This window comes from Manis pentadactyla, chromosome 12, assembly GCF_030020395.1.
Source record: "Manis pentadactyla isolate mManPen7 chromosome 12, mManPen7.hap1, whole genome shotgun sequence".
NCBI classification, from domain to species: domain Eukaryota; kingdom Metazoa; phylum Chordata; class Mammalia; order Pholidota; family Manidae; genus Manis; species Manis pentadactyla.
This window is the reverse complement of record NC_080030.1, coordinates 5581549-5639236: the sequence shown is the minus strand read 5'-3', so window position 1 is coordinate 5639236 and position 57688 is coordinate 5581549. Positions and strand designations below refer to the sequence as shown.

Below are 57688 nucleotides of genomic sequence, written 5' to 3'. Positions count from 1 at the left end.
CCCTCCTGGAACTGGGCTTAAATATTCTGAGCCTGCCCTGTTTTCCTCCAACACAGTTTACTAGCTTTCTCTCTCCTGATCCAGCAATAGCACAAGCTAGAGATGGGGAGAAGCAGGTACCAGCTAGGGCTCTTGAGCAGAGTGACCCAGGAGAGGGGTTGGGCCAAGTGGGGAGACCCTGGGGACCACAATGAGTGTTTCCTCCCCCTCCAAAAACCCCTAACCCAGTTTTTGGGCAGATACCAGACTTTTATTCTGAAGCCGAGGCCGCAACCTATGATGTAATCTTTGGAGCTGCCTTCGAAGCAGAGTCCCATTGGCCAAATGGCAAAGCCCCTCCCCGGGTTCCCCGCGCCCCGCCTTCCCCGACGCCCATAAAAGCGCACGTCCCGCCTAGGAAACCGCTGTACACCTGCATCTAACAACAGGACTGGGAGCAGGTGAGGCACACAGACGAAGAGCCCCAGCCGCGTAGGGTGGGGGTTGGTCAAAGGGACCTGGGACCCCGGGGATGGGGCTGGTTTGCAGGTCAGTGTATGGACATCTTCCCAGAAAGTGACAAACACAGCGAAGTTGGACGATCTGGAAAGCGGAGCTCAACGGGACTGACTACCTAGGAGGTAAGTTCTGGGGAAAGCCACGAGGTGGGTAGCAGGTATTAGTCTTAGCAGCGGCCTCTCCTTATCTCCCTTTTGCCGTTCTCCCCTCACTGCCCACCGGGAAGAAGATAAGAGGGAGAAGAAATATTGGGAAAGCGGGGGTTCTTCCCAAGAGTCAGAGGCAGAGAACGGAGGGTAGTGGGGTAAGCCGGGAAATAGAAGGAAGCAAGTCACATTGTCTTCAGCACCGAGGCCGAGGACAGCTCTCCAACAACCACGGAAGGAAATAGCTATCTATTTCAGCACCGGACTCCGGACAGCACCCCTCGGGGTCTCGGCGCCCGCGGTCCAAACGGCTCCAGGCGGGACCCCGAGCCGACGCCGTTTCAGCACCCGGACCGCGGACAGTTCCTCCAGTAAGGTAGTGGGATGACCCTTGCCCCCGCAAGGGGGAAGAGAGAGTGGACTTAGGTGTCTGAAGCTTCTGTAGACTTGCCTCTCATTTAATGGAATTTTCAACGAATTATTTTCCAGATAAGCAGGTGAGATGAAAACGCACACAGAAATCTGTAATTCCCAGAAAGTCAGATGGCCAGTCGGTAGGACCGTGGGGAACAGGAGCCTGCCAAGATGACGTTATTGTGCCCTTTCCAGACTTCTGTGAGAAGCATGTGCCAAGCGTTTTACATGCATTATATCATGCCATCTTCAACCCTTGGGCATGAGTGTTAGTACACCAGGTGACAGTTGAGGAACAGACCCAGAGAGGAGCAGGACAATAACCCAAGGGCTTTCAGCCCGACAGTGAGGCTGCAGGTCAACCCCACATCTGTCCAAGTCCAAATTCCATGCTTCTGACATGCCTGGGTGGGAGTTGGGCCTTTGGCGATCAGACCGTGCCTCTCTCCTGGAGGCCTGGGAACGAAGACAAGGGGGGCAGTGGAGACACGAGAAGCCCGAATGTTACAGCTTGGCTCAGGTGAGGGGGAAGAGCTGGGTCGGGTATCCCAGGAATGGGGCAGGGGGTGGCAAAGAAGACTGGAATGGTTGTGGTCTAGTGCTGTGTGGAAGACTAGTGATTTTGTTGTTCTGATGTCCTATGACAACAAGTCACGGCTTCCTCATAGCGTGGACTCCCGTCGACCTCCACCTGAGATGGACAAGCGAGTGTGGGGCCCAAGAGGGGTCAGAGAGGAACCCCTTTACACCCAGGGCGGGGGCTGGCCACTTCTATGGGACAAGGGTAGGAGAGGGAATAAAACAGTGGCACACCCCCATGAACACAGAGCTATGCACCCCGTATGGGGTTGGCATGTCACTTGTACACACCCATAAGCCTGGAAATACAAAATATCTGACTCTGAATCCAGGATCCTTAATCATGTTACTACACTTTCCTGGGGAATCAATGAAGGAATGGTGTTTGAAGCCATCCCTCGACCAGGACTCTACAGGCTTCCCAATAAAAGTTCCAGGAATGATTTTTTTTTTCCTCCTTCACCCTGCCATCAGTTCCATGGACCGATTACCAGACGAGTGTAAACTTGAGCCTGGTGGGTGAGTTGCGGCATCATGGAGGCTCACCCCCAATTCTCTTGCCACCTCCTAACCAAGTCACAGAAACCACATCAAGCTCATTCCAGCCACAGAACTTTACCTCTACTATGTCCTCAGCTTGGAAATCTCTGCCTTCCAGGGTACCCTACTGCTCACCTTCTCTAAGTCTGATCTTGTCAAGGGAAACTTGCCTAGCTTCCTCACAAACGCCCAAGCCAAGTCTATATTATACATTCTCATAGACCTGGGATAGCTTCTCTCCAGCACTCCGATTATTTTTGTCTAGCCTTAAAAAACTGTCTCATTACACTGTGAGCTCCGTGAGGGCAGAGAGTGTTTGTGTTTTCACTGCTGCATCCCTGGTACCCGATACAGGGCCCTAGTGCTCTATAAGCATTTGTTGACTCAATAGAGGCACCTGAGAATAAACCAGTGCATCAATCAATAAATCAATCGATGACTTCAGCACATACATGAAGATCCTACTTCTCCTCAGTCTCCCCACAGAGATACCATAGGATGATGGCTGCTGCAGGTGCTTATTGGGGAGTATAATTCAATTTGTGGACACTCAAGGGCCAGCCAGCCAACTAATAGCCCCAGGAGAGAGCCAGGCTCGTTTAATTAGCGATTAGAGGCATTGATTCCTTGTTAGCTCCCGCAGCCTCATCTCCCTCCTCAGCCCCAGACAAATGAAACCCTTCCCTCTCCTGGGAGTACTGCCTCAGTGGGTCCATTAGCAAGCAGAGAAAATGTGATCACAGGACACCTAGATGCCAGAGGCACTTCATGAACGGGGTGGGGAGAGGGGGGTTCCGTGTCTGGGTTAAAGCTAATGGTGAGAGATTTTCTGGTATTTTTAGAATCACACTGTGGGAATGGGAGGGTTTTCAGGTAGGAAAAGGCATTCAGGTCTTGCCACTCAGGGATCCCTGTGAAAGAGGAGATTCTGCCTTGGTATCCCTATGACTTTCACCCCACCCCGCCCCGCCCCCTCCCATTCACTCCAAATCAATCATTTCAACCTGAACACCCAATCCACCCAACCACGGCTTACTCCTATCTCCACGTCCCCATATGTGGGAGCCTCTCCGTGACCCAGAGACCCCCCTCCCCTCCTCATCCATCCACAGTGAGGGATCTTTCTAGAACACAAATCCCGTCAACTCTCACCCTGGCCTTCAACCCCCCTGAGACTCCCATTGCCTGAGGGATACGATTCAAATATCCTCTCAGAGCCTGCGAAATCTGGCCCCTCCCTGCTGGGAGTAAGGGCTCCTCATTTCCTCACCAGCTCCACTGGACAGCTAGCTCGCCCAAAATCACCTCTTGCCGGACATCTCCAAGTTTCATTCCCCTTATAGACAATGCAGATTTCCAGGCCCCTCCCAGTTTCAACAAGCCAGAGGTGGGGCAGGCATATGAATGGCAACACGGTGGAGCTCGTGGGTAGAGCTACTTAAGAGAGACCTCCCATGTCCTGGCAGCTGCTTCAGGACCCTGGAAAGATAGACAAGGATGGAACAAGTAACACGGACAACACAGCCTACAAGGGGGTGCGATACAGTTCTGAAAGCTAAAAGCATCTGTGGGAAGATGAGGAGTTTAAAATACGGAATGACCCGCTAAGGGAATATTGCAAGAATGAAATGCCTCGGAGACTTATGGGGAGCACATCAGACTGTGCCTTTGAGACAGGATGTGGGTTAAAAATTAAAATTAGCCAACCGTGGTGTATGATTGCTTCTCAGCATTATAATAAGTCTGAGGATAGTGAGGGCCAGAGAGCTTCTTGCAGTGGATTGAGTGCAGCAAAGTGGGTGCAAAATATAATTTCTCGCTCTGTGATAGGACGGACTAGAGACCCCTCCAGGGGCTGGGCAGTGGGGGTGGTGAGGGAGGCGAAGGATGCTGAACAGGGACACTGGGCAAAGGCTGCCACTCTTAGCCTCAGTTTCCCCATCTGTAAAACGGCGGCGATTGTACCTTCTGTCTTCGGGCTGTTGTAAAGATCGAGGGGATAATGTGTGTCAATGTACGGCACCATGCCTAGTACACAGTAAGTGCTCAACACCGTACAGTGATGACAATGACAATCATGACATATCAGTAAGCACGGAGAGGGGAAGAAAAGTATAAGGGTGAAGAAATAATAGATTGAGAGATAAGTGTGAAGGAAGATAGGGAGGGAGAAGGGGAGGGAAGCCACGACGGAGGGAGGGAGCCGGAGGCCCGTCAGCTCCTCTTAAGCAGCTGTTTAAGTCCACACCTGGCCCACTTACCTTATCAGCCCTCACACTCAAGGGCTACTATGTACCTACTTTGCTCCAGGGCCAGGAACCAGGCAACTGGGTTCAGCCTCATTGTCCAGAGCCCATGAAATTATTCAAATTGGTCAATTCCACAAAGCCCTGGAAACCTAGTTAACCCTTCACAGCTCGCCATACATAAGCTGCCCCTACAGTGCCTGCTTGCTGTCCCCCTCGTCTCCAGGGCAATCCCTATGCCCTGTTCTTGTTTAGAGCTCCAAGTAAAATAAAATTTGCATTTTAAACATTTTAAAAGTGACAGTTCAGTGGCATTTAGTACACTCACAGAGTTTCACAAGCGTCACCACGACCTGCTTCCAGGATATTCCATCACCCCAAAACGAACCCTGTTCCTTTAGGCAGTCACTCCCTACCCACCCCGCCAACACTACTACTGGTCTCTGTCTCTCTGGATTTGCCTATGCTGGATATTTCACATAGGTGGGGGTCACACACCATGTGGCCTTTGGTGTCTAGCGTCTCTCACTGAGCATCGTGTTTTCAAGATCCATCCACGTTGTAGCAGGTGTCAGAACCTCACTCCTTTTGATGACTGAGTAATATTCCAATGCACAACTGGATCACATTTTGCTTGTCCTTTCATCGGTGGTGGGTATTTGGGTTATTCCCACCTTTTGCGTATTGTGCATATTGCTGCAGTGGACATTGGTGTATAAGTATTTAAGTCACTGTTTTCAATTCTTTTAGGTATATACACAGGAGTGGGATTGCTGGAGTTATTCTGTTTAACTTTCTGAGGAACCATCAAACTGTTTTCCTGAGATTAAAAAAAACAGCCTATTGAGGCAGAATGGGCATCTAATAAACTACACGTAGTTAAAGTACATAATCATGCCATCCATAAATAACAACAGTTTTACTTCTTCCTCCCAAAGTAGCTGCCTTTTGCTTCCTTTTCTTAGACACGACATTGAACAGGAACGGTGAGATTGGACATCTCTGCCTTATTCCAGATCTTGGGGGAAAAGCGCCTGGTCTTGTACCAGGAAGTGTGCTGTTCACTGTGGCTTTTCATAGGTGTCCTTACTGGGTTGAGCAAATTCCCCTCTATCACCATTTCCTTGAGCCCGTTTAAAAATCAAGACTAGATGTTGGATTTGGGCAGATGGTCTTTCTCCAAGTATGGAGATGATCATATGGTTTTTCTTCGAGTTGTTCGCATAGTGAAGGACACTGATTATCGAATGGTAAACTAATCTTGCACTGTTACTTCTTATTTTGATACAATTTCAAACTTACAAAAAGTTGTAAGGAGAGGCAAAGTATTTTCGTATTCTTTACTCAGATTCCTCAGTTGGTTGCATTTTTTACATTTGCTTTATCATTCTGTCTTTACATATATATACATAAAATATTTTTAGTATACATATATATATACATACTACATATATAATAGTATATTTAAAATATATGTATACTAGTATAATCTAATTATATAGATTATTGTTTATATGTATTTGTTATGTGTAAGTATATAAACATGACACACAATATAAGAATTATTATATATAATATTTATATTATAACATAACTTATAACAAAATGTTTATAAATGTTATATAATATGTATAAATACATAATAAGAATGTATAAACTATATTATAAAGCCATATGACTTACAATAAAGTGTAATGTATATATTCCACACATACATTACATGTGTAATATGTATAATGTAATGTATATGTATAATGTGATATATATATTATATGTATAATGTATATATAATATGTAATCATGTATATATTACACACACACACAATGTACGTAGTGTTTTTTATAGCTACCCTCCCTGGCAGTCAGAAACATTCACAGTTTCTTGTTCTTTCCTTCTCTTGACAACTGATTTATTCCTGGGTCTGAACCAGGTGGGCTAAAACAAAGGTGAATTTCTCTCCAACCATTGCCTCCCCTGCTGTCAAATCCCCCTTCTCTGCCCTGAGGAGCACATCCTGTTACCTGGCCGGTCACCTGTCTGTTAAAAAGTCTCACGGTGTCCAGCCCTGTTGACATTTTCCACATGAGAGCCTTCCCCATCCCCTTGGCTGGCGGGACATGTGACTGGGAGGCTGCTGGCAGCCGCTCTCTGTGCCCTGTGCCTTCGGCCTTGTTTTGCCCCTGTGCCTGGCATGTGTCTTTCTGTCCATCCTTTCTTCACGGGGCTGGGCCAGGGCCAAAGAAAGTAGCTCTGAGCCAAGCAGCGGGTGTGCGCAGGGACCAGCGAACACCCTGCCGTCTCTGGGCTGGGCTGGGCTCAGCCTGGGCTCCCGGGATCCAGAAAGGCAGGGATGGAAGGGGTCAGATTCCAGAGTCAGATGGGAGTTGGGGGAGGAAGCTCAGCCATCTTCTTGTGAGGCTGCCTGCCTGTTGTCATGGAAACCCAAGCCACTTTCTTTTGAAGGACCCATTAAGGTGCAGAATACAATCAACGCCCTCTGGCAGACCCCACCCTCCTCGGTGGGAGGCGACCACCAGGGCAGCCCAGAGGAGCAGCAGCCGGGGCAGAGGCAGCGTCCGAGTCGGCCTGCACCATCCCTCTCCGGCCCTGGTTGCAGGTGACTCGTGGTGTGATCACAAGTTCCTGCTCCTGTTTGCCCACGTCCTCCCCAGTGGAAATGACAGAGGGGCACCTCACCATCGCCACACTGTCTCTGAGCACCCCACGGTGAGCTGGGTGTACGTGCAGATCCTGGCTGCAATACGCCCACATTCGGGTGGCTCTGCCACCCGCTAGCTAGGCAACTTCCCTACCTCTCTGGGCCTCGGTCTCCTCTCCTATAAAGCAGAGATAGTTATCACACCTACCTCACAGGATGTAATGCACTGAAAGCTCTTAAAACAGTGTCAGCTTTGGCAGAGAATTCCCTAACTTAGTATCTTATCCGAATGTCTTATGTCTTCATGAGGGGCTGAACTGCGACATGCCTACCCTGTGGTCCATCCCCTGGACTTTTGCTCCTGTGTGTGATTCTAAAACATATCTACAAACTTATTGACATCCCTCCTACATTAGTTTCCTTGCCTTGAGAGGGTGGGGTGTCTGGTTTTCTCCCCTTGAAATAGACCAGACTTAGCAACTTTCTTCCAGCAGATAGAATGTGCAGACGTGACACCATGTGACTCCCTGCACTGCCTGCGTGATATGTCCCAAAGACTTTATCTCCAGACACAATCACCTGGGGGGGTCAGGGCTTCTTTGTATGAATTTGGGGAGGACACAGTGCAGTCCACTGTAGGCACTAAGCTTGGGGGAGTTTGCCAAGCCAAAATAGAGACCTAGAATGATCTGGAACCACTGCTTCTGGCAACAAGACTCCCTGAAAAATCTCTGTCCTTGAATGAAGTATCTCTCAACTTCCTCCTTCCGTCTCCAGCCAGGTAAAACCTCTTCGTCCTGTGGGCTCCCGCGTCCTAAATGCACACCCTGACTTATCTCCCTATCAGGTTCCCGCTCTTAAGAGCACATTTGTCTTGCTCACTGTTCTCTCCCCAGCGTCCAGCACATAGTAGGTGCTTAGAATATCAATAAATGTGGATGTATGAATGAATGAATGAATGAAGGCAACAAAGACATCCGCCGTCATAAATCGATCTGCTCCCCTCAGGGACTCGTTGAGCTTGTTTCTTAGAAACGAAACCTTGACATATTTCCCCAGTGAACAGGCAGTTCCCCGGAGAGGAAACATAGTAAGCAAACTTGTGTGATTTGGTCAGTAATTACAGACATGCAAATGAAAGCCCCAAGCTCCCTTTAACACAGTTGCTACTACGGCAGCTTTATCACAAATGACCGCAGACACTATAGGCGTAAAATGACCCTCGTTGTCTTGTATCTCACCGTTCGGTAGGTCAGGAATTTGGGGAGGACTCAGCTGGGGGTGGAGGGGTCTGTTACGCATGCGTGGTGTCAGCGGGTGGCTGGCAGGTCTGGAAGGCCCGAGACAGCTGCAGTCGCCCCGGGAGGGGATGGCCGGAAGGCAGGCCTCTGCTGGGACGGGGGACCAGAGGGGACTGCTCATGGCCTTCCAGCGCAGTGAGCTGTGGGTTGGTGACTCCCTTCGGGGTGGCTGGCTTCTCCAGAGTGTCACCTCACAGAACCAGCTGGAAGCGGGTGACTTGTTATGTCCTGGCTTCAGAAATCCCAGTACCCCTTCTTTCTTCCTCATAGGTCTAGCCAGTCACGTATCCACCCACACTCAAGGGAACAGGACAGACACCCTACCTCTTGATGGGAAGAGGGTCAGAGAACATGGGGCCATGCTTTTTTAAAAAATGCCATAAACATAGAGGATACGAACAGACACTTCTCCAAAGAAGAAATTCAGATGGCCAACAGGCACATGAAAAGATGCTCCACATCACTAATCATCAGGGAAATGCAAATTAAAACCACACTGAGATACCACCTCACACCAGTAAGGATGGCTGCCATCCAAAAGACAAACAACAACAAATGTTGGCGAGGCTGTGGAGAAAGGGGAACCCTCCTACACTGCTGGTGGGAATGTAAATTAGTTCAACCATTGTGGAAAGCAGTATGGAGGTTCCTCAAAAAGCTCAAAATAGACATACCATTGACCCTGGAATTCCACTCCTAGGAATTTCCCTTAAGAATGTAGGATCCCAGTTTCATGTGCACCCCTATGTTTACTGCAACACTATTTACAAGAGCCGAGATATGGAAGCAACCTAAGTGTCCATCAGTAGATGAATGGATAAAGAACATGTGGCACATATACACAATGGAGTAGTATTCAGCCATAAGAAGAAAATAAATCCTACCATTTGCAACAACATGGATGGAGCTAGAGGGTATTATGCTCAGTGAAATTAGCCAGGCGGAGAAAGACAAGCACCAAATGATTTCACTCATATGTGGAGCATAAGAACAAAGCAAAAACTGAAGGACTAAAACAGCAGCAGACTCACAGAACCCAAGAATGGACTAACAGTTACCAAAGGGAACTGGGGAGGGTGGGGGGGAAGGAAGAGAGAAGGGGATTAAGGGGTATTATGATTAGTGTACATAATATAGGGGCGGCACGGGGAAGGCAGTATAGCACAGAGAAGGCAAGCAGTGACTCTATAGCATCTTACTACGCTGACGGACAGTGACTGTAATGGGGTATGTGGGGGGGACTTGATAACGGGGGGAATCTGGTAACCACAATGTTGCTCATGTGATTTTATATTAATGATACCAAAAAAAAAATGCTACAAACACCTATTAAACTAGCAGAAAAAGATGAAGGTAGAAGGAGAGAGGCCTCAGGGGAAACCAGCATTGCCAGTACCTTGATCTTGGACTTCCAGCCTCCAGGACTGGGAGACAGAAATTTCTGTTGTTTCGTCTGGCTTAGCCTATCTCAGTTGCTATAAGAAATATCACAGACTCGGGTGACTTCTAAACAACAGAAATCTATCTTATATCTCCCAGTTTTGGAGTCTGGGAAATCCAAAATCAGTGTGCCATCAGGGTCAGTGGGTGCCCTTCCTGGTTCGTGGGTGTCCCATGGAGAAAAGGGCAAGGGGCCTCTCCAGGACCTCTGTTCTAGGGGCGCTGATCCCAGGACCTAATCGCCTCCCCAAGGCCCCACCTCCAAATACATCACCTTTAGGGGTTAAGATTTTAGCATATGGATTTTGGGGGGTGGGGTCACAAACATTCAACCCAGGACTCTGTCCTAGCAAACAGATACACCTATTCATTTCATTCCTTATCAGCTTCCCCCGCTTACACCAGGTTGCAGACTAAAGGGGTTTTTACATCTCTCCCTGCTGTAACCCAATACCTGAACAGTGCCTGACGTGCCAATAATCTCATGAAAAATTTATGGCATGGATGAACCTGCCTAATCTTTGGCATCGCTATCTGGGGGTCCGTTATATTATTTCCTGAAAGTTTAAAATATTTTCCCATTAAAGAGATTTTAAAAGCGTGCCAGGATGATAGCCTCCCCGCTGGGGTTCGGCGGTCCCCATTGCCTCCTGGCCCGCACAGGTGGCCTGGCCGTGACCCTGCAGCGGCTGCTGTGTTTAGGTGGCTAATTACAGCCCGCGGTGTACACCTGGCGGGCGGTCCGAGATGTGCCCGCGCATGGCGGCCAGACGTTTGTGGCCTCCTGGTCCTGGCACGGGGACAGGTAGCAGGAGAACAGGCTCTCCAGATGTAGAGGGGCACAGGAGGGGGCAGTCGCCTGGCGTGGGCCCTTAGCAGCCGCCACCGCCACCGTGTCTCCTCCTGGCTGCCTCCCTGGAAGCCTGCTGGGCGGCAGCAATGAATCAGAATGAACTGGAGGAGGTGCAAGGTGCCAGCGCCAGGGGCTCTTAGCCATCCTTCTCAGGTAGGGTGGTGCAGTGGTTGAGATGTGCTTCCTGGAATGATCCCTTTTTCCAATTCCACGCATATTAACTGAGCGCCTGCTGTATGCCAGACACTGTTCTGGAAACTGGGGATACAGCAGTGAGCAAGACAGGCAAAAATCCCTGCCTAGTATGATATTGTGAGCTTACTAAGAAAAAAAGTCACTAGTATGTAACTTACATAGTAGGTTAGGGAGCAAAGTGATGTGTAATGTGGGAGAAAATAGCAAAGTCAGGGCATCTTAGAGGGAAGGGCTGGTGATTTTCAGCGTTTGCTCATTTCTGTGGTGTCAATACTTTCACCAAGGATGACTTCAAGCTACCAGGTGGAGTCCCAGAGTGAGAAGTTGGGAAGAGAAGGGCAAGGCCCGACTGTCACAGAGTATTTCCACCGTGTGGATGCAGCAGGCACAAGTCACCCCGAAGGCATAGATATATAGTAAAACAACTAGGAGGTGATGAGTATTTCTCAGTTGTTTTTATGTGATTTATTAAGTTTTAGGTATCTATAATTTAATTTTCAATACTGGCTGAGTTTAAGATCTGGTTGTCCGGTGGTGAATCTCAGCTGAGACGAGAAGGCTCAAGAGGTAGCCGAGTGAAAAGGGTGGGGAACAGTGTTCCAAGCGGAGGGAACAGCACATGCAAAAGTTGGAAGCATAAGAGAACACCTTAAGTTCCTCAAACATTCCCGGGCATGCCAGCATCCTATATCTCCCCTGTAATTCCCAAGACCTCTGGGGTAGGCTGCAGCAAATTGGAGGTCGGAGAGTGTTGGGGGTAAAGGTCTGACTTTAGGGTTAGGGGCTCAGTCTTCACAGATGTCAGCCTGTGTGTGCAGTCATCCAGGTTCTCAGGCTCAGAAGGGCCCCACACTTGGTTTGATGTTCTGCTATCACCATGGGGAAATTATTAACCAATTTTGGACAAGGGGCTCCACGTTTTCATCGTGACCCTGCAAATTACGTAACCACTGCTGCCTGTGTTCAGATCCCGATCCTGCCATGTACTTGCCCCATGTCCTTGGGCAAGTAACTGATATTCTCAAAGTCCCTAAACCCAAAGGTTTCACTCACAATTATATTGGCGAAGTTCCCAGACCCAATCAATGACCAAGGGCTTAGCCAAACGAATTTAGAATTTTCACCTAGGGTGTTGGGGGTTGAAGGACGGAAAGTTAAAATTTTAATTTAGTAAGTGGGTAAATAAATGCACGCATAAATAATGAATGAATGCTGGCACGCATGCATAAGTGAGCGGGCGCTGGAGGTCGACTCTTGGGGACACCTGTACTTCCAGCTCCACTAAGTCTTCTCCCTGCCGCTTTCCCACCTCTCGCGAGCGCCCCCTGCCGTCCGGTCGCTGGGCCACGACAAACCGGAATCAGGCTCGGGCCGGCTTAGCCCTCCTGATTGGCTCCCAGTCGCTCGCGATGCATTTTGGGGAATGTAGTCGCTCGGCGAGGCCGGCGGTTCCCGTTGGCTCCAGCATTGCGACAGCCACAGGAAGTACGTACTCAAACTTCCTCGGATCCCAGAAGCGCTCGCGATGACGTGATGAGGATTGTAGTCCTCGCATCGCCAGTCTCCGCCGCAATCGGCTGTGATTGGGATGATAATTCCCACCATGCACGGTGCTCCCCGGTCTCCGCGGCTGGCCCGCGGCCTTCCGGGAGATGTAGTCATAAGACCCCACAGTTCCTTCTCTGTCTTAGACACAGGTTCGGCTCAGAGGACTACATTTCCCGGCGCACTCCAATCCGCCGAGGGCGCCAGTCCGCGGCAGCCATTTTGTTCCGCCCGAGAAACGCGTAAGATGGCGGCCGGGGAGGCGGTGAAGGTTGCAGTCCGCCCTTTCGGGCGCTAGTCCGCCGTGTCCGCGTCTCCCGGCGGCAGGCCCATGGCCTGGCGGAGGCCCGCACCATGGACCTCCGCACCGCCGTGTACAACGCCGCCCGCGACGGAAAGCTGCAGCTGCTTCAGAAGCTGCTCAGCGGCAGGGGCCGGGAGGAGCTGGACGAACTGACGGGTGAGGTGGCCGCCGGGGGGACGCCGCTGCTCATCGCCGCCCGCTACGGCCACCTGGATGTGGTCGAGTACCTGGTGGACCGGTGCGGCGCGAGCGTGGAGGCGGGCGGCTCGGTGCACTTCGACGGCGAGACCATCGAGGGCGCGCCGCCGCTGTGGGCCGCCTCGGCCGCCGGCCACCTGGACGTGGTGCGCAGCCTGCTGCGCCGCGGGGCCTCGGTGAACCGCACCACGCGCACCAACTCGACGCCCCTGCGCGCCGCCTGCTTCGACGGGCACCTGGAAGTGGTGCGCTACCTGGTGGGCGAGCACCAGGCCGACCTGGAGGTGGCCAACCGGCACGGGCACACGTGCCTCATGATCTCCTGCTACAAGGGCCACCGCGAGATCGCCCGCTACCTGCTGGAGCAGGGCGCCCAGGTGAACCGGCGCAGCGCCAAGGGCAACACGGCGCTGCACGACTGCGCTGAGTCCGGTAGCTTGGAGATCCTGCAGCTGCTGCTCGGGTGCCACGCCCGCATGGAGCGCGACGGCTACGGCATGACCCCGCTGCTGGCGGCCAGCGTGACGGGCCACACCAACATCGTGGAGTACCTCATCCAGGAGCAGCCTGCCGGCGAGGAGGCACAGCCGCCGCTGTCCCCGCAGTGCGTGCAGCCCCCAGGGGCCCGCTGCCGCCGCAGCTCCAACCCAGAAGAACCCCTTGGCAGCGAATCTTACGAGAGCTGCTGCCCCACCAGCCGGGAAGCCGCGGTGGAAGCCCTGGAATTGCTGGGCGCCACCTATGTGGATAAGAAGCGGGATCTGCTTGGGGCCTTGAAACACTGGCGACGGGCTATGGAGCTGCGTCACCAGGGGGGCGTGTATTTGCCCAAACCGGAGCCCCCACAGCTGGTCCTGGCCTATGACTATTCCAGGGAGGTGAACACCGCCGAGGAGCTGGAGGCGCTCATCACTGACCCGGACGAGATGCGCATGCAGGCCCTGTTGATCCGAGAGCGCATCCTGGGGCCCTCTCACCCGGACACTTCCTATTACATCCGATACAGGGGCGCGGTGTACGCCGACTCGGGCAATTTCGAGCGCTGCATCCGCTTGTGGAAGTACGCGCTGGACATGCAGCAGAACAACCTGGAGCCGCTGAGCCCCATGACCGCCAGCAGCTTCCTCTCCTTTGCGGAACTCTTCTCCTACGTGCTGCAGGACCGCGCGGCCAAGGGCAGCCTGGGCACGCAGATCGGCTTTGCAGACCTCATGGGGGTGCTGTGCAAAGGGGTCCGGGAGGTGGAACGGGCCCTGCAGCTGCCCAAGGAACCTGGCGACTCAGCGCAGTTCACCAAGGCCCTGGCCATCATCCTCCACCTGCTTTATCTGCTGGAGAAGGTGGAGTGCACGCCTGCCCAGGAGCACCTGAAGCACCAGACCGTCTACCGGCTGCTGAAGTGTGCCCCCCGGGGCAAGAACGGCTTCACGCCTTTGCACATGGCCGTGGACAAGGAGACCACCAACGTGGGCCGCTACCCAGTGGGCAGGTTCCCCTCCCTCCAGGTGGTCAAGGTGCTGCTGGACTGTGGGGCTGACCCGGACGGCCGGGACTTTGATAACAACACCCCGCTGCACATAGCAGCCCAGAACAACTGCCCAGGGGTCATGACAGCCCTTATTGAAGCGGGGGCCCACATGGATGCCGCCAATGCCTTCAGAAAGACCGCCTACGAGCTCCTGGATGAGAAGCTGCTGGCCAGGAGCACCATTCAGCCCTTCAACTACATAACCCTGCAGTGCCTTGCAGCCCGCGCCCTGGACAAGAACAAGGTCCCCTACAAGGGCTTCATCCCCGAGGAGCTGGAGGCTTTCATTGAGCTGCACTGACCGGGTGCTGAGTGGGGAGAAATCGGTGCCCGCACGTGCCTCACCTTCTCCTGGTGAGGACGTCGGGAACCCGTGAGGGCCCTCCTGCCTCCTGTGCCCCTTCGCCTCTGCGGAAAGAGGGGAGAAGAGCTAGTGAGCTGTTTGGTGCTTGAAGCCTCCGGGATCACTTGCCAAAGAACTTTCTCCAGGAGCCCACAACCACCCTGGTCGGGAGGAGACTCGCGACCCTCCACGCATCCTGTCTACCTGGGGTTGGGGGGATTTTGCCCTCTTACCAGCAGGCCGAGGGGCTGAAGGTATCGAAACTGGGAATCTGGCCACCCTCCGCCCCTTATGGGGCTGGCTCACCCCAGCCGCGGAGGGCAGTGTAAGGCCTGGCGGGCCCCGGGGTGGGAGGTCGGGGACTCCAGAAGGAAGACCAGCCCACCCCTGCCCGCCTGCTCCTTCGGGCCGGTGGGCAGGGCTCTCCCCCGGGCAGCCTGCCCCTCGCGTGCCTTCCGTTGGTTTGCTGTTCTGCTTGTCAGGAAGTGGGCAGGCCCGGGCATGGCCCAGGAGTCCCCGAGTTGGGCTGTCATATGCTCTTTTTAAAAGAATTTTGTCTGTCAGACTTGAGAAGTGAATTTCACACAGCAGGGGTTTTGGGGCGCCTGAGACGGCCGAGGCCTCAGGAGTGGGCCTGATTGTGCGGGGGCCTTGGTGAGGCGGGTGGAAGTCCATGGTGTGGGTCCCTAAAAGGCCGCACGTTTGCCTTTTACGTGGGCCTCTCGACTCCCAGCCTCACTAGAAAGAGTTTTCCAAACACGGATCTGGCCAAACGCTGCCTGAGGAGCTGGGCGGGCCCGTGTCCCACCCGGCAGGAGGCGGCAGGACCGGTTTGGGTCAGGCTTTCCGTTGAGGCCGCTTCAGCCTCACGTCCTGTGCAAGCACAGTTTCTTGGTGGGCTTCGCACGTGGCTCCGGCCGTTTTTGTAGCTGCTTGCAAACCTGGGTCCAGGCGTTCCCAAGCAAATTCCAGGTACATTGTGAATAGATGAGACGGTGGGCGTCAAGAACGAGTCACCAACCGGGCTGATAGGAAACTTGGTTGCCCATCCCTCAAGCTCTTCCATGCCCGTGCGAGAGAAGCTGCAGCCGTGAGGGCTGCCCCTGGCGTGACCCCGCATGCGCCCCAGGACTGCCCCGGCCTGCGTGCTGAGTGGTGAGTAGCAGGAAGGGGCAGAAGCAGCGGCCCCCGCGGCTCAGGGCGCGCTGAGCAGAGCGGCCTCCTCGCTGTGTCGCGCGGCCGCTGCTCGGGGGCCTTCAGAAGCGCCCGGGCCTGGCTGTTGCACCCCCCTGAGGTAACTAGGTCTCGTTTGGATTTGCAGTGTGTGTTAGGATGTTACTTATTTACAAGGCTCAGTTTTACCTTCCGTTAAAGCGGGAAACACGGTCACTGTCCCTTTCACGGTGCGGAATAAAAACGAGGCTGTTGAAATTGCACGTCTGGGCGCTGATGTTTAAGTCAACAGAGAGCCGACATTTGAAGAGATCCCCCCACAGCTCCTTGCCGGGGCAGCAGGGAGAAGGCAGGAGGAGGCTGCCGCGGGGGGAGTCCGGTGGGCCCCGGGAAGGAGCCCTCGGCCCGGCAGGAGGTGGGCCCGTGCGTCAGGTTTCAGCTGGAGACCGGCTAGTTCACAGGGACGCCGCCTAACCCGGTGGCGCTTTGGGCAGGCCTGGCGCTGGTGCCGATGGAACGCTGTAGCCCAACAGGTCTGTCTGGGAACTTGGGGGTTTCCCGGAGCTGGTTCAAGCCCCCCCTTTTTCCTTTCTGTGCCATCTCACCTGTGAAATTCTGGGTTTCTCCACATCAGCACAGTGAGACCCCTACCCGAAAGCACGGCCCCAGCGGGTGGCTCACAGAGCATCCTCGGCAGCCTGCTGTGCCCCGGGCATGTCCCACACCCCCAGGGGCCGGGCCCGCACCAGCTGTGCCCGAAGCGCGTTGCCTCCTGGGTTCTCCCCGGGCCGGGGGGAAGGCAGTGCCCTGCGGACCTCTTGCCGCCAGGACTGTGTACGATCCGAGGGCTTCTGTCTCCTGGTCTCACCGGGGGCCCAGCAGCTCCTACCAGCTGATGCCCACTCGGCTTTGGCACGGATGTCCTTGTTTTCTTGAACGAGTGGGTTTTGAATCAGCAGGTGCTCTCAGCAGCCTCCCAAGAGACACGGAACATTGGGGAGAGCATTAATTGAGCCCTGGCTGTATGCTGGGTGCCATTCCGTGTGCTTAAGTGGGCTGCCTCGTTCACTGCTCACAGCAGCCGTGTAAAGCAGGCGCTACTTCTGTTTTGCAAGTGGAGGAAACAAGCTGTTATGGTGTTACCAGATTCGCCAAAAGGGAAAACATCTGTGCCAAATGCTTTCTTTACACAGGCCCAGGGCTGAGAATTAGGACTTTAGCCCCAGACTTTCTGATGATGGCCACCTTTTCTGTTTGTTTAGTGATGAACATCTGAGGCTCAGCAGGTTTCAGGTGAGGGATGACCCAGCTGCTCAAAACTGTTCAAATAACCTGGTTCCTTGGAGGGAACTCATGGCCTCCAGCAAATAGAAGGCATCTCTGCACCCATATCCTTGGGGTTCACATGGATTGGACCAATCACAGTAGCCCGGCAGTGGTGCTGATTGGCTCAACCTGGGTCATCTTGTGGGGGGTACGAGGAGTGTGTTTTCTAAGTGAAATTGGAGTTGCTGTAAAATGGACCCAGTGCCATGGAGGACAGCAAAAAAGCCCTCCACGATGATGGAATTACCACCTGCCATCTATCAGTGAAGAATAAATAAGCTCAGAGAGGCCAAGTCCTCTGCCCAAGGTGCACAGCCAGGTTGATACCCACATTCTTACCCAAAGAGGGAAGGGGTTCCCCAAGCCCGCCCAGCTAGGAACCGTCGGGTCAAGGCTGAAACCCAAGTTTGAGAGTGTCAGAGAGTATGCAGCCCCCGCCCCGTGGGAGCCGCCACCCCTACTCACACTCTTACCGACCACCCTGCTTCCTGCCCCCACAGAATTGGAATCCGAGCCTGAAGTTCTGCTGATTTTATTGGCTATTGGTTAATGCTTTTCTCAGCCCTTCCAGGGCCCTGGGAGGGTCTGGGTCCCTGCTGTGACCTCAGCACCCATGTGTTGGGGAGCAAATGAGTGGGTGAGTGTCTCGCCTCTGGGAACCCCGGTTCTCAGACTTGTGGGCAGCAACAGGGGCCATGGAGCAGGCCATTGGCTTGTCCACACGTGGGGCCTGCCACCCCCGTGGGATTCCAGGACCGTCATCTGAGCAGTGTTTACAAAGTGGGGAGCAGAGCCTCCCAGCCCCAGGTTAAAGATAGCATGGCTTGAGTCACCTCCCAGGCTGGAAAGGAGGTGGCCAGCCCGGGGACCGCTGCTCGGGGCCGGCACTGCACGGCACTGATCCTCTGTCCCTGGAGAAGGGTTGGGTAGGCGTGGATTCCTGCCCAGGATCCGGTTAGGCTGGGCAAAGGGTGGTTCCACCGAGGGGCTGCCACAGCATGTGTTGGGCAAGACCCAGCCCAGGTGCGGGCGGCACCAGCCCACTTGCAGGGAGGGGAAGAAATGTCCCTTCCACTGACCCCGGCACCTGTGTCCTCACGGAGGAGACATTGAACCTCAGTGTTGAGCAGGACATATGGGAATTCCCCAATAAGCCTCTCCCTCTGCTGTGCCCTAATGTCCTCTATTAAAAAGCCATCAAGCAGTGATCCTGAACAATTGGCACCTCCTCCGTGAAGGCCTCCTGGATCATGGAAAGCACAGGCCCAGCCGACCTCCACCATGTCCCCCTTTAACCCTTAACACCGTAGCCCCTGGAATGTCGGCCCCACCAGCTTGTTCTTGTGTTCACAGCGTCTCCAAGAGGGTCTGACATGCAGCAGTTCACTAAGTCCTTGTTGAATGAGTAAATGAACTCCCGGCTCATTCCCGGAAGATGGGGGAGGCCCCTGTAGCCGGATGGGGGTGAGCGGGGGCAGCTGGGGGCGCGGGCTGGCTGTGTGCGGCCTGGGGCAGTTTGGGCCTCCTCAGGGTGACAGGCAGACAGCAGCTTGAAGCTGCGGGGAGAGGTGACCCAGTGTTAGCTTGGAGGGCTGGGTGGGCCGGGGAGACCCGGGGAAGGTGGGCCGTGGGGGCAGAGCTGGGGAGGAGGACGGACTTCAGCTCTGCTTGGAGTAGGGCTGCCAAGGCCTGATGTTGTGCGGAACGAGAGGAGTCAGGGGACTCCTTGGTTTTCGGCCAGAGCCCGCAGTGGGACGGGTGGTGGGGCCTTTAATGCGCTGGAGAGACACCGCGCGGCGCTCCGGACTCGGTGGCCAGGGCCTCCCGGGAGCCCCGCTATAGCTGCCTAGGTCACTGCCGGATACCTGGTGTCCAGGAAATTGTCTGGCACGTGTAGGCAATTCCATTTGTTGATGAATAGGCGGCTTTCAGCCCCAAGGAAGGCAGGCCTTGGAGATGCTGAAGCAGCTTAGGGTGGACTTGCAAAGGGCCTCAAGCTCGGGTGCGCGTGCGGCTGGCCGGTAACACGGGGGAGGAGGCAGGCAGACAGCTGTGACCCAGCTGCACCCAATAGAAGCCACGAAGAAAACTAGGAAATACTTTGAGCCCACCACACAATGTATGAAGATGGAGTGCAGCTAAATCAGTGCGTGGAGAGAAATGCGTAGCCTTAAGTTTACGCTAGAAAAGAAGTGAAATAGAAAATCAATGACCTAAAGCCAGAGTCCAAAAACTACAGCCTGTGGGCCCAACGCTGCCTTGTTTTTGTAACTAAAGTTTTATTGACACAGCCATGTGTTGACACCCTCCCTGTGGCTGCTTTCATGCCCTAATGGCAGCAGCATAATTGCAACAGACCCTGGCCGCAGTGCCTAAGATCTTTACTGTTTTGCCTTTTAAAGATGTTTGCCAACCCCTGAAGCAAAGTTTCACCTCGGGAAGATAGAAAAATAAGGACAAATTAAACTCAAAGAAAATGGAAAAAAGGAAAGAAGAAAAGAGTGGAAATCAATGAAATAGACAAACTGTAGAGGAAAATCAATGAAACCAAAAGCCGGTTTCTGTTAAAAGTTCAATGAAATTGAGCGAAATGTCCAGTTGGAGGGGTGGTCTGGATTCAGCCCTCCTGGAGCAGCCTGCCGTCAGTCTGACTGAATCCAGTTTCCTCATCTGAAGCACAAGCTGTCCTTTGTGCAGTGGGGGTGGGGGGCGGCTAGGACAGAGGTGACCTTGGGAACATGGCCCCGCTCCCTGGTCCTCAGCTTCCTCATCAGTAAAATGGGGCAAGTGGTAGCAGCTGTTTCCCAGCACTGCTCAAAGGGTGAAGGGAGTTTGTCCACGAAAATGCCCCGGTACACAGTAAGTGCATAATACAGCTGTGCTGATCACAGGGCGCTTACTGTCTGCACACTCGATTATAATACGTGGATGAACGAACAGTTCAGTATTTATTTGAATGTGTCTTAGGGAACAAACGTGAGTTCACAGACATTAATACTGAAAGTGACCCAAGTTTAAAAATAAAAACGAGTTTGTATTTTTAGTTTTTTTTTTTTTTTTTTTTTTTTTTATGAGATAAAACACCATTTTCAAGTGTGCAGTTCAGGGGTTTATAATATTGCTGCAAGGTGGTGTGACCATCACCACTCTCTCTAGTTCCAGGAAAGAAAAAAACCGAGTTGATTTTAAAAAGCCTGTTTAAGGGGAAATACTCAGTGACACAAGGAATAGGAAATAAATTTAAGAGGGCAGGTGGCTGGCAAAGACGCTGAGGATGGCAGACAGGGAAGTTTGGGAGTCCGCGGGAGGGTGCCTGAGAGCGGCAGGGCCAGTAAGGCAAAAGGGGGCTCAGATCCAGCAGGGGACGGGGCCAGGCCCTGTGCCACCCCCAGCCTGCCAGTCTCTGGTGCCCACGTGCCCACAGAGAATGGAGACCGGCATGGAGTCTGAAGGACCCCAGGGGATATTCAGGGAAGGCAGGAGATTGGGTCCAGCCCCCCTGAGAGGTCCAGCAGCTCCTCTAGGGAAGAGGACATTAAAAAAAAACTTGCCTTTGAAATTGGAAACCCCGGGTGCCTCCCAGGGCTATAAAAAGGCTGTGAACACTGACCAGGCTGAAAATAAAAGATCTCCCCCGCCCCCCGCCACAGGGGAACTGGGGGCTGGGAGGAAGCGCTGTGTGGGCCACGCAGGGGTGGAACTTGCTCTGTGGCCTGAGACAGGTGTCTGCCCCCTGGGCTCTGGTCCCCAACAGCATAGGACTGGGCGCTTTCCAGAGACCCAGTTGATAGGGAGATTTAATACGGCTGTTACTGTTATTTACAGAGGCTGTAAGCTGGAGAGGGGGCTGCTGGCACGGCCTGGAATTTGGCACTTTTTGGGGGTCCCAGCCCCACGCAGCGGGACAAACGGGAACTGCTATCCGACGACGCCCCCTAGTGGCGCAGAATGCCCACCGCAGCACCTTTCGGGTCCTGGCAAATACACGCCACAACCTGTACTCCGGGCGGGGCAGGGGACACAGATCCCCTGCCTAGGTCGGCCTCTTTGGCTCTTTTCCGTCCCTCAGAAGCACCAAGCTCCCTCCCACCACGGGGTCTTTGCCTGAACTGTACCCTCTGCCTGGAGTGCACCCTCCAGAAAGCCTCCCAGGACCCTCCCTGGGGTCAGCACCCTCTGCATCCCCTATCACACCCAGGACCACCCTGGTTGCAACCACTAGTCGCGTGTCTGTCTACCCCACGGAGCTGCAAACCCCGGTGAGGGCAGGAACAGGGTCTGCTTTAGTCAACACCGTGTCTGCGAAATCTAAACCCATTCCTGGCATACAGCAGGTGCTTAATACACACTGTTCAACGAATTAATTCATGGGCGACAGAATGAATGAACAGGGCAGTCCAGAAAGCAGGAAGGGAACATGAATCGAGATTGAACAGCTAAAAAGACTTGAGCATTCATTCAAATTCGTTTGTTGAGTGCCTGCTGTGTGCCAGGCACCGCGGTCCAGCAGTGAAATCAACAGACACAACTCTTGCCCTCATGGGCCGCGCAGATAATAAACAGTGTGTACAATGAATAAGTGACTTATTTTGTCCAAAAGAGCATTATGGAAAGACAGAGCAGGGTCAGGGGGGTCTGGTGGGTGTGACTGCAAATTAACTTTAAATGGGATGCTCAGAGAAGCCTCCATTGAAAGGGTGACATTTGAGCAAAAATTTGAAAGAGGTGAAGAGGAAGCTGTGTAGGTATCTGGAGAGGGGCAGTCTAAGCAGAGGGAACAGCTTGTGCGAAGGTCCTGGGGCAGGACCTCTCCTGGTGTGCTGAGGCCCGTGTGGCTGGCACAGAGTGAGCAAGAGTTAGGGAGGGTAGGAAGGGAATGGGGCATATAGCTCAGGGCCTTGGGGGCCAAGGGAACGATTTGGACTTTGACCTCAAGGGAGGTGGGAGCCTGGAGGGCTGTGGAGAGGATGGGGAGACCTGACTCGGGTACTCAAGGGCTCCCTCTGGTGGTGACAGGGAGAACAGACCGTGGACAGCTCGAGATGGGGTACAGATTAGTCACACTGGTGTCCCTGGGTGGCTGGGAATAGGGGAGGGAGGGCAACTTTACTCCATTCATGTTTGGTGTTTTTTGATTTTGAACCATGAGAATGCACCTGATCAGAAAATAATTTTAAGTGCACATCCGTCAGTTATGTGTTTATGTGGTTTTGAGGGAGGCCAGGGCAGTGGGAGTGGGTGATAGTGGTGTCTCACTTCTACTGTGCCTCACCAGGCAGTGGGATAACCAGTCTGTGCTGGACACACACATTTTCGAGGCTGAAATGCAGCGCCCAGGCCAAGTGGTAGCAGTGAATGTGCTGTGTGACGCTAGGCCAAGCACCACTCTCTCTGAGTCCAGAGAACGGGAGAACATTTTTAAAAGATCTCACCACCTCAGAGAGACATCATTCCAAGCAGGGACAAGGCTACTGACCTCAAAAATAAATCATGTTATTTATTCAAATTTCACAGTTTTTAAAGAGGGGGAATTTTCCAAAAAGTTCCCCCTTATTTTTTTTTAAGGCTGTTTGACTTAAGAGGGAAGAAGGACCTTCCCCAAACCTCACGCCCCGCTGGGGCCGGCTGCCTAGGAGCTGCCCGTGGCCACCAGGGGGCGCTGGGACCGCAGGAATTGCAGCCCCTCCTGGAGTTGCCGTATCGTAGGTGGTCTGCCTTCCAAGCGTTTGCCCATGGGGTGCCCACCTTCCGGAACACTTCCCAGACCGTGGCTCATTCTGACATATGCTTCAGGTCTCAGTTTACTTCCCCTTTCCAGAAGCTTCTCTTAATCTCCCCAGGCTGGTCAAAGTTCCCCTTTGGGCCTCTGCGCCCCTAACTTCTCCATCACGAGCCTGGTCACCCTGTAATTGTGTTTGCCTCGGGCACTGGAACGTGAGCCCTGGGCGGACAGAATGGGGTTGTCTTGGGTCACCTCAGGAGGGCGCCCACTCAGCCGTGTCTGTGTCCACAAGGCCGACGCAGGAGCTCCATTCATGTTGGCTAGACAAAAGGATGGATGAATCTACATCCTCACTGCCCACTGAACTCCGTGGGGGTGGGGTGGGAAATACACTCAGCTCAGGCCCGCACACAGTAGGTGTTCAATAGTTGTTCATCAAAAGGATTCATTGACTGAGCGGTTATTGTGTGCCATGCCCTGGGCTGGATTCTGAAAACACAGTGGCGACTGAGGTCTGCCCCCGGTCCTTTCAGGGTGAGCAGGGTATGGCGGAGAAATCGTGAACTAACAACTAACACCATGAACAAGAACGGTTCACAGAATAAAAAGAATAGAGGCGATGAATTAACAGGCTGCACAGTCTGCATATGGGTTAGAATCCAGTAAAGGTACCTGGCTCCTTCTCTTGTTACTTGAGTGACTTCACCTCTCTGAGCCTCCGTTTCCTCATTTGCAAGTTAGGGACAGTGATAGTTTCTAACTCCTGGGCTCATAGGAGGATGAAATAAGCTCCTTGGCCTGGAAGGCCTATGATCATCTTTTCAATGTGCTGGGGTGAACCAGGGATATGCGAGTGTCAGAGTTCCAGAACCTGAGGTCACTAGGGTCATTGTACAGGTGGGAAAGATGAGGCCCAGGAAAGGGCTGTGACTTGCTCCATCTCACAGTGTCTCAGAGATGAAATAGGGGCTCATGTTCTGAATGTGCCCACTTTCCCTCCCTCGTCTGCCTCCACCTGGGCCCAGACTCCGTCATCCCCTCCAGGACCAGCTCAGCGGCCTCTCCTCTGGTCCCAGGCTTCCACCGTCACCCCACAGCATCCTCCCCACAGCAGGCACTAGAGGGTGCCTGTGAGCACCAAGTCAGTTCCTGCCCTCTTGTGCCCACAGCCCTCCCTCCAGGTGTTTTTAGGTCCCTGGGGGTAAAAACCCAAGTCCTCCCAGGCCACAAAGCCCTGCCCGAACTTCCCCATCCTCTCCCTGAGTCTCTCTCACTCTGCTTCAGCCACATGGGCTTCCTCATTGTTCCTCCCACCTGCCAGTCATGGTGCTGCCCCAGGACCTTTGCATGGGTGGTGCCCTCCACCCAGAAGAACCCCACCTCCTCCAAGCTCTTCCCATCATGGCTAGTTCCTTCTCTTCCTCCAGGTCTTGGCTCTATCTCCACCTTCTCAGGCCCTCCCTGGCCACTTGGACCAAAGTTCTCCCTCCTGAGACACGCCCGTCACCTCACCCTCTTGCTTTCTTCCCAAGAAATTATCTTGCTTCCTTTTCTGATGGCTCTTTCATGGCTCCCTCCCCTCCACCTCTAAGATCATGTCTGTCTTTGCTTCCACTGCACCCCAGTGCCAGGGACAATCCTGGCACGCAGAAGAGGCTCAAAAAATGTTGGGTCAAATAAAGAAATGGCCTGTTGGTTGCAACTACCCAGTTATTTGCAGCTGGCTCGTGCCTCGATGCTCAGGAACCCTCTATCTCCACCCCTCCACCCTGGGATCCAATCTCAGGCTTTCTGCCCCATGTTTCATTCCAGCACCCATGGGAGCTGGGGAGCAGAGCCCTGATGAGTCTGAGTCAGCAGCCAACAAGTGGCATAGGACTGCCTGGGTGACTCACACCAGGCTCACCCTTCACGGCCCACGAGCAATGGAGGAAAGGGCGTGCAGAGTTACTGCTGGGGTCAGATGTGTGGACAGGAGGGGCCCGCGGCTTCCTGTCTCAGCTGGCTCAAACTCGCCCTTCCTGGCCCCTCTGTCCTTCTCTCCCTTGGAAGTTCCGCTTCTTCAGTTGTGATCTCCCCACCTCTGATCTGTGTGACTTTGGGGACCGGAATGCACGTCCTGGGGGCCTCAGTTTTCCTCATCTCTAAAAGGGGCCCAACAATAGAAGTTGCTACTGGGGGGGGAGGTCCTTTTTTGTGATGAATATACATTTAACTATTTAAAGCCTCCAGAATTGATCAATGGCAAGTGCTCAACCAATGTGAATTCCATTCTTATTCTCAAAAGGTCTGTGACTCTGAAAAAGACGAATCCCCTGTAGGCCAGGCATGCACAGTGAATGAGCACTCACACTATCCCTGGCATTTCAGTGTTCTTGTGCACCATCTGCTGCCACCTCGACCCCTTGGCACCATAAACCCACTTCTCAGGTGAGACAGCAGAGGCTCAGAGAGGTAAAGGCACTTGTGCAAGGTCACACAGTGGGATCTAAGCCCAGTCTTGGTGGAGGCACCAAGGCATATACCATCCTCCCCACAAAGAGGGCTGCATTATGAACTGCTAAAGGCCCCCTAGTGTCTTTTGTCTCCACCTGCTGTAGTATTCGAACCAAGACTTTCACGGAAGTGGGTGGCCCGTCGAGACTACATTTCCCAGACTTCCTTACAGCCGGGGTCCACGTGACTATGTTCTGACCAATGAAATGAGAGCAAAGGCACAACTTCTTATTCATTCTCTTCAAGGGAAAATCCACTTCTCCCTTCTGGTACTTGTTTTTTGGGAACAGTAGTCACATTATTTGTCTTAACAGAGAGCAGAGCAGAAGTCCCCCAGAGGATAATGGTGCTGGAGAAGCATTCAATAAATATTCACTATAATTAAACACTGACCAATAATACCCCCAGCCCACTCAGACCAGCAGACCACTATCCAGGGAGAAAGAACTTGAAAATGTCACCTCCAATTCCGGCCACCCTGCGGGCCGGACGGTCATGGCAGCCCATTTTGCATTATATCCTGAGAGATGAAGGTCTCCCCAGCAATGTCCTGAAAGTAGCAAATGACCCCGTTCCTCTGTCTCACCCCTAGAAATGGGCGTGGGGGGGCTTGGGATTATCCAAGGTCCCAGGGCAAAGGAGGAGAAAAGGTCCAAGTCATCAGGCCCGGTCACTAGGCTGTTCGGCTTCCCGGGTATTGTCTTCGGGCACCTGTGTCCCCCTCTGGTTCCACATGTGGTTGTTGAGGCCCAGCTGCACCATTTGTGCATGTTGGATAATGAGGGGTTGCAGACCAGGACTCCGAGGGGACACAGGTGAGGCCTGCGGGAAGGTGGGGGCCTGCGGGACTGCTGGGGGCTGCGGGAAGGCTGGTGGGGGTGTGCCAGGAAGCCATGGATTCGGAGGTGGCGGCTGATTGCTCGGCCAGGTGGGAAAGGGTGGTGGGGCTCCCTGGGGCTCCTGGCCCCCATAATGCACCTGAGCCGGAAATGGCACGTGGCTCCCGAAAGCTAGCTGGAGGTTCTCCATCTGTGTCTGCAAGGCCAGGTAGCTCTGGTAGCTCTGGACATAGGCGGAGTATGCAGCGCTCCACGCTACTGCCTGCCGCCGCTCGCCCTCCAGGTGCCGGCGCTGCTGCTGCAGGGCCCGGACCCCCTGTTCCCTCCTCCAGGTGGCCTTGAGGGCCCGCAGCCTCTGGGGTTTGAAGGTATTGGCTACCTTCCTGGCGAAGACCTTCGAGTGCTCATCCAGCCACACGAGGCCGGTGAGCAGGCTGGATGTGTCGGGGCTGAGCTGGGCCAGCGAGCTCTCCAGGGGCAGGAAGGGGACCACGCAGTCCTGGCCGCCCTGCCGCGTGAGGCTGCTCATCAGCGACTGGCTCACCTGGTGCAGGCTCAGGCGGCAGTCGAAGCTGGCGGTGAGCAGCAGGATGGTGAAGGCCGAGTGGTCTATGGCATCCTGCAGGCAGCGAAGCTCGCCTCGCCCGGGCACCTGGAAATCCTCGCAGAAAGTGGCCCCATCGGGCACGCCCAGGGCCTCGAGCCGCTCCCGGACCCGCAGGGCAATGTGCTCGTCGGCCCTGGCGTGCAGGATCACGAAGTTATAGAACCTCTGCTCCCCTGACTCCAGCTGCAGAGAAGGGGGCTCCGGGGCCGAGGAGGCAGGGTGCCCCAAAGGAGGGGTCAGTGGAGACGGACAGGGAGGGCATGCCTTCTGGGCCGCGGGAGTGGCTGGGCACGGCTGGGCCATTGGGGAGGCAGGGTCTTCTGTGGGAGGTTGTAGTGGTGTCTGGTCCTCGTCAGAGCAAGTGTTTCTGGAGGGCAAGGGGAGCGCCTGGGCGGCTGCGGGCACGTCTGGGCACTCTACCGGGTGCTGAGTGTTGATGTCTAGACCCTCTGAGGGGTAGGGCCCAGCAGTAGGGCTTGCATCTGGGGCCACCTCAGGAAGACTGGGGGCTGGGGGGCTTGTCAGCATGGAGGGGCTGGCAGTCTCCTCCAATGGGGGGCTGGTGGCGTCCCCCGACGGGGGCCAGCTCATCTCCTCCGGCTCCTGGAAGCCCATGTGGGCAGGCTGGGGCACCGGGCGGGCCGGGGGGTTGTCACACAGCCTGCTGGGCCCGTGGGAGCCACGGAGCCGGCTGAGAAGGGGCATGGTGGGTGACTGGCTAATTTCCAAGTTGCTGTCCAGGGAGGCCGGGCTGCCAGTGGACCTCAGGGGACACCCTCTGCTCCAGCCCGAAAGGGGCTCAATGGGCCTTGGAACGCTGCGGGTCCCAGAGGGAGACGCTAAAGACGGCGGGAGGCAGCCCGAATCAGAGCGGAGGGGCCGGAAGCTCCCGGGGTCCGCAGTGATGCTCCAGCCACACCGGGCCTGGGCTTCCTCCTGGAGCTCCCTGAGCCGGTGGTCGTCCCGGGAGCTGAAAGCACGGAGGGCTGCCTGGTAAGCCACATCCCGCAGAGGGGCAGGGCACAGCTTCTCCTCAGTGAGCAGGTGGTAGACCCGGGCGACAGCCCAGGACAAGTCTGGAGGCCCCTCGGGGGCCTCAGTGCTGTCCATGCCAGCCCACTGGCAGGCCACAAACCGGGCCGCGGCATCGCCCTTCAGGGCCTCCAGGGAGATCCTGGCCTCAGTCTCCTGGCCCAGGCTCAGGAGCACCATAGCGTGCAGGAGGTCAGCCCCCCGGCAGCCTGGGCGCAGGGCCTTCAGTTTGTGCTTAAGGTACACGAGCTTGTCCTGGCCTGCCGCAGCTAGGATGTCGAAGGCGCCAGAAAGCGACGGACCCGTGCAGGCCATGGGACAGGTGGGTGCGGCCTCTGGCGGCAGGGGAAGAACTGGGTGGTGGAGACATGTTCTACACCACCCGTCTCGCTGCAGGCCCAGCGTCCCCTACCTGCTCGCCATGCCAGGCACCATGGGGGCTACTGGAGCAGACCTGGGAATCAGGAAACACCCCATTACACCAGAAAGGGGGCAGCTCTGGGAGGCAGCCCAGACACCCCCACCTGCCTGCCTTCAAATCCCACCACAGTCTAGCGGGTGACCTTGGGCCAGCTATGTCACCTTTGCCAACCCCTGCTGGCTGAAAGGAGTCACCTCCAGGGAAAGAGAGGGCAGCATGCAGGAGCATGTCCCTGGGGCTCAGCTCGCAGCTGTACCACTTCCAGGCTGTGACCTTGGATGGGCCACCTGCACCTGGCGCCTCAGTCTCCTCATCTGTGAAATGGGTGCAGGACAAGCCCTGCCCTTGCAGGTTGGTGTAGGTCGAATGAGTTCATATGTGGAGAACTGCAGGAGCACACGGTGGGTGCCCCATGGGCATTCCATGCCTGGCTACTGCCTGCTGGCAGCAGGCATGGGAATAGGAGGCCCCCCCCAGGAAAGGCCTGGGGTGGGTGTTGTAGAAAACGAGACAGCCAGCCAGATTCAGAATCAGCGAGGCAGGACCGCCGCTGCCTGCATTCCTGGCAGATACCTGACGTCACACAATCTTTCTGCTCCATCTCCCCACCTACCATCTGCCTTGCCCGGTTACCACCCCAACCTTCCGGAAACCCGGATTTCATCCTGCCCCACCTTCCACGGCCTCCAGGACAATGTTCCCTCCCCACTCAGGAAAGTGGGTGCCTGGTAGGAGAAAAACACCCACAGGGGTGGGGGCCCAGCTCTGCCACCTGCCAGCATGTGGGGCCCATTTCTCAGCCTCAGTTGCCTCATTTGGAAAGCCAGCACGAGAGAGCTCAATATAAGACAGAATAAAGCCTAAGAATAAATCAATAGACCTCGGCAGACATTTTTTTCTCTTCCTCTTTTTTTAAAAATAATTTTAAACCACATCTGGAATATGCCCTTTGCCTTCTCTCTGATCCTTGAACAGCTTCCAGTGTCTCTCCCTAAGGTGGGCAGTATTTACTGAGCACATACTGTGTGCCAAGAACTGTTGTAGGTGCTGCGCACACCAGGCTGGGCATATCCCCGCCCTCACAGAGCTCACTGTCCAGCTGTGGGGACCAATAGTAAATGCAGAGAATGAAAACTGCTGTGTGCAGAAAATGGCCTAGGGCGGGATGGTGAGACAGGAGATCACGGGGGGCCTCTGGAAGGACGTGCCGTGTGAGCTGAAGGAGGAGAGGGAGCACCTCAGATGATGAGTGCAGGGAAGAGGGCACAGCATGTGCAAAGACCCTGGGGCATGACCAGGCCTGGTGTGGGAGGAACAGCAAGAAGGCCTGTGTGGCTGGAGAAGAGTGAGACAGGGGAGGGCAGGGAGAGAAAAGGGGTAGCTCGGGCAGGGCCCTGTGGGCCCAGAGGAGGACTTGGGCTTTGAACTGGAGGAAGGTGGGAAGGGCTGTGGGCAGAGGTGGGGACCTGACTCAGGGGCTTACTGGCGCCCTCTGGTGGCCACTGTGGGGAGCACAGGCTATGAGGGGTGAGGGCAGAAGTGGGGCACCAGTATGGAGGTGACCACTGACTCAGGCCAGCAATGATGGGGGCTGGACCTCTAGGAAGGAGGGCAATGGTTGGATTTGTGGATAATTTGGAGACAGCGAGGGAGGCGAGGAGGAGGGAGGGAGGACACCTGGGCTTTGGCCTGAAGGCTTGAGACAGGGAGATGCAGGAGAAACCAGTTTGGGGTCAGGAGGGAGAAATCAAAGGTCGTTTTAAGCATGACTCATTTGCTCAAACCCTCCCTGTCGGCCCCCATCCCCGCCCTGGCCCTTGCTCCCTCTGATCCACCCACTGTCCCTTGCACACACCACACTCCATCCTGTCTCAGAACCTTCCTACAGGCTGTTTCCTCAGCCTACACCTTTCTCCAGATGCCTGCATGGTGGCCCTGTCACCTCCTTCAGGTCTCAGCTCAAATGCCACCTCCTCAAGGTCAACCCTGGCCACCCTTGCTTAAAACAGAAGCCCATTTCCCCCACTCCCAGCTTTATGTTCCTCCTTCCCATTTCTCACTACCTGACACTATACTGATTTCACCTGTGTCCTTAGTTGAATATGCATTGCTTCTTCCCATAAGCACCAGAAAAACAGGGATGTTCATCTGTCTTGGTCAGAGGTGCATTTCCAGCGACTGCACACAGCAGGTGCCTAATACTTACTGACATAATCATCAGTGAATGGACAGAACCTGGCACGTGGTAAGCACTCAGTAAGTGTTTCCTGCTTGAATCCTCCCCCTTCAGCAAGACAGTAAGTCTGATCAGCTCCCACCAGGCCTGGCACACAGTAGGGGTACAACTCACTCCTTTTAGCTAATTAAGCAATGCTACAGGGAGACATGAAGGGCAGGCATAGCCAGACTGTCTCTGAAAACTGTGTAGGAGGCCAAAGGGGCAGTCATTCATTCATAGAAGTGTTTATCAAGTACCTACTATGTGCCAGGCAGTGTGCAAACGCAGGACAACCCTGTAAGTTAGGACTGTTTTGACTACTCATTTTCAGAGGAGGAAGGGAGGCACAGAGAGGTACAGTGACTTGCCCTGGGTCACACAGGTGGAAAGGAAAAGAGGCAGGGATTTAAGCCAGGCAGCCTGGCTCCAGGGCCCCTGGCCTTAGTCACTAAGCACCAACTATGTGCATGCCCTTCCCATATGTGGGTCTGAGGAATCCCCAAGCCAGGCCAATGGGGCAGCTATGAGATGTCTGCTCTTCACTGGGCAAGCATCGCCTTGACCATCAGTTTTTGCTTATTCTCCTGACTGTGGGCTGAGAAGGCTCCCGGACCTCAGGTGATGGGGGCTGGGGAGAGGGAAGCGCGCTCTCCGCCCCCGGGAGCCCCGGAAAAAGTGTATTCAGGGCCTGTGGGCGGGGGCAGTGGGGGGGGCGTGCTGGGAGAGGCTCACAGGGCCCGGGCAGAAAGCTCCGAGCTTTGGGAGGAAATCAGAAAGACGGGGGAGGAATGGAGTGGGATTGGATGTGTTGGTGAAGATTTGGGGTGTTGGGGAGGAATCTGGGGTGCTGGGTAGGAATCTGGGGTATCTGGGGAGGATCTGCGGTGTTGGGTAGGAATCCAGGGGGTTTGGAATTCCGGATGTTGGGGAGCAATCCGGGAGATGGGCAGAGATCGGTGGCGGGTGGGGGGGGGTTGTTGAGAAGGAGTCGGGGGTCTGGGGAGGCCCTGGGTGGGCCACGAGGGAGGGGAGCTGGGCGTTGAAGCAGGAACCGAACACGCTGCGCGGGGACGCCAGGAGCTGGCGGGGGGCAGCTGGCCTGGAACCCGGGCGAGGAGCCCCAGGGCCGCCCCGCCACATACGCCGCCCCCTCCCAGCCGGCCCTCGCGCCTCCCCTTCCCCACCTACCCGGCGTCCCGGGGCGACCGGCGAGTCCTCGGGGCTGCGGCCTGCGGCGGAACGGCCCGGCGGCGGTGCCCGCGATGCCCGCGGTGCCAGCCAGCGGAGGGCGGGAGCGCAGGGCGCGCAGGCGGCTCCACCCCCGGGGCGCCCGCCCCTTCCGCGTCCCGGCGGCGGGAGAGGCGGGGAGCTGAGGTCACGCGTTCCGGCGGCGCCGGGGAAGTCCCCGAGGCGCCCCGCGGCGCCCGCCCCCCGCTCCCGGGGCCGGGCACGTCGGTGCGCGGGACGCTGGGCGCACGCCGGGGCACCCGAGGGGCAAAACTCTTGCCCCCGTCTAGCGGGAAAGTGAGAAAGGAACCAGAATGAAAAAATCAGGTCATCGCGACAGTAACAGTGAAGGGCAATAGTAATAAACGCTTTCTAAGAAATAGAACAATGGGATTGGATATTTTTTGGGGGGATGGGGCTACCCGAAATTAGGACGGAGGGGAATGGTGGCCACCCTGGAGGGGTTTGGGGACACACGGGGCTGGCTGGAAGCGATGGCATATCTTGGAACTGCAACCAGGTCGTTTTTAAATTCATAGGGGGTTCTACCCTTTGAGGGGGGAGTCCTGGACCCTGGGCGGCATTTTAATTGCGCATAGGTAAGACGTGGTACCCTCATACTTTTAGGAACCCGCGAAAATGTTTTCATTTCTTTTAATATAAGAAAGAAAAAAAATGAATATAATGCAGACTTTATTATAATCGTCTTCATACCAATACAGTGGTAAAATGTAATTTTTATTCATTTATTCATTTAATTCATTCATTCATTCATTCATTCATTTAAATGGAGGAAGGGCCTAGGAAAGTCCTAATGCTTTTGAGTCCCTTTTGTCAGTACGGACCAGCTCAGCTCCTTTTCTCAAAATACCATTTGCAGATACATAAAGCAAAATGCAGGAGGTTACAAGGAAGTCTGTTATGTTGAAATACATTAATTAAAATATTTTTTTATAAACAACTTAGTGACCCATCCAGGGATGAATGGATAAATAAAATGTATTTATGCAGCCTTAAAAAGGAAGGACATTCTGACACCCAATACAGCGTAAATGGACCTTGAGGACACTGTGCTCAGCGACATAAGCCAGACATAGAAGGACAGATCCCATCTGATCCCCCTCCCAGGAGGTCCCTAGAGGAGCCCCATCCAGACAAAGACAGTAGATGGTGGGGCCAGCGGCTGGGGGAGGGGGTGGACACTTAGTGTTTCAGGGACACAGAGGGTCAGTTTGGGAAGGTGGAAAGTTCTGACGATGGATGGTGAGGACGGTTGCACAACAATGTGAGTGGACTTAATGTCACTGAACTGGACACTGAAAAATGGCTAAAAGATCAGTTTTATGTTAAGTATATTTTACCACAATAAATTTTTTTTTTTTGGTAAGACACTACACTTTTGACAAAGAACGATACCAAAATATAAACTGCTCAGGGCTATACCTTTCTATTTCTCACATTAATTAACAAGATCTGGTCACCACAGCGATTTTGCAATAGTGCCGGTGTCAGATGTATTTCGAACCCTTTGCCACAAACCGATCTGATATGAAAATATCTGGTTTTCTACTGACGACGTCACAGTCCTATTGCTTTCACTCGTAATTGAGGAAATGGTCAATATTGGTTAGAGTCAGTGGAAATAATGATATGAATTTTTTTCCCCACAGTTCATGGACACCCTGAATTCCATCATCAGTTCCCCAAGGGGTCCACTTTAAGGTTAATGGGAGAGAATGCAAATGAAAGTTAAATGGATGCTAAATCCCCCCCACCAGGGCACCTTACTTAGTGCCTGCTTCTGGTGAGTAAGGCATTTTTTGAGCACCTACTGTGTACCAGGCACATTTAGGCTCTGGGAATACATCAGGGAGGGAGTAATAAGTAGGATCTAACTTCAGGGCCTCTGGAACTGGGGCAGAGAGGGCATTGAATCCATCTTCCTATGCCTGTTTTCTACCTTGCCACCTCCAATCCACGATTACCAGTTTTTGGTGTCTTCATTGGGTGCCTGTCCCCACCCCAAACACAGTTTGGTGGTCATCTGATCCCTGTCTTAAAACAAGCCTTCCAGGCAGGCTTGAACATGCCCATTTTGTTGGTGAGAAAACTAAGTCTCAGAGAAGGTAACATGGCTGGAGCACCCTGGCTTCCAGGTGGATAAACCTGAACGCCTGCAGACAGGTGTGGTTGCCCACCTCCCTTCTTCAGTGGAAGAAAGAAAACATTCCAGTTGAGGTTCCCATTCCTATCCAGTTGCTCTCCCTCTTGCTCTGGGAAGTAGGGGGCCACCATTTGGGTGACCATTTATTCAGGTTTTCACTTTTGTGTGCATAGGCAAGTATCCATGCATGTGATATTTAATATTCTTCAGCCTGGTTTTGCCTTTTAGTTTACATTGGCCAGAAGTCAGCAAACTTTTTCCTGTAAAGGACCAGATAGTAAATATTGTTGGTGTTACAGGCCACCATCTATGTTACAAGTGACTTGACACTGCCAAGGTAACTCGAAATCAATCATAGGTGATAGGTCAATAAATGAGCATGACTGTGTGCCAATAAAATATTTATTTATAAAATCAGGCAGAGGGCCAGACAATGGCCATAGTTTGCTGACCCTGGACATAGGTGGTTTTGACATGTCCCACCTTTTTCTGAGCCAATATATGTAGCCCCAACCTCACTGTTTTTAAGTGGCTTATGGTCTTGCTATGCATGCTGTATCACAATTTATGGAGTCCCCCATCATTGGACATACCGGTTGCTTTCACTATTCCCCCGAAACAGGCATCACTACCTTATTAAGTGGTGGTTATGAACAGTGTGGGGGAATTCTAAGTGCTTGGTTCAAATCCTACACTGTGAGGTAGGGCTGAGGGTGGGCCTCCTGAGTTGTGCCTCAATGTCCCCTTGAGACACAGAGAGGATGTGAGCAGCTGCCTCCTGGAGTTGATAAAAGGATTAGGTGACTTAGTTGACAGTGTTTCTCTAGGGTAGCTGCAGAGAAGGGGAACTTCTGAGTCTTCTCTCAGATGTTGAGAAGACACATTCTCACTCTGGCTGAATACCGCCAGACTCTTCCCCAAATCAGCGCTCCATGTTGACACTCCCCCCACCCCCCGGAAGTGAGCAGAAGGGCTCATTTCCTCCATCACAACCATGTTACTTTCTCTTTCTTAATTTGTATGGAAGGATAGCTTATATATAAATCTTAAAGGGACAGCTCAGAGGACTTTCGTATCTGTACACACTTCCTGCAGCCAACCCCAGATCACTCCCACCCCTAGGAAGCCCTGGGTGCCCCTTCTTCATCACCCACTAGGCCACCGTCAGTCAGATTTTTCTCATCATAGCTTAGTTTCACCTGCTTCATCCAAATGGAACCACAGTACAGATTCTTTTCTGTCTGGCTTCTTTCACTTAACATCAAACCTGTGAGTTTCCTCCATATGGTGGCTTTTAACCTTAAAAGTAAAATAGCTAGTAATTTTTACCAGCAAAATAAGTTTACTCTGGAAGAGCGAAGGAACAGAGGAGGGGACTGTTAGTTTATAGAGAAGGAGGCAGTTGGGAGGGGCTGCTTGGAATGAAAGCCTATTGGAGGAAAGGGAGAGTTCAGAGTGGTTATGATTTCTCATTGGCCGAATTGCAGCAGTTTCTCACTGGCTGGGCTGTTGCTGGGCCAGGAGAAAATCTGCCTTCCTCCAGCAGGGGTGGCAAAGTGAACTTCCTCCTGCCCAAAATTCACGCATGAGAGTTCCCCCTTCAGGGCTTCCTGACTCCACTCTAAATGAGGCTTCCCTTTATTAATGTTCACCTTGCAAATGTCAGTCATGTATCCCTGTTCATTGCTGTATCATATTCTCTGGTGTGACTCTTCCCGATTCATTTATCTATTCTCTTCTGGATGCATACTTGGAATTGTTTCTAGTTTGGGGATATTAAGAATAAAGCTGCTGTGAACATTTGAGTGGACATCTACTCACACTGGGTGTAAATGCAGGAATGCAGGTGCTAGAACATAGGAGAGGGGACTGCTGTGTAAGTAAGGTCTTGTAAATCCTTGTTCATAGACTGGAGCCCCCACGAAAAGGCAACATTACCTGCCCTGGCTGAGAGCACGGAGGGCCACCTCGGTTCTCTCTGGGGCATCACCCAAGATCCTTAGCCCTGGGATCATAATGTGGCTCTGCGATTTTATCTGCAGTTACCACAGCAAAGCACATTGCAGCTTTTAAATGCTGGGAGGAATATGTAAGGCTAAGCAGGAAGATGTCACAGGAGCCCAGCGGTCTCAGGCAGGGACTGGCAAGCTCGTCCTTTAAAGGGTCAGAAGGTAAATATTTCAACAAAAAGTCTCTGTTGCCTATTTTGGTTTGCTTTAAAACTCTTTAACAGTGCCAGCTGTTCTTAGCTCATGGGCCATATGCCAATGAGAAACAGTTCTTTGGTGGGAGGGGGTAAAGACCCTCACGCCCTCCTCAGGGCAAGCAAGGGTGGTTAGCGCATCTCCGACTAACAAGACAGGCCTTGTCTGGACATCAGGATCAGTAGCTGGTCCGGCCCCATCCCATCTAAACCCCTGTGAGCAAAGCAAGGAAGAGACTGAAAGCCACAGAAAAATCAGAGCTGCTCAGCTGCCGGGACGCACGCGTGCATGCCTACACAAACACACGGACTGTACTCCACTGCAGGTAAAATTTATTAAGGCAACGCTGGCCCTCCAGGCACCTATGGCTCACTCGGCAGGCCTCAGCCCCTTCTGCTCCAGAATAAGCCTCCACAACTCTGCCTCCCCCGCCCCCAGGAGCCCCACTGTTCAGATCAGAGGTCCAAGTCCATTAGCTAAAGGCTGATACACTGGGGCCTTGCTGTAGAAAACAAAGTGGGCTATAAGAACTATATCCATGGTTTTTGAGTTAGGAAAAGAAAAAAAAAATTGGGGGGGAACCTTCTAGAAAAAAAGCTTCCAGGAAACCTCACCCTAATGGTTGATGAGGTGAGGCTCACAACCTGCTTCCTCCAAGCTCAGAGAGAGAGGATGAACCGGTTAGTTTTGAGGACCTCGGTTTCCCAAGGGGGCAGCTGAATTGACAGGAGTGGTAAGAACGGCATGTTTCAAGGTCTGGGGGTCCAGTTCTGCTTGCTGGCCCCTCAGGGAGGGAGGGAGCCCCTCACCCCCTCACTCCCCTTCCTGTCTAGCCTACTTCTCTTCTGGGGCTTTCTCAGTGATTCCAGGGGCAAAGGGTCCCACCAGCCACATGATGGGCGTGTTCTGGGCCACATACTCGACCATGTGGTCAAGAGCCTCTCGGGCCTTGGTGACCCGCTCGCGGCTCTGTGTCAGGATGCTGCTGGACAGGTCCTGGAAGGAGTGGATGCCGGAAAAGGTGGCCTGGAGGTCTTCCACCTGGCAGCGAGCCCGCTGCACCTGGTCCTTCACGTGGGCAGGCAGCCCCTGGATGCTGGACCCTAGGGAGGCACAGGTGGTCTGCAGCTGCTGAGCAATGTCACGGAACATGGTGAGAGTCTGGAACTCAACCTGCTGAGAGGACAGGATCGGGAGGGGGAGATGATCAGGACCATCTGCTTTGCAGGGGGGTTAACTGGATCCACAAAAGCCAGGGAAAAAGACAATGGGGCTTCTACAGCAAACCTTCCCCTAGGAGAGGTTGTCTAGCATGGCGGTGTGGCATACTAGTTCTCCAAGTCTTGAACTGTGTGGGATGTAAACTGGTCAAACTGGAAAAAGGCATGGCCATCTTTCCAAAGAAGATACACACACAGCCGGTGAGCCCATGAAAAGATGCTCAACGTCATTAGTCACAAGAGAAATGAAGCTCAAACCCACAACGAGACACCACTTCTGGCCCATTGTAGGATGGCCAGCATCAAAGACAGACAGTGACAAGTGAGGATGACAATGGGGAGATCAGAACGCTTGGTTGTTGCTGCTGGACCAGTTACCTTGTAAAATAGTCCAGGGAGTCCTCAAAATGCTAAACTATAGAGTTACCACAGGACCCAGCAATTCCGCTCCTAGGTACTGACCTCAGAGAGACAAAAACATATGCTCACACAAAGACTTGTACAGCGCTTTCCACAAGGACCCAAACTGGAAACCACCCAACTGTCCATCAACCGGTGGCTGGGTAAACAAATTGTGGTAAATCCAGACAAGGGAATATTACTCAGCTATGAAAAGTAAAGGAGCTCTGACATGTTGCAGTGTGGATGGACCCTGAACACACGGTGCTCAGTGAGAGACGCCGGACACAGAAGGCCGCACAGTGTGTGGTCCCATTTCTGTGAAATGCCCAGAACAGGCAAATCCAGACAGAAAGTGGGTTTATGGGTGCCAGTGGCTGGGAGGTGTTGGGGCAAATAGGACTGACTGCTCATGGGGTGATGGAATGTTCTAAATGGATGGTGGTGATAGCCTCACAATTCTGTGAACACCCTTAAAACTACTGAATTATATACTCTAAATGAATGAATTGTGTAACATGTGAATTGTATCTCAATGCAACTTTTTTAAATGTACAAGACATTGAATTTTATATAACAGTAAAACTTTCTAAGTTAAAAAAGAAAAAGTCTAGAACTTTCTAGGCAGAAGTAGTGAGTGGTAGGGGAGACTTTGAAAGTCCCACCAGCTGGCAGGGAAGATGAGGGCAGTTTGAGAGGGAGGACTTTGCCTTCAGCCCCATCAGCTGGGGGCTTAGACTTGAACCTGGCAGGGAGGTGCCATCCAACAACTGTGTCTCCTGGCTTCTAGGTACAGCGGTGGGAGGGAGGGAGAGGGTTTTAGGCAGTTTGGCTGAGAATGCCGAACAGTTTTACATTTCTAGAGATATGCATGCTATCTTTATAAATATCATTTTTGTAGCACTTACTATGTGCTTTTCACAGCAACTCATTTAATTTTAATATATATATTATTTATAGTATCACATATATGCATATATATCATGTACCAAGAAATTACACTCTTAAGTGTACAATTCAGGGGTCTTTAGTATATTCACAATGCAACCATCACTGCTATTCCAGAACATTCTATCACCCCAAACAGAAAGCTCCACCCCCTCCCCAGCCCCTGGCCTCATGAGCCCATGTTCTGTCTGTGGATTTGCCTGCTCTGGGCATTTCACAGGAATGGGACCACACACCATGTGGCCGTGTGAACTGGCATCTCACCGATCTCCATGTGTTCGGGGTTCATCCACATGGTGGTGCGTGTCAGGGCTTTGCTCCTTTTCAGGGCTGTGTGATATTCCAGCGTATGGATGGGGCATGTTACGTTCATTCATCAGTCAAGGGACACTTGGGCCGTTTCCACTGTTGGTGGTTGTGAATCACACTACTGTGCACACAGGTGCACAGGCTTAGTTCAAGTCACCTTAGTAAACCTGCAGAAGGGCCAAAGTCCCATTTACAGAAGGAGAAACTGAGGCCCAGAGAGGTTAAGCTGAGAGGCTATACTGCTAAGATTGAGGGAAAATTCATTCAGAATGAGGGGTGAGAATTACGTAAGGTGGTGATGCAAGGAAAGCTCTGATGAATGGCGGCTCTTGGCCCGTCAGAGCATGACCTAAGGGGCCAATGCCTAGGACAGACTGGGGGAGGGATCAGCAAACATACATTAGAAGTTGCCACTAGGGCACAGACGGGTGAATGTAAAGGGCCTGACAGGAGGTTGGGATGAGGGAGAGGGTTCGAGATGCAAGGTAAATGAGACAGGGCTCAGAATATAGCAGGATGAGACACAGCACTGTCAATTGTCCTGAGTTTCAGAAACAACAACCATACCCTAGAGTGGAAATTAAGGCAGGCTTCCTGGAGGAGGTGTCACCACATCCTGAAGGTAGTCAATGGGAGGTGAGGCTGGGGAGCGCATTCCAGACAGGCCGATAGAGGCATGGGGTGGGAAGTCAGGGCCCCAAGCACCCCATGACACCCCTACCCCAAACTGATACCTCTGGGTTGGCCGGATCCCCCTCCGTGCCCTGAAGCCGCCTCTGGTTCCAGCGGAGCCACATCTGGTGCAGTTTCTCCTGACTCTCCACCAGCTTCTGATCAACTCCCTGCTTGACAGTTTCCATCTGGAGGAGGAGACAGAGAGGCTGCCTCCGGTGCTTGACCGAGGCTGGCAGAGCCCCCGCATAGCCACCTGCCCCTGCCCATCCCAGGAAGCCCCCCTTTTGTCTGAGATGAGGGGGTCCATAAAGGGTCTTGTGCTCTCACGCGGCTTCTGTGGCTACGGTGAGACAGACTATCGATAGGCGTCCACCACCACCAACACACTCGCCCTGTCTGGTACTTGCAAAGGAAATGCCACAAATTCTCTGCAGCAGATCTCAATTGGGCTGTTTCTCCTTCCCTGGCAACTGAGCCTGGTCAGTGGACTATGAGTGGATGGAATGCATTGCAATGGAATATTATTTAAGCCTTAACAAGGAAGGACATCCTGACACCTGCTACAATGTGGATGGACCTTGGGGACGTGGTGCTCAGTGACATAAGCCAGACACAGAAGGACAGACCCTGTCTGACCCCACCCCTGGGAGGTCCCTAGAGGAGTCCCATCCACAGAGACAGAAAGTGGACAGACAGTGGGGGCCAGGGGCTGGGGGAGGGGGTGGGGGTTAGTGTTTCATGGGACAGAGCTTCAGTTTGGGAATATGGAAAGTTCTGGAGATGGAGGTGGGGACGGCTGCACATTTGTGACTGTGCCTCATGCAGGGTGAGCTGTGCACTTAAACACGGTTAAGGTGGCACATTCTCCATTATCTACATTTACCTCAATTAAAAATTAAAAAAACAAAAGGGGAAGGAGACAGCAATTAGTAGAGGACACTAAGCAAGAAGAAAAGCAATAGGAATTTCACTTAAAGAGCATGGGAGAAAAACCAGGGCAGGGAGAGGGGGCTGGCTGCAAAGAGTGGGGGCGGCTTCTCTGACTGATGGTGGTGGTGGTGGTTACACATCTGTTTACACATGTAAAACTCAAACTGTACGCTTAACAAGGGTGGATTTTTACTGTATATAAATTAGAGCTCAATAAAACTGACTTCAAACAAAATAGAAAAAAAAATAAACACTTGTGCATCGCAGAGGGCACCCTCTCGCACCAGCAGGGCGAGAGCCTCTGCCGGCCTGCCGTGGGCTCACTCGTGTCTCCCTAAAATTCCTATGTTGAAACCCTAACCCTAGAACCCCAGAAGGTGGCTGCGATTGGAGACTGGTTTTTAAAGGGGTGATTAAGGTAAAATGAGGCCATCAGGGCAGGTGCCAATCAAACAGGACTGATGTCCGGGTCAGAGATCAGGTCACAGGCTTACACACAGAGGGACAACCATCCGGGGACGCAGGGAAAAGACAGCCACCTACGAGCCATGGAGAGAGGCCTGAAGGGGCACCGGCCCTGCCCACACCCTGACCTTGGGCTCCCGGCCTCCTGGACTGGGGGACAGTAACCAGCTGTTGTTTAAGCCACCCCGCTGGTGGCATTTGGCTATGGTGGCCGGGGCAGCTGCAGCCCAGGACCACCTGGGCCTGAAGTCCAGGTGGAAGCACAGAAGGGTGGGTGGTAAGCGCTGGACTTGGGAGGGCTGGTAGGAGCGACCCGCGGCCCAGGGCCCCCCACGGCCGGAGCCTCACCAGGCTGAGCGCCTGCGACAGCTGCAGCAGGGCGTCCTGGGCCCGCTGCCCGGAGTGCCGCAGCTTGCCCAGCGAGTGCTCGTAGGCCTGCTGGCGCAGCCGCTCCGAGAGTGAGCCCAGGCGCACGAAGTAGCTCTGCTCCTGCCGTTGCTGCTGCACCGAGGCGATGTCAAAGCCCTCCAGGGACGTGGCGAGGCGGGCTGGGGGGGGGGGAAGGCAGGAGAAGCGTGGTCAGAAGGCAGAGCGCACGGGCCCCGGGCTTGCAAGTGCCGCCTGAGTTTATGCCTTGGGTCTGCCACTTGCAAGGGGTGAGGCCTTGGAGTGAAGGATTTCCCTGCTTTCGTTTCCCCCACCTGCAGAATAGGTTCAATGGGAAGCAGACTTCCGGGGATTGAGATGCCCTTAGACTCGGCACGAGGGTCTGCAAACTGTGGCTCTGAGGCCACATGCGCCCTGCCTCTGGTTCTGCAAGACAACACCCACCTTCGCTGTATACTGTCTTTGGTTGCTTTCAAACTACAACGGTGGGTTATGTAGCCTCACAGCCCACAGAGACCAAAATATTCACTATCTGGTTCCTTACAGAAAACAGCTGGCCGATCCTGTATGAGCATCTGGCACATATTAATGGTGGGACTTCATGCACATGCTCATTCAGTCTTAACAATTCTCTGAGGGAGGCACTGTCATGACGTCTTTACAGACCAGGAAACTGGGGCTCAGAAAGGTTAAGTGGCTTGCCCACGGTCACACAGCTAGGCAGGGGAAGTCAGAATTTGACACCAGGTCACCTGACCCCATGTTCTTCACCATGACACTTGACAGGAGGAGAAGTCGGAGGCACACAAGAACTGTCTTAACAGCAGTTACGGAAGAGTCAGGACTATTCAATCCAGAAAGTACCCATGAAGTTATAAGACAAAAGATTGGAAACTGCCTGTCCTGGTAACTTTACCCTATTTTATCTTGCTCCTTTTAAACTTTAGCAGAGTGATTCTAAGTTTGAGCTTTGTAAATAACCTGATCTGGGTTCAAATCTAGACCTTCTGACTCAGTGGCCTCATAATGACCTCTGGCAGGCGTCTGCAAACCATGGCCCCTAGGCCAAATGCTATCTGCATTTATAAATACAATTGTATTGGCACACACAGTCACACCCATTCATTTACTTCGGCCTATAGGGCTAAGGGCAGAATTGAGTAGTTGCAAATGAGACTGTATGGTCCCCAAAAGCCAAAACTATTTACTATCTGGGCGCTTAAGGAAGTGGTTGCTGCCTCCTGGTCTATGCTGAAGTGATTTTCCAAGTAACCACGTTTCCCCTTCTACACAACCCTGGGAGTCAGAGCTGGCTCAAGTGTCAAATTTGGACTACTTTTCTAAAAGGATCTGGAAAAGTTGACTTAAAGAAGATCGATCGGTACAAGTACAATTCGTGACCCAGATAATGTGAGATGGGCTCCGGGCACCCCGGGACAGCCAGGGCGCCTGGCTTGAGGAAGTGAGATCTCCGTCTCAGTCGTGTATTTGCGCATCTCCTTGCAGCCGGGCGTGTTCCAAAGATGAAAGGCAGTGGAAAATAATTTAACCATATCCCACTTGCTACCATCAACATGTGGCTCAATCAAGGTGATGGAGTTGTTTTTCTGATTAGGGGTATTTTGTTGTTTGCATAAACATCTCAAAATTCTGGAAGAATATAACTCTAACATAGGGGTAAGGAAACCTTTTCTGTATGGGGCCAGACAGTCAATATTTTTGGCTTTGCAGGCTATATGGTCACTCACTCAACTCTGCCCACTGTCATGCAAAAGCAGCCAGAGACCCAATGTAAATGAACGGGCATGGCTGTGTGCCAATAAAACTTTATTTACAAAAGCAGGGTGTGGGCCAGATGTGGCCCCAAGGTGGTCTGATAGAGTCAGTCGGGGAAGAGGATGCCACGGAAGAGTCGTTACATGATGGCATTTAAAAAAATTGAGCCAAACAACCAAACATACGGGACACTTGGAGCCAGTGAAAATAAAGGCTTTCATTTTGAGAAAAACAGATCTTCCCCATTCTACCCCCAAAGGAGGGTTTGCAAAGACTGACCCCAAGTCGGCCATTGGCCCTGCTTTCCTCTACAAACTGCGCCTGGGGAACTCAAAACCGCAGCAGAGGCCGTCCTCTGAGGGCGTTCTCCAAGAGGGAACGCAGTGATACTTAGAATAGTGACCCTGGGCGACCCCAAACAGCAGAGATGGAGACATGGAGACCAGCCGTTTGCCCAATAGGGAACCAACGATTCCATTTACATGAAATCCCAGAGCAGGAAGAGCGGTGGTTCTCACTTGGGTGAACTGGGCTCTGCAGGGGACCCTGGGTGATGTCTGGGGACATTTCTGGTTATCACAACAGGGGGTGCTCCTGGCATTGCCTGGGTGGGGCCCGGGGATGCTGCCTAGTGTCCTACAGGGCCTGGAGAGCCCCCACCCCAAGAATGATCCGGCCCCAGTCTCCACGGTACGACTGTCGGGGAGCCCTGATCTAGCCTGTCTTCAGCTTCTGTCTCCTCGTTTGAACGGATCAGCTCTGGCAAAGCTGGGTGGGGCTGACTGGCTGCTGTCCCCTCTGGACGGAGCACCATGTCCAGTCCGCAGGCAGCCCCCGGGCCCTTGCTGCCGAGGGCACTGTGGTCTACAGGGCCTGCGTACGAAAGACCTTGCTGTGCAAAGGATGCCTCTAGAACACGGGGCTGAGACCCACTGCGAGAGCCGCGGGCATGGGGGCTGAGCATAGTCCACAGGTAGGACCGGCTGCTTAGTCTCGGCGGTTCCATCCCTCGTTTGTCTATTTGTTTGTTTTCATTCCTGCCCCACGGTGACCCACACAGTCCCTTCCAGCCTGGTCCCTGGTTCTCACGCCTGCTCCAGTTTACCTGCCCGGCAGCAGCCAGAGGGCCCCTGTGAACATGGGTCAGGTTCCCTGCCTCCTTCAGAGGCTTCTACCCGCCTCAGGTCAGAGTCCAAGCCCTCGCCACCCTCCCCAGGCCCAGCATGCCCTGCCCCCTCCCCTCCCCACCCTCTCCCCCTCGCTCATTCTGCCAGCCACACAGGCCTCCTGGCTGTTCCTCCCGCCGTGCCAGGCCTAGACCTGCCCCAGGGCCTTCGTTTTCTAAGCTTCTCTTTGTCCCGATGTCTGCACAGCTCCCCGGCCCCACTCCCGGGACCTCCTCAGAAATGCCTACCCAAATCTCCCCGACTTCTCTTTTCGCTGATTTCTGCGTACTTTGGACTGAGCTCCATGAGGGCAGAATTCTGTTCACTGAGGGATCCCTAGGTCTTTAAAAGCTGCCTGACACACAGCAGGTGCTCAAGGAATGTTTGAATGAAAATAAATGCAGTGGTGGTGGTGGTGGGAGGGGGCCACTGGGGACGACAGAGAACTCTGAGTGTGAGTACCCGCCGAGTGCCAGGCCCCTTTCTAGACATGGGGACACAGCAGTGGCCGAGAGAGAAGGTTCCACTTTGTAGAATTCAGGACACAAATGGATGAGGGAGGCGGCATTTGAGCAGAGCCACAGGTAGAAGGGAGGGAGCCATCGGTTGTCTAGGGGGAGAATGTTTTTAGTAGTGGGAAGAGCCAGTGCAAAGGACCTGGGGTAGGAGGAACATGGTCAAGGATCAGCAAGGAGGCTGGTGTAGCTGGAGTGAATGAATGAAGGTGGGAAAGTACAAGAGGGAGTTGTGGGGAGGACTTGGGCTTTGACCCTGAGGGAAGTGGACCCTGGAGAGGGGTCTGGGCAGAGAAGGGGGGAATGATGCAGGTGCTTGTGGGCCCCCACTGGTGGCTGCTGAGGGGAGGACAGACTCTGGGGACGAGGGTGGAGGCACTGCGCTGGTCTAGGCGGGCACTGATGAGGCTACAGTAGATCCAAGGAGAGGTGGCATGCTCGGGATGGCCGTGAGTGACAGGCAGACGCCATGGGGCTGAGAGGGGTGGGTGGTCGGAGGAGGGCCCCAGGCCCACGGGCAGCACTCACCCAGCTCGGCATCTGTCATGGGCAGGTGGTTGTCCATCCACTCCTCCGACTTGCCCAGCACCGTGTCCACCCCGCTCAGCACCATCTGGCCCATGCGGGAGCCCATCACCGAGTGGATACCGCTGGTCACCATGGACTTAGTCATGTCCACGCCACTCTGCACAGCACCCCGGGTTGCGTCGACCACCTCCGTCACCTGGGTGGCCACCGTGTCCTTGGCACTGGCCACCGTGTTGGTCACAGTTTCTCGGGCCCCTGACACCTTGGATGAGATGAGCTCCTTGGTGTCCGTCAGGACCTGCAAGACAGGCTGACATCAGCACCTCTTGGGTGGAAGCCCCACACCGGTACCCGAACCCGAACCTCTGGGGGAGGCTGAACGGAGGGGTTCCAGCTATGGGGTCAGCAAGTTTTTCCAGAAAAGAGCTAGATAGTAAATAGTTTAGTTTTACAGTCCACATGGCCTCTGTCCTAACTACTTAACTATGCTGTTGTGGAGTGAGAAAGCTGCCATAAATGATGTGTCAACAACTGGGTGTGCCAATAAAACTTTATTTACATAAACAGGCAGAGGGCCAGATGTGCCAACCCCCGGAATAGCTTTACATCGACTCCTTGGAGAAGCCGCTCTAGGACACAGTGGGCACTCTTTCATCAGTGCCTACTGTTCTTGAAGTCTTTAACAGATCTGCACAACTCTGGGAAGTTCAAAATCACACCTGTTCTGATGTCTACCCTTTGAAGTTGGTGCCCGTGTGAATACCCGGACCTTTCATGCTCATTGAAATTGGTCTCTCTTTGGGGAGAGGGAGCAGTCCTCGGGTTTGAACACCAGCACGAAGCTACCTTGGCTCACAGCGGGGCTGTCACCGAGCTCACACTGGCCCAGGTTCAAATCCCTGCTCTGACGATACCGCCATCCCGCAGAACCGGGAAAGGCGACCTCTTCCCGGGTTGGGGGCAGTGTACGTCACAGGGCCCAGAATGACAGGGCGCCGTGCGGCTCAGGGCTCACGGCAGTCACTCTGTTGGACGACCTTGTAGAATTTCACCCGAGGCTCGCCTCTTCTATAAACAGAAGGAATGCTGGCCTCGCGTGGCACCAGCAGGACGAGAAGCACCTGGCACAAAGGGGTGGGTCCCGGGTGACAGCTCCCCACCCCTCCATGGATTCGGTACTTTTCACCTTCCTCAATGCTCAGCCCATTAAGGGCCTTTGCCAGCGAGACATGAGTTCACGTTCAGTTTCACTGCTTCCTAGTGGAGCCCTTTTATGCAGAAACAGGGACGTGACAGAGCAGTTCCCGCTGATGAATGAGCTGCCTGTGAAGCGCAAGGTCTCAGCGGAAAGCCAGAGAACTGGAATTGTGATGGGTGTGTCCCTCCAGGAAGCCCCTATTTCTGGAGGGAGAAACCCAAACACAAATAGATACCTAGGGTGGCCCTCCTTGTGTCCCACTAAGCAGAACTAGAGATGAAGCACCAACTATATCCCAGGCTGTATGGTGGGCAGCAGAGAGCAACAAAGCAGACAGTCTGTGCCCTCCCTCCAGCTGGGGAGGGAGACAAAACAGCGGTTAAAAAACACTTCAGAGCGTAGAACTTAAAAGGTTGAAACGACTCATACACATGAGTTCACAGCAGAATGACTCACAATCACCACAAGGTAGAAACATGAAGGGATAAACACAACGTGGGCTGCCCACACTCTGGAATATTACACAGCCATGAACAGGAGCAGAGCCCCGACGCACACTACAAGGTGGATGGATCCTGAACACACGGTGCTCAGGGAGAGATGCCAGCCACAGAAGGCCACATGGTGTGTGACCCCCGTTTCTGTGAAATGTCCATGACAGGCAGATCCACAGGGACAGAAAGTAGATTCGTGGTTGCCAGAGGGTGGGGTGTTTGGCAGGAAGGAGAATAAAAGCTAAGGGATGTGGGGTTTCTTTCTGGGGTGAAGAAACGTTCTAAACAGACAGTGATGTTACTCACTTTGAGTATATGAAAACCACCGAACTGTAAAGCTGATGTCATGTCTTAGAATTATGCCACCTGATGTGGGAGCCACTGGCCACAGGTAGCCATTTAAATTTAAAATAATTATTTATGTATTTGACTTTTAAATGAAAATTTACTTCAAAGAAAGTAGCTTAAGATTAGCTATTTAAAACACTTAACGTAAGTAATTGAGTTCCTCAGTCACACTAGTACTGGATAGCGACAAGGACCTTCCTCAAGAGGGATGGGGGACCGCTGAAGAGACAAGATCAGCACAGAGACCCAAAAGCCTGATGTGAAGAAGGACCTGCACGTGCAAAGGTCCTGGGGTAGGGCTGACACGGGTGTGCTCACTAACTCCTTGGGGGGGACTTTCCCTTCCTCCCCAGGATGAGAATTCCGTGAGGGCAAAGACTCTGTTTCCATCACTGTGTCCAGGACATAGGGCCACTGATGTTAACTGAACACCGAGCTTATGCCCTGGGCCAGGTGGGAGGCAGAGGGGGATTTGAGCAGGTCTGCCTGGCGTTTTAGAACATTCCTCCAGCTGTCCAGTGGAAAGATTTGGGGAAGGGTGGGGATGGACAGAAGAGGGGTCAGGGGGCCTGTCACACTTGCCTAGTCTAGTTAAGGCGGACCACAATCCCAGATAGACCCCTCTCGGTGGAGCCCCGCCTTCCGCCCCGGAGGCCAGGGACCCCTGGTGGCGGAGGTCAGGTACCTTCCCCGGCTGCTGCTGCAGGACCGGCAGGTTCTCCTCCAGCTTATCCAGCCCCCTGTGGGCATATTCGCCGGCCGATGTGACTGCAAGTGACGAGGACAGAAATCTGATGGTTACTGCACGGGAACGTCACCAGGGGCCCACAAAGGTTGGCAGGTGCTAGTTTGGGGGAACAGGGCAAAAGGTGGGGCAGACCCCCTAAAGACCCAGGCGGGGAGGCTCCCTGCTCTCCAGGGCTTCACTCACTTTGGGGCTCCAGCTTGGAGAGGATCGGCTGCGCCCCGCTGACAGCGGCCGCCGTGAGGGTCTTGACGCCTTTCTCGGCTGCGTCGCACACAGTCTTGACATGGGGGTGGCTCTCCTTGGTGGAGGTATAGGCGGCCGACACCATGCTGCAGGTGGAGCTGATGAGGGGCATGTTGGCCACGCGGTCCACCACGCTGGGCTACAGGGGGGAACAGACGGGCTGGGCCTGAAACTCAGGGTGCCATGCAGTTTCGCTCTCATTCTAGGCCAGGGAAAACGGCTCAGCTTCCCCCTGCTTTGCATCCACGTGGTTGCACAAGCAAGGAACTTCGGGGTTTCGCTACGTGCTTCCTTTATCTGAGCCAGTGGCTCAAATGTTTGAATGGGCACTTGACACCCACGGAGGGCCAGGCAGAGACAGCAGACAAGAACCTCGCTCGCCCGGAGCTCAGGGTCTACAACTGGGGTCGGCACACTCCGACCCACCTGAGTTTTTCCATTCGTGTCTGGTTTATTTCTAGCAGCTCTATAGAGTTCACACAACATACATTTCATCGTCTTGAAAGTGCACAAATCCAGAGGTTTTTAGTGTATATTCGCAAGGTTGTGCAACCATTAGCACAACCCCATTCCAAACTTTCTCATCACTCCAAAAAGAAAGCCCGAGCCCATTAACGGTCACTGATGATTCTTCCCTCCCTCTGGCCCCTGCCTGGCAACCATTAATCTGCTGTCTGTCTGTCTGGACTATGCCCGTTCCGGGCACTCACAGAAATGGGATCACACAGCATGTGGTTTTTGAGGCCTGGCTTTTCTCGCTGAGTAATGTTTTCAAGGTTCATCCATGTAGTGTCATGGACGAGCACTTCGTTTCTTTGTTTAGAAACTGTAGTAAAATATATATTACAAAATTGACCATTTTAACCATTTGTAAGTGCACAGCTCGGTTGCGTTAAGCATTCATGTGGTGCAGCCGTGCCCAGCCTCCATCTTCCCAAACTGAAGCTCTGTCCCCATGAAACACTGAACAAACCCCCATCTCCTCCCCCGGCCCCACCAGCCACTTTCTGTCTGTGGATGGAGCGCCTCTAGGGACCTCCTAGGAGTGGGATCAGACAGGATCTGCCCTTCTGTGTCGGGCCTATTTCATTGAGCATGATGTCCCCAAGGCCCATTCACATTGTAACAAACGTCCATTATGGTGGAATAATATGCTATTGCTCCTGGTTTTGTAAGTACTGTTTTACTGGCCCATGGATATACCCATTCACTTACATATTGAATGTGGCTGCTTTCACCCTATAAGAACAGAACGGAGTAGTTTGGACAGCTCTCTTGAGCCCTTCTGTGCCTCCATTTCCCAATCCATAAAATGGAAAGGATTTGCAAAGATCACTTGTATCAAAGATGCTTGCATAAGACTTATTTCTAAAAGGTGCTGTTGGAAGAGCTGTGTTCTAACTTGCTTAACTGCCAGTCCCGGGAGAAGGGGAGTGTTGTTCCAATTCTACAGAAGGGTAACCTGAGGCACAGAAAGGCTAAGTCAGTCCCCCAGGGTCACAAAGCCAGCCAGCAACAGAGCGGGGCTTGGACTTAGGCAGTCTGCCTCCAGGGTTTAGCCACATGGTCTTTCCAGACATTAGTGACAAATTGGCCATACAATCCAGCAATTCCGCTCCTAGGAATCTACCCTAGATAGGAAAACACACACCCACCTGAGACTTGCGCACACGTATGTTCACAGCAGCCTCGTTCATAATGGCCCAGAAGTGGAAGCAACCCAGACGCCCATCAGCTGGTGAGCGGATGAAGAAAATGTGGGGCAAAGCATGTTTTGAAAAATATGTAGCCTCCACATGGCCCAGAGGTACAAGAAAAGAGGCCCAATTATCATGCATCATTTGGGATATGCAAGTCAAAATTACAAGATACCACCCACAGCCCACAACTAGAAGGATGGCTACTAGCAAAAAAATAAAATTAAATAAAAAATTAACAAGTGGCTGTGAAGACGTGGAGAAATGGGAGCCCTCAGGCACTGTTGGTGGGGGATGGAAAATGGTGCAGCTGCTGAGGAAACAGTCTGGTGGTTCCTCAAAAAAATTAAAAATAGAAATACCATATGACCCACCAATTCTAGTTCTGGGTATAGAGACAAAAGAATTGAAGACAGAATCTTGAAGAGATGTTTGCACACCCATGTTCAAAGCAGCTTTATTCACAGCAGCTGAAATGTGGGAACAACCCCAGTGTCCACTGGCAGAGGAACGGATAAACAAAATGTGGTCCATCTACACACTGGAATATTACTCAGCCTTGAAAAAGGACGGTCTGACACCTGCTACAGCGTGGACGCACCTTGACGGCACTGTGCTCAGTGAGGTAAGCCAGACACAGAAGGGCAGGTCCTGTCTGATCCCCCTTACGAAGTACCTAATGTAGAAGGTTCTACTTTTTTTTCTTTTTATTGAAGTATCGTGGATATACAATCTTTGTTTTTTAATTGATACAGTCTTATTTTAATTTCAAAAATACAAAACAGTGGTTCAACAGTTACCCATATTATTAAATCCTCATCCCCACTAGGGGATGTGAACATAGGAAGATGTCACAGAATCACTGGCTATATTCTCCAAGCTGTACTAGTATCCCCATGACCACCTTATACTACGATTGAGAATTTTTGTGCCCTTTTATCCCCCTCCCCACCCCTCCCCCCAGGCCCTCCCCCCTAGACGGTTCTACTTTTATAAAATGATTTTATGATTTTGCTTACAGGAAATATCCAGAATAGGTAACTCCATGGACAGAAAACAGATTAGTGGTTGCCAGGGGCCAGGGGAAAAGGGGGTGAGAAGTGATATTGATGGGGAATGGGTTTCTGTTTGAGATGCAAAACTTCTGGAATTAGAGATGATGATTACATACTGTGAATGCACTTATTGCCATGAACTGTATACTCTGGAATGGTTAAAACAGTGTATTTTAGAGCTGTATCCATTTTACTAGTGTTTTTAAAAAGGAGTGACGCATGACATGTGCTACATGACACTCCGTGAGAGAGAATGGACACGAAAGGGGCTCACGGTGTATGTTTCCATTTGTACGAAACGTCCCAAATAGGCAAATCCATGAGGAAGGGAACTAGATGGGTGGCAGCCGAGGCCCTCGGGGGAATGCGTGCTGCCTGCGAATGGTGTGGGGTCTCCTTCGGCGAGATGAAAAATATTCTAGAACTGATGGTGGTCATGATGCACGACTTACAGTGATTTCCTAAAAATTAGTAAGGAGCACCCTTCATAACGGTGCATTTTATGGTATTTCCATGATACCTTAAGGCAGTTGTTTATTAAAAGGGACCTTCATTTGAACTGGGCGGGGGGGAATGGGTCTGATGCTGTAGGAAGGAAGGAGGACCCTAAGAGAAACTCCAGATAGGGCAGGCGTGATGGAGGCGGGCAGGTGGTTTCAAACAGAGCTGGACGCCCCACCCCCAAGGCTTTGGGACCCCCAGTCCTCCTGCGCCCACCCTTCAGGGGTTTGTACTACGGCTCTCACGCACCCCGAAAGGCATCTCTTGACCACCATCTGTGGCGAGCAGCTCCCTGCCCCATTCCATGGGGTAGGAAGCCTCATCCCACAGAGCCCAGACTCCCCTCACCTGCTGTACTGGTTCTTCCGCTGTTGTCACCTGGGTGTCGGCAGTGGCTTCTGCCTTGTTGTCAGACATTTCTTGGCAGCAGGCACTGTGGACAGACAGACCAGTCAGGGCACAACCTCCCCCGGCCCTACATGCAGGGAGAAGCTGGCATTCCCACTGCCCTCCGAGCCGCCACCCCAGTTCTCGGAGCCCTGCCTGCCCATCAGGACCGTCGTGTGCCTGCAGACGTGCTCAAACACATGCTGACTCAGCAGGCTGGGAGGGCCGAGAGTCCAGTTCCTAAGCAGATCCCATGCTGCTGACGCAGCGGACCCCGGCGCCCCTACAAGGACTCACCTTTATCAACGCTCTGAGGAGACACCTGCGGGGCAAAGCCTCTGTGGGTGGCAGTTGGCCATTGTACCAGGTCTCGAGAGCCATCTTCCCTTTGACCCAGAAACCTCACTGAGTCCCGCACCCGTACTGCCACGCGGGCAGAGGCGTGTGTCCTGTGTTGGCCACAACCTGACACTGGACACAACCTGATACCCCAGCAGAAGGGGACTAGAGAAAATAAGAGCACAGCCCAGGGAAGTGGCTAAAGAGAAGAGACTTACACATAGTTGGCAGGGACTAAGATACTGGTAAGAGACAAAGGGTATGAAGAGGTGGAAGGGTTTTGCTTCATTTGCACAGAATCTTTACAGACACACAGGACACTTGTTAACAGTGGCCGCCTTTCAGGGAGGATGATCAGGTAGCTGGGCGGGCCTCTGACTTTTGAGCCAGGTTGGTAGTATTACCTGTTCCAAAAAAAGTTATGCTTAAAAAAAGAGAGAGAGACCATGCCTGGCTCCACTGCAGACCAGCAGACCAGCTGAGCCAGACTCAGGGATGTGGGGAGCGCGAGGGAAGCTCCCCAGGTGAGTCTAATGCACACATCTGCAGGTGCGATGGGACCACAGGTGTGCTCCAATTTCCCGGCCAGGTGAAACGAGATGGGTAAGGAAAGCATCGTCAGACCAGAGCGCACAAGTAATGCTATGCTGGGCAAGGAGCTTCCTCTGTGCAAGCCTCAGCCCCCTTGCCTGTGAAATGGGGCTAATGGCAGTGCCTGCCTTCAAGGCTGGCTCCCCATGTAATTCTGGGAGGAGCCTGTCCTTGACTTTGAGGTTTCCCTCCTCCCCCATTGGAAGGGGGCCCAGGCTCCTGGGTGTGCAGTTTCACCTGCTACCAGCAGAACTCAGCAAACTGGTGTTCTGAGAGCAGCAGGCTTGCACTCCAAACCGGGTTGCCACCCACTAGCTGTGGGAGTTCGGGAAAGCAACACCCCATCTCGGACCCTCACTTGCCACATCTGTGAAATGGGGATGTCCCTTCCCAACTGGGAGTCCCTTCGGATTAGAGGAACACCTGGCACCCAGTAGGTAATAAAGTGAACCATTCCACACCACTCTGGCCTCTGTGTACAAATGGGTGAAGCCTGCGTATTACAGAAGTTCCCCTCGACCGGAAATGGAGCAAGGCCTGCCTCTGGTGATCATCTCCTGGGAGCTGGTACCCGGCTCACCTTCTCCGCAGCCTGAGTTCACCAGGGCAGCCTGGGGACCCTTTCTCCCATCTTTGTCCATCAATCCCTTCTGGAACTGGTTTAACCAAGGGTGGCCATTGCAGATGTCAGTGCCCACAGAAGTCCTTGGGTTCGGAATCCTACTTGCAGGTGGGCCCTGGTGCCAGGGCAAGAGCTAGCTGGCACTGGCTGGAGTCAAGTGGCCGGCCAGCTGCAGCCAGGATACGCTAAGATCCAACTGCTAAGTTCCCAGAGACCCAGGCCCTAGACTAGGCCCGTCATCTCCGTCCTGGCAAAAGTCCCAAGGACTCAAAGTTAAGGGTCAGGCCTTCCCACCGCCGCCTGGGACAACCCACCGGCCACACCCACCCAAGGGGACTGGGCGGGGTTTACCCGCGACCTCCCGAGGGTCAGCAGGAGGCCCAGAAACGGGTGCAAGGGAGAGGCCAAGCCCCCAGGCGTCAATTTGCAGGGGAGGGGGCTTTGCTAGGCAAGACTGCCCCTTGTTGAGGTCGGGAGTGCTCTAAGGACCAGGGGAAGGCGGAATTCCTGTGCAGGACGGCTTGCAAGCAAGCACACTTTTTTAAATTTGGAGAGGTTGTGGTTTGGGACGGGGGATTTAACTCCTTACCCCCCTTGATACTGCCCCTTTTAGGGGGCCCCCATGAAAAGTCTCAGGAATTTAGAGGAGAGAGTTCGAAAGTTTGAGCCTGGTCCAGAAGTTAGAATTTTTGGGGGTAGAAAGGGAGGTGCGCAGCCCAGGCTGAAGACCCCTCCCCAGGCCGCAGAGTACAGCGGACCTCCCCCCCGGAAGGCCCTCCCCGCCCTTCCTCCCTTGGGGCGCGCCAGGACTTGGCGGCCCCGCCCCACCTTCATCGGGGCCCCCCCCCCACCTCTCACCACGGTCAGCGGGACGTACCGAGCACAGCGACCACTACTTCCAAGCCAGCTTGTTAACTGTCCTGGGCCTGCCAGGAGCGGGCCTTTATGGTGGGGGGCGGGAACCAGGGAGTGACGGGCTGGGTGACCAATCAGGTTGGGGCACGCCCACCGCCCGGTCACGCCCGTCGCCCGGCCCGGGACGTTGGAGCCACAAGTAAAGTCTGGAAAGCGCGAACCTGGGGTGCCTGCGCACGCCTTCCACGCTGAGCCCCCGGCCGAGAGACCCCAGTACGACGCCTGATCGAGCCAAGGGCGAGTCACCCTCCTCATCCAGGAACCCCGTGAACTCGGCCCTGGGAGGTGAGTACGATCCGGGTTCTGGGTTCCCACGAACCCCTCTTTTCCGGTGGCCAAACCGAGGCTGTGAGGACTCAGAGATCATTGCCTGATGCCCTCAGCGCGCCAGGGGCCACGCCCCACACCATGGGCTCGCGAGTTCTGGAGCCAAAATGGGCCCAGAGGTATGAACAGCTTTAAGCACAGCAGTGAACAGGTATTGAGCACCTTCTGCTCGCCCTAACCCACGTCGCACCTCTTAGTCCTCCAAACACTGTGTGTGCCCTTATCACCCCCATTTTACAGATGAGAATACTGAGGCCCAGAGCCGGTCAGCCAGGGGCAGGGCAGGAACAAACTCCTGCATCTCTGACTCCTGGGTCAACCCCTTCCTGAAGCAGTACCCACCTGGATTTCCACCCACGCCCTCTAATAGACCCTTTAGGCTCTTGGTCTATAAACCTACAGTCCCAAACTCAGAGGGCCCCCAGGGGCCAGGCAGGAGATAAATGCCTCTACTAAAAGGTTGGCAGCATGCCCTGCCCAGAGTGGGCGGAGCATTGTCTTATGGAAAACCCACCCACAGATGCCCAGATTCCCAGGGATTCTAGACTATACAAGTGTGCTGCCTCTTAGAAACCTGTTGGACCAAGTAAAACCCAAATGGGGCTATATCCATCTCCAGAGCCACCAGCTTTCCACCTCTGCTAAATTATATGGGTTGGGGGGCGCTTCTGGGACTAAGAGCATTTTTTTGGACAGGGTTTACACTAGCACTGTGCAGAACTTTCTGAGACACTGGCAGTGCTGTAGAATTTGTACCACCCAATGTGGTGACCCCTAGTGCCATATGGCTGTAGCATACCAGGAGCTGAATATGCAGTTAGGTAACCACATGCCGCCAATCAGATTCTCTAGTGAGTTCTGAGACCCCAAAATGATTAAGGCAGTTAACTGTAACAGATAAAAATTTCACATTTGCCGCAGACCTTTTTTCCTACTTATTCATTCAACAATTTTTATTGAGCTGCTGAAGCTGGGTGCTGGGGACACAGCAGAGTGGGAAACATCCCAGCCTGTGGCACTCAGTTGCCCAGTGGGAGAGATGGACAATGCACCAGCCAAGTGAGTGAAATGCCCTGAGTCAGGTGGTTGCAAGTGCTGATGAGAAAAGCAAAAGTCCAGGATTGAGAATTTGGGGGTGTGGCTTTAAATAGGGTGGTCAGAGGATCTCTATCAGGGTGACTTTGGAGTGCAGAAGTGAGGGAGGTGAGGGGGCCATGTAGAAATCTGGAGATGGAAAGTGCACATGCAAAGGCCCTGAGGCAGACCATGTCTAGTGAGTTGCAGATGCAGCTGGGAAGCTGATGTGGCTGGAATGGAGTGACGGAGGAAGAGGGCTGGAGGAGAAGGTGTTTGGAATGTGTAGAGCTCAGAGAGATGAAGTGACTTGTCTGTAGCCACACAGCCTGAAAGTCACTAGGGGATAATGAGTAGTGACCTTCAGCTGCTGGGACATGGCCAGAATATCCCTGGCCAGGGGGATGTAACCCAATTCTTATTTGCAAAATAAAGTTCTGTTGAGTTTGTCCCACATCTTCTGAACAAAAGGAGAATGGTCTACTCCTCTGCTGTGGGGATTAACGCCCACCCCCCGTCCCCTGTGTGTGCAGTCCAGGGTACGTGCCACTGTACTGTGTGCATATGTGGGTGGGGGAGGTGAAGGAAAGGGCCGCTGAAGGGCCGCTACACTATCACCAGCACCACCCCCATTACCTCCTCCAGGAAGCCTTCCTGCATCCCTCCCCAGGATCCCAGGGCTAAGGTTGTCAGGTAAGATACAGGATTCTCAGTTCAATTTAAATTCCATGTCAACAGTGAATATATTTTGCGGGTATAAGTATATTCCTTGCAATATTTGGGATATACTTACACTCAAAAATTATTCACTGTTGTTCTGACATTCAAATTGATCTGGGCATCCTTTTTATTCTGTTGTTTTTGTATTTGCTAATCTGACAAACCCCCAAACCCACGTCCCTTTCTCTGCCCCTGCCATGTCCTCCATGTATTTCCAATCACCTCCCAGCTTTGGGTGCGGGGGTGCTGGAAGGTAACAGCTGTTCAGGAGCCCCAGGGTGGGAGGTGAGAAATAGCTGTTGTTTCCTGAGCTATTTCATCACATTATCCGGAGGCTTCATTTTGATTTTTCCCACTGTCTGGATGAGGAAGCTGAGGATCAGAGAGACGATGCCACTTGTGCCAGGGCCCACGGCCAGAAACTGGGCAGGTCAGGCGCAGAGTCAGTTCCGGACTTGTCTGTCTGCAAGGTTTTGTTTCTGAGATCCCCGTGGGCTCCTCCGCCTCCCCCTCCCCTTCTCCCCCCTCTCCTTCCTCCCTCTTACCTCCCTTCCTCCCCCTCCTCCTCCACTGCACCCCCTTCCAGTAGGAGGCCTCTGAAAACTCCCCACTTCTTCCCACTGAGTCTAGGTGGGGAGAGAAAGAGAAGGGGAGAGAGGGAGAGAGAGAGAGTGTGTGACCAGCATTGTGCCACAAGGTGGCGCTGCTGGTCCCAGATTGGTCTCTGCCTGGTCAGGTGTCCCCTGCCCAGGTATCCCCTCCGTCTGCCCTCTGACCCTTCCCTCCGTCCATCAGTCCATCCAACCATCTGTTTACTGAGCATCTCCTATTACGTGTGAGCTGTTGTGGGCCCCTCCTTCTGTGAAAAAAGCATTGCAAGTGATCTTTCTAC

General features: G+C 53.4%; 3 protein-coding genes across 9 annotated transcripts; 1 reads left to right on the top strand and 2 right to left on the bottom strand.

The window, feature by feature from the left end:
• The first annotated feature begins 12524 nt into the window (after positions 1 to 12524).
• On the top strand, positions 12525 to 16226 carry FEM1A (fem-1 homolog A). The gene has a single exon (XM_036884017.2). It carries the CDS (start codon positions 12772 to 12774, stop codon positions 14746 to 14748), a length of 1977 nt encoding a protein of 658 aa, XP_036739912.2. The 5' UTR covers positions 12525 to 12771; the 3' UTR covers positions 14749 to 16226.
• Positions 16227 to 25862: 9636 nt separating this feature from the next.
• On the bottom strand, positions 25863 to 32157 carry TICAM1 (TIR domain containing adaptor molecule 1). The gene is made up of 2 exons (XM_036883986.2): positions 31813 to 32157; positions 25863 to 28439 (listed from the first exon to the last, which is right to left on the bottom strand). The coding sequence occupies exon 2, from the start codon at positions 28298 to 28300 to the stop codon at positions 26168 to 26170; it is 2133 nt and encodes a 710-aa protein (XP_036739881.2). The 5' UTR covers positions 28301 to 28439; positions 31813 to 32157; the 3' UTR covers positions 25863 to 26167.
• A 4377-nt stretch (positions 32158 to 36534) lies between these two features.
• Positions 36535 to 54769, bottom strand: PLIN3 (perilipin 3). Of its 7 annotated transcripts, none has more exons than XM_036884036.2 (8): positions 54638 to 54769; positions 52170 to 52254; positions 48509 to 48707; positions 48263 to 48345; positions 45538 to 45835; positions 41514 to 41713; positions 39830 to 39955; positions 36535 to 37392 (listed from the first exon to the last, which is right to left on the bottom strand). In XM_036884036.2, exons 2-8 carry the CDS (start codon positions 52236 to 52238, stop codon positions 37054 to 37056), a joined length of 1314 nt encoding a protein of 437 aa, XP_036739931.2. In that variant the 5' UTR covers positions 52239 to 52254; positions 54638 to 54769; the 3' UTR covers positions 36535 to 37053. The 7 variants fall into 7 exon arrangements, with proteins under 7 accessions (XP_036739931.2, XP_036739921.2, XP_036739949.2 ...); XM_036884026.2 differs by having other exon boundaries at positions 36535 to 37395; positions 54638 to 54768; XM_036884054.2 differs by having other exon boundaries at positions 36535 to 37395; positions 54612 to 54729.
• Positions 54770 to 57688: the final 2919 nt, after the last annotated feature.

Coding starts and splice junctions, on each gene's coding strand:
- PLIN3 (XM_057489807.1), bottom strand. CDS start 52,836: ATGAAGCAAAACCCTTCCACCTCTTCATACCCTTTGTCTCTTACCAGT. Junction 52,255..52,765: donor TTAGTCCCTGCCAACTATGT/GTAAGTCTCTTC, acceptor GTCTGTCCACAG/TGCCTGCTGCCAAGAAATGT. Junction 41,714..45,537: donor CATGACAGATGCCGAGCTGG/GTGAGTGCTGCC, acceptor CCCCCCCCCCAG/CCCGCCTCGCCACGTCCCTG.
- FEM1A (XM_036884017.2), top strand. CDS start 12,772: ATGGACCTCCGCACCGCCGTGTACAACGCCGCCCGCGACGGAAAGCTG.
- TICAM1 (XM_036883986.2), bottom strand. CDS start 28,300: ATGGCCTGCACGGGTCCGTCGCTTTCTGGCGCCTTCGACATCCTAGCT.